Below are 72,089 nucleotides of genomic sequence, written 5' to 3'. Positions count from 1 at the left end.
CTCAAATTAGTTTACACATCAATCTTGGTCACATTCTGATGAGGTCAAGTTTTCGGTGTCCGCGGGGCCAAATTTTAGGAGTGAGCAATCCCAATTTAGAGATCCGCACTGATTTGGCCATACTCGAATTAGTTTAGACCTCAACTTTGGTCACATTCTGATGAGGTCAAAATCTCGTTGTCTAAGGGGCCAAATTATGGGAGAGGGCAACCCCGACTTAGAGCTCTCCACTGAATTGGCCATACTCGAAATAGTTTAGAAATCAATTTTGGTCACATTCTGAAAAGGTCAAATTTGGGTATCCAAGGGGCCAAATTTTGGAGTGAGCTATCCCGATTTAGAGATCACTACTGAATTGGCCATGCTCGAATTAGTTTAGACATCAATTTTGGTCACATGCTGATAAGGTCAAATTCTCGGTGTCCACGAGGCCAAATTTTGGGAGTGAGCAATTCCGATTTAGAGATCCCCACTGAATTGGCCATACTCGAATTAGTTTAGAATCAATTTTGGTCACGTGCTGATAAGGTCAAATTTTCGGTCTCCACGAAGCCATATTTTGGGAGTGAGCAATCCAAATTTAGAGATCCCCACTGAATTCGCCATGCCCGAATTAGTTTAGACATCAATTTTGGTCACATTCTGATGAGGTCAAATTTTCGGCGTCCATGGTGCCACATTTTGGCAGTGACCAATCCCTACTTGAATTTCCCCACTGAGTTGGCCATACTCGAATTAGTTTAGACCAATTTGGTCACATTCCGATTAGGCCAAATTTTCGGTATCTACGGGGCCAAATTTTCGGAGCGAGCAATCCCGATTTAGAGATCCCCACTGAACTGGCCATACTCGAAATAGTTTAGACATCAATTTTGGCCACCTTCCGATGAGGTGAAATTTTCGGTGTCCAAGGATCGAAATTATGGGAGAGGGCAAACCCGACTTAGAGATCCCCACTGAATTGGCCATACTCGAAAAAGCTTAGAAATAAATTTTGGTCACATTCTGTCAAGGTCAAATTTGAGTATCCAAGGGGCCATATTTTGGGAGTGAGCAATCCCGATTTAGAGGTCCCCACTGAATTGGCTATATATGAATTAGTTTAGACATCAATTTTCATCACATTCTGATGATGTCAAATTTTCGGTGTCCAAGGGGCCAAATTTTGGGAGTGAGCAATCCCGACTTAGAGATCCCCACTCAATTGGCCATACTCGAATTAGTTTAGACATCAATTTTGGTCACATTCTGATGAGGTCAAATTTTCGGTGTCCACAGGTCCAAATTTTGGGAGTGAGCAATCCCGATTTAGAGATCCCCACTCAATTGGCCATACTCGATTTAGTTTAGACATCAATTTTGGTCACATTCTGATGAAGTCAAATTTTCGGTGTCCACAGGGCCAAATTTTGGAAGTGAGCAATCCCGATTTAGAGATCCCCACTGAATTGGCCATACTCGAATTAGTTTAGGCATCAATTTTGGTCACATTCTGATGAGGTCAAATTTTCGGTGTCCACCTGTGCCACATTTTGGGAGTGAGAAATACCGATTTAGAGATCCCCACTGAATTCGCCATACACGAATTAGTTTAGACATCAATTTTGGTCACACTCTGATGAGGTCAAATTTTCGGTAACCACGGGGCCAAATTTTCGGAGTGAGCAATCCCGACTTAGAGATGCCCACTGAATTGGCCATACTCGAAATAGTTTAGACATCAATTTTGGTCACATTCTGATGAGGTCAAATTTGGGTATCCAAGGGGCCAAATCTTGGGAGTGAGCAATCCTGATTTAGAGGTCCCCACTGAATTGGCTAATTTGAATTAGTTTCGACAACAATTTTCGTCACATTCTGATGACGTCAAATTTTCGGTAACCACGGGGCCAAATTTTCGGAGTGAGCAATCCCGACTTAGAGATGCCCACTGAATTGGCCATACTGGAATTAGTTTAGACATCAATTTTGGTCACATTCTGATCAGGTCAAATTTTCGGTGTCCCCGGGGCCAAATTTTGGGAGTGAGCAAACCGGATTTAGAGATCCCCACAGAATTGGCCATACTCGAATTAGTTTAGAGATCAATTTTGGTCATATTCTAATGAGGTCAAATTTTCGGTATCCACGGGGCCAAATTTTGGGAGTGAGCAATCCCAATTTAGAGATCCGCACTGATTTCGCCATAATCGAATTAGTTTAGACCTCAATTTTGGTCACATTCTGATGAGGTCAAATTTTCGGTGTCCACGAGGCCAAATTTTGGGAATGAGCAATTCCGATTTAGAGATCCCCACAGAATTGGCCATACTCGAATCAGTTTAGAGATCAATTTTGGTCATATTCTGATGAGGTCAAATTTTCGGTATCCACGGGGCCAAATTTTAGGAGTGAGAAATCCCGATTTAGAGATCCCCACTGAATTGGCTGTACTCTAATTAGTTTAGACCTCAATTCTGGTCACATTCTGATTAGGTCAAATTTTTGGTATCTACGGGGCCAAATTTTCGGAGTGAGCAATCCCGATTTACAGATCCCCACTGAATTGGCCATACTCGAATTAGTTTAGACCTCAATTTTGGTCACATTCTGATAGGTCAAATTTTCGGTGTCCACAGGGCCAAATTTTGGGAGTGAGCAATTATTATTAGAGATCCCACTGAATTGGCCATACTCGAAATAGTTTAGACATCAATCTGGTCACATGATGACATCAAGTTTTCGGTGTCCACGGGGCCAAATTTTAGGAGTGAGAAATCCCGATTTAGAGAACCCCACTGAATTGGCTATACTCTAATTAGTTTAGACATCAATTTTGGTCACATTCTGATAAGGTCAAATTTTTGGTGTCCACGGGGCCAAATTTTGGGAGTGAGCAATCCCGACTTAGAGTTCTCCACTCAATTGGTCATACTCGAATTAGTTTAGACATCAATTTTGGTCACATTCTGATGAGATCAAATTTTCGGTGTCCACCTGTGCCACATTTTGGGAGTGAGAAATACCGATTTAGAGATCCCCACTGAATTCGCCATACACGAATTAGTTTAGACATCAATTTTGGTCACACTCTGATGAGGTCAAATTTTCGGTGTCCACGAGGCCAAATTTTGGGAGTGAGTAATTGCGATTTAGAGATGCCCACTGAATTGGCCATACTCGAAATAGTTTAGACATCAACTTTGGTCACATTCTGATGAGGTCAAATTTGGGTATCCAAGGGGCCAAATCTTGAGAGTGAGCAATCCCGATTTAGAGGTCCCCACTGAATTGGCTATATTTGAATTAGTTTAGACAACAATTTTCGTCACATTCTGATGACGTCAAATTTTCGGTGTCCAAGGGGCCACATTTTGGGAGTGAGCAATCCCGACTTGAAGTTCCCCACTGAGTTGGCCATTCTCAAATTAGTTTACACATCAATCTTGGTCACATTCTGATGAGGTCAAGTTTTCGGTGTCCACGGGGCCAAATTTTAGGAGTGAGCAATCCCAATTTAGAGATCCGCACTGATTTGGCCATACTCGAATTAGTTTAGACCTCAACTTTGGTCACATTCTGATGAGGTCAAAATCTCGGTGTCTAAGGGGCCAAATTATGGGAGAGGGCAACCCCGACTTAGAGATCTCCACTGAATTGGCCATACTCGAAATAGATTAGAAATTAATTTTGGTCACATTCTGAAAAGGTCAAATTTGGGTATCCAAGGGGCCAAATTTTGGAGTGAGCTATCCCGATTTAGAGATCACTACTGAATTGGCCATGCTCGAATTAGTTTAGACATCAATTTTGGTCACATGCTGATAAGTTCAAATTCTCGGTGTCCACGAGGCCAAATTTTGGGAGTGAGCAATTCCGATTTAGAGATCCCCACTGAATTGGCCATACTCGAATTAGTTTAGAATCAATTTTGGTCACGTGCTGATAAGGTCAAATTTTCGGTCTCCACGAAGCCATATTTTGGGAGTGAGCAATCCAAATTTAGAGATCCCCACTGAATTCGCCATGCTCGAATTAGTTTAGACATCAATTTTGGTCACATTCTGATGAGGTCAAATTTTAAGGTGTCCACGGTGCCACATTTTGGGAGTGACCAATCCCTACTTGAATATCCCCACTGAGTTGGCCATACTCGAATTAGTTTAGACCAATTTGGTCACATTCCGATTAGGTCAAATTTTCGGTATCTCCGGGGCCAAATTTTCGGAGCGAGCAATCCCGATTTTGAGATCCCCACTGAACTGGCCATACTCGAAATAGTTTAGACATCAATTTTCGTCACATTCTGATGATGTCAAATTTTCGGTGTCCAAGGGGCCAAATTTTGGGAGTGAGCAATCCCGACTTAGAGATCCCCACTCAATTGGCCATACTCGAATTAGTTTAGACATCAATTTTGGTCACATTCTGATGAGGTCAAATTTTCGGTGTCCACAGGTCCAAATTTTGGGAGTGAGCAATCCCGATTTAGAGATCCCCACTCAATTGGCCATACTCGAATTAGTTTAGACATCAATTTTGGTCACATTCTGATGAAGTCAAATTTTCGGTGTCCACAGGGCCAAATTTTGGAAGTGAGCAATCCCGATTTAGAGATCCCCACTGAATTGGCCATACTCGAATTAGTTTAGGCACCAATTTTGGTCACAGTCTGATAAGGTCAAATTTTCGGTGTTCACCGGGCCAAATTTTGGGAGTGAGCAATCCCGACTTAGAGATGCCCACTCAATTGGCCATACTCGAATTTGTTTAGACATCAGTTTTGGTCACATTCTGATGAGGTCAAATTTCCGGTGTCCACGGGGCCAGATTTTGGGAGTGAGCAATTCCGATTTAGGGATCCCCACTGAATTGGCCATACTTGAATTAGTTTAGAGATCAATTTTGGTCTTATTCTGGCGAGGTCAAATTTTCAGTGTCCACGGGGCCAAATTTTGGAAGTGATCAATCCCAATTTAGAGATCCCCACTGAATTGGCCATACTCGAATTAGTTTAGACCTCAATTTTGGTCACATTCTGATGAGGTCAAATTTTCGGTGTCCACGAGGCCAAATTTTTGGAGTGAGCAATTCCGATTTAGAGATCCCCACTGAATTGGCCATACTCGAAATAGTTTAGACATCTATTTTGGTCACATTCTGATGAGGTCAAATTTTCGGTGTCCACATGGCCAAATTTTGGGAGTGAGCAATCCCGATTTAGAGATCCCCACTGAGTTCGCCATACTCGAATTAGTTTACACATCAATCTTGGTCACATTCTGATGATGAGGTCAAGTTTTCGGTGCCCACGGGGCCAAATTTTAGGAGTGAGAAATCCCGATTTAGAGATCCCCACTGAATTGGCCATACTCGAATTAGTTTAGATATCGATTTTGGTCGCATTCTGATAAGGTCAAATTTTCGGAGTCCACGGTGCCAAATTTTGGGTGTGAGCGATCCCGATTTAGAGATCCCCACTGAATTCGCCATACTGGAATTAGTTTAGACATCAATTTTGGTCACATTCTGATGAGGTCAAATTTTCGGTGTCCACGGGGCCAAATTTTGGGAGTGAGCAATTCCGATTTAGAGATCCCCACTGAATTGGCCATACTCGAAATAGTTTAGACATCAATTTTGGTCACATTCTGATGAAGTCAAATTTTCGGTGTCCACGGGGCCAAATTTTGGAAGTGAGCAATCCCGATTTAGAGATTCCCACTTAATTGGCCGTACTCGAATTAGTTTAGAGATCAATTTTGGTCATATTCTGACGAGGTCAAATTTTTGGTGTCCACGAGGCCAAATTTTGGAAGTAATTCCGATTTAGAGATGCCCACTGAATTGGCCGTACTCGAATTAGTTTAGAGATCAATTTTGGTCACATTCTGACGAGGTCAAATTTTCGGTGTCCACGAGGCCAAATTTTGGGAATGAGCAATTCCGATTTAGAGATCCCCACTGAATTGGCCATACTCGAAATAGTTTAGACATCAATTTTCGTCACATTCTGATGAGGTCAAATTTTCGGTGTCCACATGGCCAAGTTTTGGGAGTGAGCAATCCCGATTTAGAGATCCCCACTGAGTTGGCCATACTCGAATTAATTTACACATCAATCTTGGTCACATTCTGATGAGGTCAAGTTTTCGGTGTCCACGGGGCCAAATTTTAGGAATGAGAAATCCCGATTTAGAGATCCCCACTGAATTGGCCGTACTCGAATTAGTTTAGACATCAATTTTGGTCGCATTCTGATAAGGTCAAATTTTCGGTGTCCACGGGGCCAACTTTTGGGAGTGAGCAATCCCAATTTAGAGATCCCCACTCAATTGGCCATACTCGAATTAGTTTAGACATCAATTTTGGTCACATTCTGATGAAGTCAAATTTTCGGTGTCCACGGGGCCAAATTTCGGAAGTGAGCAATCCCGATTTAGAGATTCCCACTGAATTGGTCATACTCGAATTAGTTTAGAGATCAATTTTGGTCATATTCTGACGAGGTCAAATTTTCGGTGTCCACGAGGCCAAATTTTGGGAGTGAGTAATTGCGATTTAGAGATGCCCACTGAATTGGCCATACTCGAAATAGTTTAGACATCAACTTTGGTCACATTCTGATGAGGTCAAATTTGGGTATCCAAGGGGCCAAATCTTGAGAGTGAGCAATCCCGATTTAGAGGTCCCCACTGAATTGGCTATATTTGAATTAATTTAGACAACAATTTTCGTCACATTCTGATGACGTCAAATTTTCGGTGTCCAAGGGGCCACATTTTGGGAGTGAGCAATCCCGACTTGAAGTTCCCCACTGAGTTGGCCATTCTCAAATTAGTTTACACATCAATCTTGGTCACATTCTGATGAGGTCAAGTTTTCGGTGTCCGCGGGGCCAAATTTTAGGAGTGAGCAATCCCAATTTAGAGATCCGCACTGATTTGGCCATACTCGAATTAGTTTAGACCTCAACTTTGGTCACATTCTGATGAGGTCAAAATCTCGTTGTCTAAGGGGCCAAATTATGGGAGAGGGCAACCCCGACTTAGAGCTCTCCACTGAATTGGCCATACTCGAAATAGTTTAGAAATCAATTTTGGTCACATTCTGAAAAGGTCAAATTTGGGTATCCAAGGGGCCAAATTTTGGAGTGAGCTATCCCGATTTAGAGATCACTACTGAATTGGCCATGCTCGAATTAGTTTAGACATCAATTTTGGTCACATGCTGATAAGGTCAAATTCTCGGTGTCCACGAGGCCAAATTTTGGGAGTGAGCAATTCCGATTTAGAGATCCCCACTGAATTGGCCATACTCGAATTAGTTTAGAATCAATTTTGGTCACGTGCTGATAAGGTCAAATTTTCGGTCTCCACGAAGCCATATTTTGGGAGTGAGCAATCCAAATTTAGAGATCCCCACTGAATTCGCCATGCCCGAATTAGTTTAGACATCAATTTTGGTCACATTCTGATGAGGTCAAATTTTCGGCGTCCATGGTGCCACATTTTGGCAGTGACCAATCCCTACTTGAATTTCCCCACTGAGTTGGCCATACTCGAATTAGTTTAGACCAATTTGGTCACATTCCGATTAGGCCAAATTTTCGGTATCTACGGGGCCAAATTTTCGGAGCGAGCAATCCCGATTTAGAGATCCCCACTGAACTGGCCATACTCGAAATAGTTTAGACATCAATTTTGGCCACCTTCCGATGAGGTGAAATTTTCGGTGTCCAAGGATCGAAATTATGGGAGAGGGCAAACCCGACTTAGAGATCCCCACTGAATTGGCCATACTCGAAAAAGCTTAGAAATAAATTTTGGTCACATTCTGTCAAGGTCAAATTTGAGTATCCAAGGGGCCATATTTTGGGAGTGAGCAATCCCGATTTAGAGGTCCCCACTGAATTGGCTATATATGAATTAGTTTAGACATCAATTTTCATCACATTCTGATGATGTCAAATTTTCGGTGTCCAAGGGGCCAAATTTTGGGAGTGAGCAATCCCGACTTAGAGATCCCCACTCAATTGGCCATACTCGAATTAGTTTAGACATCAATTTTGGTCACATTCTGATGAGGTCAAATTTTCGGTGTCCACAGGTCCAAATTTTGGGAGTGAGCAATCCCGATTTAGAGATCCCCACTCAATTGGCCATACTCGATTTAGTTTAGACATCAATTTTGGTCACATTCTGATGAAGTCAAATTTTCGGTGTCCACAGGGCCAAATTTTGGAAGTGAGCAATCCCGATTTAGAGATCCCCACTGAATTGGCCATACTCGAATTAGTTTAGGCATCAATTTTGGTCACATTCTGATGAGGTCAAATTTTCGGTGTCCACCTGTGCCACATTTTGGGAGTGAGAAATACCGATTTAGAGATCCCCACTGAATTCGCCATACACGAATTAGTTTAGACATCAATTTTGGTCACACTCTGATGAGGTCAAATTTTCGGTAACCACGGGGCCAAATTTTCGGAGTGAGCAATCCCGACTTAGAGATGCCCACTGAATTGGCCATACTCGAAATAGTTTAGACATCAATTTTGGTCACATTCTGATGAGGTCAAATTTGGGTATCCAAGGGGCCAAATCTTGGGAGTGAGCAATCCTGATTTAGAGGTCCCCACTGAATTGGCTAATTTGAATTAGTTTCGACAACAATTTTCGTCACATTCTGATGACGTCAAATTTTCGGTAACCACGGGGCCAAATTTTCGGAGTGAGCAATCCCGACTTAGAGATGCCCACTGAATTGGCCATACTGGAATTAGTTTAGACATCAATTTTGGTCACATTCTGATCAGGTCAAATTTTCGGTGTCCCCGGGGCCAAATTTTGGGAGTGAGCAAACCGGATTTAGAGATCCCCACAGAATTGGCCATACTCGAATTAGTTTAGAGATCAATTTTGGTCATATTCTAATGAGGTCAAATTTTCGGTATCCACGGGGCCAAATTTTGGGAGTGAGCAATCCCAATTTAGAGATCCGCACTGATTTCGCCATAATCGAATTAGTTTAGACCTCAATTTTGGTCACATTCTGATGAGGTCAAATTTTCGGTGTCCACGAGGCCAAATTTTGGGAATGAGCAATTCCGATTTAGAGATCCCCACAGAATTGGCCATACTCGAATCAGTTTAGAGATCAATTTTGGTCATATTCTGATGAGGTCAAATTTTCGGTATCCACGGGGCCAAATTTTAGGAGTGAGAAATCCCGATTTAGAGATCCCCACTGAATTGGCTGTACTCTAATTAGTTTAGACCTCAATTCTGGTCACATTCTGATTAGGTCAAATTTTTGGTATCTACGGGGCCAAATTTTCGGAGTGAGCAATCCCGATTTACAGATCCCCACTGAATTGGCCATACTCGAATTAGTTTAGACCTCAATTTTGGTCACATTCTGATAGGTCAAATTTTCGGTGTCCACAGGGCCAAATTTTGGGAGTGAGCAATTATTATTAGAGATCCCACTGAATTGGCCATACTCGAAATAGTTTAGACATCAATCTGGTCACATGATGACATCAAGTTTTCGGTGTCCACGGGGCCAAATTTTAGGAGTGAGAAATCCCGATTTAGAGAACCCCACTGAATTGGCTATACTCTAATTAGTTTAGACATCAATTTTGGTCACATTCTGATAAGGTCAAATTTTTGGTGTCCACGGGGCCAAATTTTGGGAGTGAGCAATCCCGACTTAGAGTTCTCCACTCAATTGGTCATACTCGAATTAGTTTAGACATCAATTTTGGTCACATTCTGATGAGATCAAATTTTCGGTGTCCACCTGTGCCACATTTTGGGAGTGAGAAATACCGATTTAGAGATCCCCACTGAATTCGCCATACACGAATTAGTTTAGACATCAATTTTGGTCACACTCTGATGAGGTCAAATTTTCGGTAACCACGGGGCCAAATTTTCGGAGTGAGCAATCCCGACTTAGAGATGCCCACTGAATTGGCCATACTCGAAATAGTTTAGACATCAATTTTGGTCACATTCTGATGAGGTCAAATTTGGGTATCCAAGGGGCCAAATCTTGGGAGTGAGCAATCCTGATTTAGAGGTCCCCACTGAATTGGCTAATTTGAATTAGTTTCGACAACAATTTTCGTCACATTCTGATGACGTCAAATTTTCGGTAACCACGGGGCCAAATTTTCGGAGTGAGCAATCCCGACTTAGAGATGCCCACTGAATTGGCCATACTGGAATTAGTTTAGACATCAATTTTGGTCACATTCTGATCAGGTCAAATTTTCGGTGTCCCCGGGGCCAAATTTTGGGAGTGAGCAAACCGGATTTAGAGATCCCCACAGAATTGGCCATACTCGAATTAGTTTAGAGATCAATTTTGGTCATATTCTAATGAGGTCAAATTTTCGGTATCCACGGGGCCAAATTTTGGGAGTGAGCAATCCCAATTTAGAGATCCGCACTGATTTCGCCATAATCGAATTAGTTTAGACCTCAATTTTGGTCACATTCTGATGAGGTCAAATTTTCGGTGTCCACGAGGCCAAATTTTGGGAATGAGCAATTCCGATTTAGAGATCCCCACAGAATTGGCCATACTCGAATCAGTTTAGAGATCAATTTTGGTCATATTCTGATGAGGTCAAATTTTCGGTATCCACGGGGCCAAATTTTAGGAGTGAGAAATCCCGATTTAGAGATCCCCACTGAATTGGCTGTACTCTAATTAGTTTAGACCTCAATTCTGGTCACATTCTGATTAGGTCAAATTTTTGGTATCTACGGGGCCAAATTTTCGGAGTGAGCAATCCCGATTTACAGATCCCCACTGAATTGGCCATACTCGAATTAGTTTAGACCTCAATTTTGGTCACATTCTGATAGGTCAAATTTTCGGTGTCCACAGGGCCAAATTTTGGGAGTGAGCAATTATTATTAGAGATCCCACTGAATTGGCCATACTCGAAATAGTTTAGACATCAATCTGGTCACATGATGACATCAAGTTTTCGGTGTCCACGGGGCCAAATTTTAGGAGTGAGAAATCCCGATTTAGAGAACCCCACTGAATTGGCTATACTCTAATTAGTTTAGACATCAATTTTGGTCACATTCTGATAAGGTCAAATTTTTGGTGTCCACGGGGCCAAATTTTGGGAGTGAGCAATCCCGACTTAGAGTTCTCCACTCAATTGGTCATACTCGAATTAGTTTAGACATCAATTTTGGTCACATTCTGATGAGATCAAATTTTCGGTGTCCACGGGGCCAAATTTTGGCAGTGAGCAATTCCGATTTAGAGATCCCCACTGAATTGGCCATACTCGAAATAGTTTGGACATCAATTTTGGTCACATTCTGATGAGGTCAAATTTTCGGTGTCCACAGGGCCAAAATTTGGGAGTGAGCAATTACTATTTAGAGATCCCACTGAATTGGCCATACTCGAAATAGTTTAGACATCTATTTTGGTCACATTCTGATGAGGTCAAATTTTCGGTGTCCACATGGCCAAATTTTGGGAGTGAGCAATCCCGATTTAGAGATCTCCACTGAGTTCGCCATACTCGAATTAGTTTACACATCAATCTTGGTCACATTCTGATGATGAGGTCAAGTTTTCGGTGTCCACGGGGCCAAATTTTAGGAGTGAGAAATCCCGATTTAGAGATCCCCACTGAATTGGCCATACTCGAATTAGTTTAGATATCAATTTTGGTCGCATTCTGATAAGGTCAAATTTTCGGAGTCCACGGTGCCAAATTTTGGGAGTGAGCAATCCCGGTTTAGAGATCCCCACTGAATTCGCCATACTGGAATTAGTTTAGACATCAATTTTGGTCACATTCTGATGAGGTCAAATTTTCGGTGTCCACGGGGCCAAATTTTGGGAGTGAGCAATTCCGATTTAGAGATCCCCACTGAATTGGCCATACTCGAAATAGTTTAGACATCAATTTAGGTCACATTCTGATGAAGCCAAATTTTCGGTGTCCACGGGGCCAAATTTTGGAAGTGAGCAATCCCGATTTAGAGATTCCCACTGAATTGGCCGTACTCGAATTAGTTTAGAGATCAATTTTGGTCATATTCTGACGAGGTCAAATTTTCGGTGTCCACGAGGCCAAATTTTGGAAGTAATTCCGATTTAGAGATGCCCACTGAATTGGCCGTACTCGAATTAGTTTACAGATCAATTTTGGTCACATTCTGACGAGGTCAAATTTTCGGTGTCCACGAGGCCAAATTTTGGGAATGAGCAATTCCGATTTAGAGATCCCCACTGAATTGGACATACTCGAAATAGTTTAGACATCAATTTTCGTCACATTCTGATGAGGTCAAATTTTCGGTGTCCACATGGCCAAGTTTTGGGAGTGAGCAATCCCGATTTAGAGATCCCCACTGAGTTGGCCATACTCGAATTAGTTTACACATCAATCTTGGTCACATTCTGATGAGGTCAAGTTTGCGGTGTCCACGGGGCCAAATTTTAGGAATGAGAAATCCCGATTTAGAGATCCCCACTGAATTGGCCGTACTCAAATTAGTTTAGACATCAATTTTGGTCGCATTCTGATAAGGTCAAATTTTCGGTGTCCACGGGGCCAACTTTTGGGAGTGAGCAATCCCAATTTAGAGATCCCCACTCAATTGGCCATACTCGAATTAGTTTAGACATCAATTTTGGTCACATTCTGATGAAGTCAAATTTTCGGTGTCCACGGGGCCAAATTTTGGAAGTGAGCAATCCCGATTTAGAGATTCCCACTGAATTGGTCATACTCGAATTAGTTTAGAGATCAATTTTGGTCATATTCTGACGAGGTCAAATTTTCGGTGTCCACGAGGCCAAATTTTGGGAGTGAGTAATTGCGATTTAGAGATGCCCACTGAATTGGCCATACTCGAAATAGTTTAGACATCAACTTTGGTCACATTCTGATGAGGTCAAATTTGGGTATCCAAGGGGCCAAATCTTGAGAGTGAGCAATCCCGATTTAGAGGTCCCCACTGAATTGGCTATATTTGAATTAGTTTAGACAACAATTTTCGTCACATTCTGATGACGTCAAATTTTCGGTGTCCAAGGGGCCACATTTTGGGAGTGAGCAATCCCGACTTGAAGTTCCCCACTGAGTTGGCCATTCTCAAATTAGTTTACACATCAATCTTGGTCACATTCTGATGAGGTCAAGTTTTCGGTGTCCACGGGGCCAAATTTTAGGAGTGAGCAATCCCAATTTAGAGATCCGCACTGATTTGGCCATACTCGAATTAGTTTAGACCTCAACTTTGGTCACATTCTGATGAGGTCAAAATCTCGGTGTCTAAGGGGCCAAATTATGGGAGAGGGCAACCCCGACTTAGAGATCTCCACTGAATTGGCCATACTCGAAATAGATTAGAAATTAATTTTGGTCACATTCTGAAAAGGTCAAATTTGGGTATCCAAGGGGCCAAATTTTGGAGTGAGCTATCCCGATTTAGAGATCACTACTGAATTGGCCATGCTCGAATTAGTTTAGACATCAATTTTGGTCACATGCTGATAAGTTCAAATTCTCGGTGTCCACGAGGCCAAATTTTGGGAGTGAGCAATTCCGATTTAGAGATCCCCACTGAATTGGCCATACTCGAATTAGTTTAGAATCAATTTTGGTCACGTGCTGATAAGGTCAAATTTTCGGTCTCCACGAAGCCATATTTTGGGAGTGAGCAATCCAAATTTAGAGATCCCCACTGAATTCGCCATGCTCGAATTAGTTAGACATCAATTTTGGTCACATTCTGATGAGGTCAAATTTTAAGGTGTCCACGGTGCCACATTTTGGGAGTGACCAATCCCTACTTGAATATCCCCACTGAGTTGGCCATACTCGAATTAGTTTAGACCAATTTGGTCACATTCCGATTAGGTCAAATTTTCGGTAGCTACGGGGCCAAATTTTCGGAGCGAGCAATCCCGATTTAGAGATCCCCACTGAACTGGCCATACTCGAAATAGTTTAGACATCAATTTTCGTCACATTCTGATGATGTCAAATTTTCGGTGTCCAAGGGGCCAAATTTTGGGAGTGAGCAATCCCGACTTAGAGATCCCCACTCAATTGGCCATACTCGAATTAGTTTAGACATCAATTTTGGTCACATTCTGATGAGGTCAAATTTTCGGTGTCCACAGGTCCAAATTTTGGGAGTGAGCAATCCCGATTTAGAGATCCCCACTCAATTGGCCATACTCGAATTAGTTTAGACATCAATTTTGGTCACATTCTGATGAAGTCAAATTTTCGGTGTCCACAGGGCCAAATTTTGGAAGTGAGCAATCCCGATTTAGAGATCCCCACTGAATTGGCCATACTCGAATTAGTTTAGGCACCAATTTTGGTCACAGTCTGATAAGGTCAAATTTTCGGTGTTCACCGGGCCAAATTTTGGAAGTGAGCAATCGCAATTTACAGATCCCCACTGAATTCGCCATACTCGAATTAGTTTAGACATCAATTTTGGTCACATTCTGATGAGGTCAAATTTTCGGTAACCACGGGGCCAAATTTTCGGAGTGAGCAATCCCGACTTAGATGCCCACTGAATTGACCATACTCGAAATAGTTTAGACATCAATTTTGGTCACATTCTGATGAGGTCAAATTTGGGTATCCAAGGGGCCAAATCTTGGGAGTGAGCAATCCTGATTTAGAGGTCCCCACTGAATTGGCTATATTTGAATTAGTTTCGACAACAATTTTCGTCACATTCTGATGACGTCAAATTTTCGGTGTCCAAGGGGCCACATTTTGGGAGTGAGCAATCCCGACTGAAGTTCCCCACTGAGTTGGCCATACTAAATTAGTTTACACATCAATCTTGGTCACATTCGGATGAGGTCAAGTTTTCGGAGTCCACGGGGCCAAATTTTAGGAGTGAGAAATCCCGATTTAGAGATCCCCACTGAATTGGCCATACTCGAATTAGTTTAGACATCAATTTTGGTCACATTCTGATAAGGTCAAATTTTCGGTGTCCCCGGGGCCAAATTTTGGGAGTGAGCAAACCGGATTTAGAGATCGCACAGAATTGGCCATACTCGAATTAGTTTAGAGATCAATTTTGGTCATATTCTAATGAGGTCAAATTTTCGGTATCCACGGGGCCAAATTTTGGGAGTGAGCAATCCCAATTTAGAGATCCGCACTGATTTCGCCATAATCGAATTAGTTTAGACCTCAATTTTGGTCACATTCTGATGAGGTCAAATTTTCGGTGTCCACGTGGCCAAATTTTGGGAATGAGCAATTCCGATTTAGAGATCCCCACAGAATTGGCCATACTCGAATTAGTTTAGGGATCAATTTTGGTCATATTCTGATGAGGTAAAATTTTCGGTATCCACGGGGCCAAATTTTAGGAGTGAGAAATCCCGATTTAGAGATCCCCACTGAATTGGCTGTACTCTAATTAGTTTAGACCTCAATTCTGGTCACATTCTGATTAGGTCAAATTTTTGGTATCTACGGGGCCAAATTTTCGGAGTGAGCAATCCCGATTTAGAGATCCCCACTGAATTGGCCATACTCGAATTAGTTTAGACCTCAATTTTGGTCACATTCTGATAGGTCAAATTTTCGGTGTCCACAGGGCCAAATTTTGGGAGTGAGCAATTATTATTAGAGATCCCACTGAATTGGCCATACTCGAAATAGTTTAGACATCAATCTGGTCACATGATGACATCAAGTTTTCGGGGTCCACGGGGCCAAATTTTAGGAGTGAGAAATCCCGATTTAGAGATCCCCACAGAATTGGCTGTACTCTAATTAGTTTAGACATCAATTTTGGTCACCTTCTGATAAGGTCAAATTTTTGGTGTCCACGGGGCCAAATTTTGGGAGTGAGCAATCCCGACTTAGAGTTCTCCACTCAATTGGTCATACTCGAATTAGTTTAGACATCAATTTTGGTCACATTCCGATGAGATCAAATTTTCGGTGTCCACGGGGCCAAATTTTGGGAGTGAGCAATTCCGATTTAGAGATCCCCACTGAATTGGCCATACTCGAAATAGTTTGGACATCAATTTTGGTCACATTCTGATGAGGTCAAATTTTCGGTGTCCACAGGGCCAAATTTTGGGAGTGAGCAATTACTATTTAGAGATCCCACTGAATTGGCCATACTCGAAATAGTTTAGACATCAATCTGGTCACATGATGACATCAAGTTTTCGGTGTCCACGAGGCCAAATTTTAGGAGTGAGAAATCCCGATTTAGAGATCCCCACTGAATTGGCTGTACTCTAATTAGTTTAGACATCAATTTTGGTCACATTCTGATAAGGTCAAATTTTTGGTGTCCACAGGGCCAAATTTTGGGAGTGAGCAAACCCAATTTAGAGATCCCCACTGAATTGCCTATACTCGAATTAGTTTAGACTTCAATTTTAGTCACTTTCTGACGAGGTCAAATTTTGGGTGTCCAAGGGGCCAAATTTTGGGACTGAGCAATCACGATTTAGAGATCCCCACTGATTTTGCCATACTCGAATTAGTTTAGACATCAATTTTGGTCACAGTCTGATAAGGTCAAATTTTTGGTGTCCAAGGGGCCAAATTTTGGGAGTGAGCAATCCCGACTTAGAGATGCCCACTCAATTGGCCATACTCGAATTTGTTTAGACATCAGTTTTGGTCACATTCTGATGAGGTCAAATTTCCGGTGTCCACGGGGCCAGATTTTGGGAGTGAGCAATTCCGATTTAGGGATCCCCACTGAATTGACCATACTTGAATTAGTTTAGAGATCAATTTTGGTCTTATTCTGGCGAGGTCAAATTTTCAGTGTCCACGGGGCCAAATTTTGGAAGTGATCAATCCCAATTTAGAGATCCCCACTGAATTGGCCATACTCGAATTAGTTTAGACCTCAATTTTGGTCACATTCTGATGAGGTCAAATTTTCGGTGTCCACGAGGCCAAATTTTTGGAGTGAGCAATTCCGATTTAGAGATCCCCACTGAATTGGCCATACTCGAAATAGTTTAGACATCTATTTTGGTCACATTCTGATGAGGTCAAATTTTCGGTGTCCACATGGCCAAATTTTGGGAGTGAGCAATCCCGATTTAGAGATCCCCACTGAGTTCGCCATACTCGAATTAGTTTACACATCAATCTTGGTCACATTCTGACGATGAGGTCAAGTTTTCGGTGCCCACGGGGCCAAATTTTAGGAGTGAGAAATCCCGATTTAGAGATCCCCACTGAATTGGCCATACTCGAATTAGTTTAAATATCGATTTTGGTCGCATTCTGATAAGGTCAAATTTTCGGAGTCCACGGTGCCAAATTTTGGGAGTGAGCGATCCCGATTTAGAGATCCCCACTGAATTCGCCATACTGGAATTAGTTTAGACATCAATTTTGGTCACATTCTGATGAGGTCAAATTTTCGGTGTCCACGGGGCCAAATTTTGGGAGTGAGCAATTCCGATTTAGAGATCCCCACTGAATTGGCCATACTCGAAATAGTTTAGACATCAATTTTGGTCACATTCTGATGAAGTCAAATTTTCGGTGTCCACGGGGCCAAATTTTGGAAGTGAGCAATCCCGATTTAGAGATTCCCACTGAATTGGCCGTACTCGAATTAGTTTAGAGATCAATTTTGGTCATATTCTGACGAGGTCAAATTTTCAGTGTCCACGAGGCCAAATTTTGGAAGTAATTCCGATTTAGAGATGCCCACTGAATTGGCCGTACTCGAATTAGTTTAGAGATCAATTTTGGTCACATTCTGACGAGGTCAAATTTTCGGTGTCCACGAGGCCAAATTTTGGGAATGAGTAATTCCGATTTAGAGATCCCCACTTAATTGGTCATACTCGAAATAGTTTAGACATCAATTTTCGTCACATTCTGATGAGGTCAAATTTTCGGTGTCCACATGGCCAAGTTTTGGGAGTGAGCAATCCCGATTTAGAGATCCCCACTGAGTTGGCCATACTCGAATTAATTTACACATCAATCTTGGTCACATTCTGATGAGGTCAAGTTTTCGGTGTCCACGGGGCCAAATTTTAGGAATGAGAAATCCCGATTTAGAGATCCCCACTGAATTGGCCGTACTCGAATTAGTTTAGACATCAATTTTGGTCGCATTCTGATAAGGTCAAATTTTCGGTGTCCACGGGGCCAACTTTTGGGAGTGAGCAATCCCAATTTAGAGATCCCCACTCAATTGGCCATACTCGAATTAGTTTAGACATCAATTTTCGTCACATTCTGATGAAGTCAAATTTTCGGTGTCCACGGGGCCAAATTTTGGAAGTGAGCAATCCCGATTTAGAGATTCCCACTGAATTGGTCATACTCGAATTAGTTTAGAGATCAATTTTGGTCATATTCTGACGAGGTCAAATTTTCGGTGTCCACGAGGCCAAATTTTGGGAGTGAGTAATTGCGATTTAGAGATGCCCACTGAATTGGCCATACTCGAAATAGTTTAGACATCAACTTTGGTCACATTCTGATGAGGTCAAATTTGGGTATCCAAGGGGCCAAATCTTGAGAGTGAGCAATCCCGATTTAGAGGTCCCCACTGAATTGGCTATATTTGAATTAATTTAGACAACAATTTTCGTCACATTCTGATGACGTCAAATTTTCGGTGTCCAAGGGGCCACATTTTGGGTGTGAGCAATCCCGACTTGAAGTTCCCCACTGAGTTGGCCATTCTCAAATTAGTTTACACATCAATCTTGGTCACATTCTGATGAGGTCAAGTTTTCGGTGTCCACAGGGCCAAATTTTAGGAGTGAGCAATCCCAATTTAGAGATCCCCACTGAATTGGCCATACTCGAATTAGTTTAGAATCAATTTTGGTCACGTGCTGATAAGGTCAAATTTTCGGTCTCCACGAAGCCATATTTTGGGAGTGAGCAATCCAAATTTAGAGATCCCCACTGAATTCGCCATGCTCGAATTAGTTTAGCCGAGTTTTTCTCCTCGTTGGATTTACGATCTGGCTACTGGCAGGTGCCAATGGCTGACGCTGACCGCTCTAAAACTGCCTTCATCACACCAGATGGATTATATGAATTCAACGTCATGCCCTTTGGGCTTTGCAACGCCCCGGCCACATTTGAACGCCTCATGGACACTGTGCTTCGTGGATTCAAGTGGCGAACCTGTCTTTGCTATCTCGATGATATCGTAGTCTTTTCTACCGATTTTCAATCCCACCTGCTCCGACTGAAGGACGTTCTCACTTGTCTCGCTACCGCCGGCCTCCAACTGAACCTGAAGAAGTGCCGCTTTGCTGCTCGCCGACTAACAATTCTAGGTCATGTCGTTTCTAAGGATGGCATTCTTCCCGATCCCACCAAACTTCGTGCAGTCCGAATTCCCACGCCCAAAATCACTGAAGCAGCTACGAAGTTTCATTGGCCTATGCTCCTACTTTCGCCGCTTCATCTTAAATTTCGCCTCTATTATTGCTCCTCTCATCCAGCTCCTCTCCGGTAGCTCCGACCTCTCCGCATGGACACCTGCTTGTGATGACGCCTTCAACACTTTACGCCGTCTTTTGGTTTCGCCTCCCATCCTCCGCCACTTCGACCCGAATGCGCCAACTGAGATTCACACTGACGCTAGCGGTATTGGGATAGGCGCCGTTCTCACCCAACGCAAACCTGGTATCCGAGACTATGTGGTGGCGTACGCAAGCCGCACCTTGACCAAGGCAGAGTCCAATTATTCTGTTACGGAAAGAGAATGCTTGGCCATTATTTGGGCCATCGGCAAATTCCGTCCGTATGTCTATGGCCGACCATTTTATGTGGTCACTGATCATCACGCTCTGTGCTGGCTGGCGTCCCTCAAGGACCCGTCCGGTCGCCTTGCTCGCTGGGCTCTTCGCCTCCAAGAGTATGACATTCGTGTCATATATCGCTCAGGCCTCAAGCATACTGACGCGGACGCTCTTTCGCGCTCACCGCTGCCTCCCTCTTCGTTGCCTGATGAGATCTGCGCCTACGATTTGTCTTCGCTTGCCACTATTGACATGGCCACGGAACAGCGGCGCGACCCGTGGATATCTACACTTCTGGACTTTCTTTCAAGTCACTCTCCAGGTCGTCTGTCTCGGGCGCTTGCCCGCCAAGCTCACCATTTTTCAATTCGTGACGGGCTGCTCTATCGCCGCAATTATCTTCACGACGGAAGGAAGTGGCTTTTAGTCATCCCCCGTCATCTCCGCGCCGAAATTTGTGCTGCTTTCCATACTGATCCCCAGTGCGCCCACGGCGGAGTGTTGAAAACCTACACGCGCTTGCGTCTACGCTTCTTCTGGCGTGGAATGTACCGCTTTGTCCGCCATTTTGTCCGCTCCTGCCAGTCTTGCCAACGCCGAAAAACTCCTCTCAAGTCCTCTGCTTCGTTGCAGCCGTTGCCCTGTCCTGCCCGTCCGTTTGATCGTGTCGGCATAGATCTATACGGTCCCCTTCCTACAACTTCAGCTGGCAACCGCTGGATTATCGTGGCAGTGGATCATCTAACCCGCTACACTGAGACATCATCATTGCCCTCTGCTTCCGCACGCGACGTGGCTGCCTTTATTCTGAAAAACCTGGTTCTTCGCCATGGTGCCCCTCGCGAACTGCTCAGTGACCGCGGACGCGTTTTCTTATCAGACGCTCTTGAGGCTCTCCTGAAAGAATGCCGCATCATACACCGCACCGCTACCTCGTACCACCCTCAGACGAATGGACTGACAGAACGTTTTAACCGCACTCTCGGTGACATGCTGGCTATGTACGTGAACACCGACCATTCCAATTGGGACCAAGTTCTACCGTTTGTTACTTACGCATATAACACCGCGACACAGGCCACTACTGGATTCTCTCCATTCTTTCTCCTTTACGGGCGCGAGCCACCCTGTACTATGGACACACTTTTTCCCTACCGCCCTGACGTTTCCGAATCTTCCCCGCTATCCGATGCCGTCACGTACGCAGAAGAATGCCGTCAGCTCGCCCGCTCTCTCACAACAGAAAATCAGTGGCAACAAAAATACCTCCGTGATACCGGCGAAGCTTCGCCATATCTCCCGGACACACTGGTGTGGCTCTGGGTGCCCTCCACAACCCCTGGCCTTTCAAAGAAGTTTCTTGCTCGCTACCACGGGCCATATAGGGTCCTCCAGCAAACATCTGCAGTCAACTACGTAGTTGAGCCCGTCACGCCCTCTGCGGACTTGCGTCGCCGTGGTCGTGAAACAGTTCACGTGAACCGATTGAAGCCATTCTATGACCCCGCTGTGCTTTCCGCACCATAAGTCGCCAGGATGGCTCCTTTTTTTACCCGGGGGGAAAATGTACTGTGATAGTCATCGCCATCGACATGCACCTGTGCGTTGTGCGACGAAGGAGAAGTACGCTGCAAGGTCCTGTCCTCACAGCTCTCCATCTGAGCGTCAATAAACGCCCTATTACAACATCAATTTTGGTCACATTCTGATGAGGTCAAATTTTCGGTGTCCACGGTGCCACATTTTGCGAGTGACCAATCCCTACTTGAATTTCCCCACTGAGTTGGCCATACTCGAATTAGTTTAGACCAATTTGGTCACATTCCGATTAGGTCAAATTTTCGGTATCTACGGGGCCAAATTTTCGGAGCGAGCAATCCCGATTTAGAGATCCCCACTGAACTGGCCATACTCGAAATAGTTTAGACATCAATTTTGGCCACCTTCCGATGAGGTGAAATTTTCGGTGTCCAAGGATCGAAATTATGGGAGAGGGCAAACCCGACTTAGAGATCCCCACTGAATTGGCCATACTCGAAAAAGCTTAGAAATAAATTTTGGTCACATTCTGTCAAGGTCAAATTTGAGTATCCAAGGGGCCATATTTTGGGAGTGAGCAATCCCGATTTAGAGGTCCCCACTGAACTGGCTATATATGAATTAGTTTAGACATCAATTTTCGTCACATTCTGATGATGTCAAATTTTCGGTGTCCAAGGGGCCAAATTTTGGGAGTGAGCAATCCCGACTTAGAGATCCCCATTCAATTGGCCATACTCGAATTAGTTTAGACATAAAGTTTGGTCACATTCTGATGAGGTCAAATTTTCGGTGTCCACAGGTCCAAATTTTGGGAGTGAGCAATCCCGATTTAGAGATCCCCACTCAATTGGCCATACTCGAATTAGTTTAGACATCAATTTTGGTCACATTCTGATGAAGTCAAATTTTTGGTGTCGACAGGGCCAAATTTTGGAAGTGAGCAATCCCGATTTAGAGATCCCCACTGAATTGGCCATACTCGAATTAGTTTAGGCACCAATTTTGGTCACAGTCTGATAAGGTCAAATTTTCGGTGTTCACCGGGCCAAACTTTGAGAGTGAGCAATCGCAATTTACAGATCCCCACTGAATTCGCCATACTCGAATTAGTTTAGACATCAATTTTGGTCACATTCTGATGAGGTCAAATTTTCGGTGTCCACCTGTGCCACATTTTGGGAGTGAGAAATCCCGATTTAGAGATCCCCACTGAATTCGCCATACTCGAATTAGTTTAGACATCAATTTTGGTCACATTCTGATGAGGTCAAATTTTCGGTAACCACGGGGCCAAATTTTCGGAGCGAGCAATCCCGACTTAGAGATGTCCACTGAATTGACCATACTCGAAATAGTTTAGACATCAATTTTGGTCACATTCTGATGAGGTCAAATTTGGGTATCCAAGGGGCCAAATCTTGGGAGTGAGCAATCCTGATTTAGAGGTCCCCACTGAATTGGCTATATTTGAATTAGTTTAGACAACAATTTCGTCACATTCTGATGACGTCAAATTTTCGGTGTCCAAGGGGCCACATTATGGGAGTGAGCAATCCCGACTTCAAGTTCCCCGCTGAGTTGGCCATACTCAAATTAGTTTACACATCAATCTTGGTCACATTCTGATGAGGTCAAGTTTTCGGTGTCCACGGGGCCAAATTTTAGGAGTGAGAAATACCGATTTAGAGATCCCCACTGAATTGGCCATACTCGAATTAGTTTAGACATCAATTTTGGTCACATTCTGATAAGGTCAAATTTTCGGTGTCCCCGGGGCCAAATTTTGGGAGTGAGCAATCCGGATTTAGAGATCCCCACAGAATTGGCCATACTCGAATTAGTTTAGAGATCAATTTTGGTCATATTCTGATGAGGTCAAATTTTCGGTATCCACGGGGCCAAATTTTGGGAGTGAGCAATCCCAATTTAGAGATCCGCACTGATTTGGCCATAATCGAATTAGTTTAGACCTCACTTTTGGTCACATTCTGATGAGGTCAAATTTTCAGTGTCCACGAGGCCAAATTTTGGGAATGAGCAATTCCGATTTAGAGATCCCCACTGAATTGGCCATACTTGAATTAGTTTAGACATCAATTTTGTTCACATGCTGATAAGGTCAAATTTTCGGTGTCCACGGGGCCATATTTTGGGAGTGAGCAATCCCAATTTAGAGATCCCCACTGAATTCGCCATACTCGAATTAGTTTAGGCATCAATTTTGGTCACATTCTCATCAGGTCAAATTTTCGGTGTCCACAGTGCCACATTTTGGGAGTGAGCAATCCCGGCTAAAAGTTCCCCCCTGAGTTGGCCATACTCGAATTAGTTTAGACCTCAATTTTGGTCACATTCTGATTAGGTCAAATTTTTCGTATCTACGGGGCCAAATTCTCGGAGTGAGCAATCCCGATTTAGAGATCCCCACTGAATTGGCCATACTCGAATTAGTTTAGACCTCAATTTTGGTCACATTCTGATGAGGTAAAATTTTCTGTCTCCCAGGGCCAAATTTTAGGAGTGAGCAATCCTGATTTAGAGATCCCCACTAAATTGACCATACTCGAAATAGTTTAGACATCAATTTTGGTCACATTTTGTCAAGGTTATATTTGGGCATCCAAGGGACCAAAATTTGGGGTGAGCAATCCCGATTTAGGGATCCCCACTGAATTGGCCATTCTTGAAATAGTTTAGACATCACTTTTAGTTACATTCTGACGAGGTCAAATTTTGGGTGTTCGAGGGGCCAAAATTTAGGAGTCAGCAATCCCGATTTAGAGATCCCCACTGAATTGTCCATACTCGAATTGGTTTAGACACCAATTTTGGTCACTTTCTGATGAGGTCAAATTTTCGGTGACCATGGCGCCAAATTTTGGGAGTGAGCAATACCGATTTAGAGATCCCCTCTGAATTGGCCATACTCGAATTAGTTTAAACATCATTTTTGGTCACATTCTGACGAGGTCAAATTTTGGGTGTCGAAGGGACCACATTTTGGGACTGAGCAATCCCGATTTAGAGATCCCCACTGAATTGGCCATACTCGAATTAGTTTAGACATCAATTTTGGTCACATTCTGATGAGGTCAAATTTTCCGTGTCCAAGGAGCCACATTTTGGGAGTGAGCAATCCCGACTTGAAGTTCCCCACTGAGTTGGCCATACTCAAATTAGTTTACACATCAATCTTGGTCACATTCTGATGAGGTCAAGTTTTCAGTGTCCCCGGGGCCAAATTTTGGGAGTGAGCAATCCGGATTTACAGATCCCCACAGAATTGGCCATACTCGAATTAGTTTAGAGATCAATTTTGGTCATATTCTGATGAGGTCAAATTTTCGGTATCCACGGGGCCAAATTTTGGGAGTGAGCAATCCCAATTTAGAGATCCGCACTGATTTGGGCATACTCGAATTAGTTTAGACATCAATTTTGGTCACATTCTGATGAGGTCAAATTCTCGGTGTCCACGAGGCCAAATTTTGGGAGTGAGCAATTCCGATTTAGAGATCCCCACTGAATTGGCCATACTCGAATTAGTTTAGACATCAATTTTGGTCACATGCTGAAAAGGTCAAGTTTTCGGTGTCCGCGGGGCCAAATTTTGGGAGTGAGCAATTCCGATTTAGAGATCCCCACTGAATTGGTCATACTCGAAATAGTTTAGACATCAATTTTCGTCACACTCTGATGAGGTGAAATTTTCAGTGTCCAAAGGCCAAATTTTGGGAGTGAGCAATCCCGATTTAGAGATCCCCACTGAATTCGCCATACTCGATTAGTTTACACCTCCATTTTGTTCACATTCTGATGAGGTCAAATTTTCGGTCTCCCGGGGCCAAATTTTCGGAGTGAGCAATCTTTATTTAGAGATCCCCACTGAATTGACCATACTCGAAATAGTTTAGACATCAATTTTGGTCACATTCTGTCAAGGTTATATTTGGGCATCCAAGGGGCCAAATTTTGGGAGTGAGCAATTCCGATTTAAGGATCCCCACTGAATTGGCCATACTCGAATTAGTTTAGAGATCAATTTTGGTCATATTCTGACGAGGTCAAATTTTCAGTGTCCACGGGGCCAAATTTTGGAAGTGATCAATCCCAATTTAGAGATCCCCACTGAAATGGCCATACTCGAATTAGTTTAGACCTCAATTTTGGTCACATTCTGATGAGGTCAAATTTTCGGTGTCCACGAGGCCAAATTTTTGGAGTGAGCAATTCCGATTTAGAGATCCCCACTGAATTGGCCATACTCGAAATAGTTTAGACATCTATTTTGGTCACATTCTGATGAGGTCAAATTTTCGGTGTCCACATGGCCAAATTTTGGGAGTGAGCAATCCCGATTTAGAGATCCCCACTGAGATGGCCATACTCGAATTAGTTTACACATCAATCTTGGTCACATTCTGATGATGAGGTCAAGTTTTCGGTGTCCACGGGGCCAAATGTTAGGAGTGAGAAATCCCGATTTAGAGATCCCCACTGAATTGGCCATACTCGAATTAGTTTAGACATCAATTTTGGTCGCATTCTGATAAGGTCAAATTTTCGGAGTCCACGGTGCCAAATTTTGGGAGTGAGCAATTCCGATTTAGAGATCCCCACTGAATTCGCCATACTGGAATTAGTTTAGACATCAATTTTGGTCACATTCTGATGAGGTCAAATTTTCGGTGTCCACGGGGCCACATTTTGGGAGTGAGCAATTCCGATTTAGAGATCCCCACTGAATTGGCCATGCTCGAAATAGTTTAGACATCAATTTTGGTCACATTCTGATGAGGTCAAATTTTCGGTGTCCACATGGCCAAGTTTTGGGAGTGAGCAATCCCGATTTAGAGATCCCCACTGAGTTGGCCATACTCGAATTTGTTTAGACCTCAATTTTGGTCACATTCTGATGAGGTCAAATTTTCAGTCTCGCGGGGCCAAATTTTAGGAGTGAGCAATCCTGATTTAGAGATCCCCACTAAATTGACCATACTCGAAATAGTTTAGACATCAATTTTGGTCACATTCTGTCAAGGTTATATTTGGGCATCCAAGGGACCAAAATTTGGGGTGAGCAATCCCGATTTAGGGATCCCCACTGAATTGGCTGTTCTTGAAATAGTTTAGACATCACTTTTAGTTACATTCTGACGAGGTCAAATTTTGGGTGTTCGAGGGGCCAAAATTTAGGAGTCAGCAATCCCGATTTAGAGATCCCCACTGAATTGGCCATACTCGAATTGGTTTAGACACCAATTTTGGTCACTTTCTGATGAGGTCAAATTTTCGGTGTCCATGGCGCCAAATTTTGGGAGTGAGCAAACCCGATTTAGAGATCCCCTCTGAATTGGCCACACTCGAATTAGTTTAAACATTATTTTTGGTCACATTCTGACGAGGTCAAATTTTGGGTGTCGAAGGGACTACATTTTGGGACTGAGCAATCCCGATTTAGAGATCCCCACTGAATTGGCCATACTCGAATTAGTTTAGACATCAATTTTGGTCACATTCTCAGGAGGTCAAATTTGCCGTGTCCAAGGAGCCACATTTCGGGAGTGAGGAATCCCGACTTCAAGTTCCCCACTGACTTGGCCATACTCAAATTAGTTTACACATCAATCTTGGTCACATTCTGATGAGGTCAAGTTTTCGGTGTCCGAGGGGCCAAAATTTAGGAGTCAGCAATCCCGATTTAGAGATCTCCACTGAATTGGCCATACTCGAATTGGTTTAGACACCAATTTTGGCCACTTTCTGATGAGGTCAAATTTTCGGTGTCCATGGCCCCAAGTTTTGGGAGTGAGCAATTCCGATTTAGAGATCCCCACTGAATTGGCCATACTCGAAATAGTTTAGACATCAATTTTGGTCACATTCTGATGTCAAATTTTCGGTGTCCAAAGGGCCAAATTCTGGGAGTGAGCAATCCCGATTTAGAGATCCCCACTCAGTAAGCCATACTCGAATTAGTTTACACATCAATCTTGGTCACATTCTGATCAGGTCAAGTTTTCAGTGTCCGCGGGGCCAAATTTTGGGAGTGAGCAATTCCGATTTACAGATCCCCACTGAATTGGTCATACTCGAAATAGTTTAGACATCAATTTTCGTCACACTCTGATGAGGTGAAATTTTCAGTGTCCAAAGGCCAAATTTTGGGGTGAGCAATCCTGATTTAGGGATCGCCACTGAATTGGCCATACTTGAAATAGTTTAGACATCACTTTTAGTTACATTCTGACGAGGTCAAATTTTGGGTGTCCGAGGGGCCAAAATTTAGGAGTCAGCAATCCCGATTTAGAGATCCCCACTGAATTGGCAATACTCGAATTGGTTTAGACACCAATTTTGGTCACTTTCTGATGAGGTCAAATTTTCGGTGTCCCCGGGGCCAAATTTTGGGAGTGAGCAATCCGGATTTACAGATCCCCACAGAATTGGCCATACTCGAATTAGTTTAGAGATGAATTTTGGTCATATTCTGATGAGGTCAAATTTTCGGTATCCACGGGGCCAAATTTTGGGAGTGAGCAATCCCAATTTAGAGATCCGCGCTGATTTGGCCATACTCGAATTAGTTTAGACATCAATTTTGGTCACATTCTGATGAGGTCAAATTCTCGGTGTCCACGAGGCCAAATTTTTGGAGTGAGCAATTCCGATTTAGAGATCCCTACTTATTGGCCATACTCGAATTAGTTTAGACATCAATTTTGGTCACATGCTGAAAAGGTCAAGTTTTCGGTGTCCGCGGGGCCAAATTTTGGGAGTGAGCAATTCTGATTTAGAGATCCCCACTGAATTGGTCATACTCGAAATAGTTTAGACATCAATTTTCGTCACACTCTGATGAGGTGAAATTTTCAGTGTCCAAAGGCCAAATTTTGGGAGTGAGCAATCCCGATTTAGAGATCCCCACTGAATTCGCCATACTCGATTAGTTTACACCTCCATTTTGTTCACATTCTGATGAGGTCAAATTTTCGGTCTCCCGGGGCCAAATTTTCGGAGTGAGCAATCCTGATTTAGAGATCCCCACTGAATTGACCATACTCGAAATAGTTTAGACATCAATTTTGGTCACATTCTGTCAAGGTTATATTTGGGCATCCAAGGGGCCAAATTTTGGGAGTGAGCAATTCCGATTTAGGGATCCCCACTGAATTGGCCATACTCGAATTAGTTTAGAGATCAATTTTGGTCATATTCTGACGAGGTCAAATTTTCAGTGTCCACGGGGCCAAATTTTGGAAGTGATCAATCCCAATTTAGAGATCCCCACTGAATTGGCCATACTCGAATTAGTTTAGACCTCAATTTTGGTCACATTCTGATTAGGTCAAATTTTCGGTGTCCACGAGGCCAAATTTTTGGAGTGAGCAATTCCGATTTAGAGGTCCCCACTGAATTGGCCATACTCGAAATAGTTTAGACATCAATCTTGGTCACATTCTGATGATGAGGTCAAGTTTTCGGTGTCCACGGGGCCACATTTTAGGAGTGAGAAATCCCGATTTAGAGATCCCCACTGAATTGGCCATACTCGAATTAGTTTAGACATCAATTTTGGTCGCATTCTGATAAGGTCAAATTTTCGGTGTCCACGGGGCCAACTTTTGGGAGTGAGCAATCCCAATTTAGAGATCCCCACTCAATTGGCCATACTCGAATTAGTTTAGACATCAATTTTGGTCACATTCTGATGAAGTCAAATTTTCGGTGTCCACGGGGCCAAATTTTAGAAGTGAGCAATCCCGATTTAGAGATTCCCACTGAAATGGCCGTACTTGAAATAGTTTAGAGATCAATTTTGGTCATATTCTGACGAGGTCAAATTTTCGGTGTCCACGAGGCCAAATTTTGGGAGTAATTCCGATTTAGAGATGCCCACTGAATTGGCCATACTCGAAATAGTTTAGATATCAATTTTGGTCACATTCTGATGAGGTCAAATTTTCGGTGTCCACGGGGCCAAATTTTGGGAATGAGCAATTCCCATTTAGAGATCCCCACTGAATTGGCCATACTCGAAATAGTTTAGACATCAATTTTGGTCACATTCCGATGAGGTCAAATTTTCGGTGTCCACATGGCCAAGTTTTGGGAGTGAGCAATCCCGATTTAGAGATCCCCACTGAGTTGGCCATACTCGAATTAGTTTACACATCAATCTTGGTCACATTCTGATGAGGTCAAGTTTTCGGTGTCCACGGGGCCAAATTTTAGGAGTGAGAAATCCCGATTTAGAGATCCCCACTGAATTGGCCGTACTCGAATTAGTTTAGACATCAATTTTGGTCGCATTCTGATAAGGTCAAATTTTCGGTGTCCACGGGGCCAACTTTTGGGAGTGAGCAATCCCGATTTAGAGATCCCCACTGAATTGGCCATACTCGAATTAGTTTAGACATCAATTTTGGTCGCATTCTGATAAGGTCAAATTTTCGGAGTCCACGGTGCCAAATTTTGGGAGTGAGCAATCCCGATTTAGAGATCCCCACTGAATTCGCCATACTGGAATTAGTTTAGACATCAATTTTGGTCACATTCTGATGAGGTCAAAGTTTCGGTGTCCACGAGGCCAAATTTTTGGAGTGAGCAATTCCGATTTAGAGATCCCCACTGAATTGGCCATACTCGAAATAGTTTAGACATCTATTTTGGCCACATTCTGATGAGGTCAAATTTTCGGTGTCCACATGGCCAAATTTTGGGAGTGAGCAATCCCGATTTAGAGATCCCCACTGAATTGGCCATACTCGAATTAGTTTACACATCAATCTTGGTCACATTCTGATGATGAGGTCAAGTTTTCGGTGTCCACGGGGCCAAATATTAGGAGTGAGAAACCCCGATTAAGAGATCCCCACTGAATTGGCCATACTCGAATTAGTTTAGACATCAATTTTGGTCGCATTCTGATAAGGTCAAATTTTCGGTGTCCACGAGGCCAAATTTTGGGAGTAATTCTGATTTAGAGATGCCCACTGAATTGGCCATACTCGAAATAGTTTAGATATCAATTTTGGTCACATTCTGATGAGGTCAAATTTTCGGTGTCCACGGGGCCAAATTTTGGGAATGAGCAATTCCCATTTAGAGATCCCCACTGAATTGGCCATACTCGAAATAGTTTAGACATCAATTTTGGTCACATTCTGATGAGGTCAAATTTTCGGTGTCTACATGGCCAAGTTTTGGGAGTGAGCAATCCCGATTTAGAGATCCCCACTGAGTTTGCCATACTCGAATTAGTTTACACATCAATCTTGGTCACATTCTGATGAGGTCAAGTTTTCGGTGTCCACGGGGCCAACTTTTGGGAGTGAGCAATCCCGATTTAGAGATCCCCACTGAATTGGCCATACTCGAATTAGTTTAGACATCAATTTTGGTCGCATTCTGATAAGGTCAAATTTTCGGAGTCCACGGTGCCAAATTTTGGGAGTGAGCAATCCCGATTTAGAGATCCGAACTGAATTCGCCATACTGGAATTAGTTTAGACATCAATTTTGGTCACATTCTGATGAGGTCAAATTTTCGGTGTCCACGGGGCCACATTTTGGGAGTGAGCAATTCCTATTTAGAGATCCCCACTAAATTGACCATACTCGAAATAGTTTAGACATCAATTTTGGTCACATTCTGCCAAGGTTATATTTGGGCATCCAAGGGACCAAAATTTGGGGTGAGCAATCCCGATTTAGGGATCCCCACTGAATTGGCCATTCTTGAAATAGTTTGGACATCACTTTTAGATACATTCTGACGAGGTCAAATTTTGGCTGTTCGAGGGGCCCAAATTTAGGAGTCAGCAATCCCGATTTAGAGATCCCCACTGAATTGGCCATACTCGAATTGGTTTAGACACCAATTTTGGTCACTTTCTGATGAGGTCAAATTTTCGGTGTCCATGGCGCAAATTTTGGGAGTGAGCAAACCCGATTTAGAGATCCCCTCTGAATTGGCCATACTCGAATTAGTTTAAACATCATTTTTGGTCACATTCTGACGAGGTCAAATTTTGGGTGTCGAAGGGACCACATTTTGGGACTGAGCAATCCCGATTTAGAGATCCCCACTGAATTGGCCATACTCGAATTAGTTTAGACATCAATTTTGGTCACATTCTGAGGAGGTCAAATTTTCCGTGTCCAAGGAGCCACATTCGGGAGCGAGCAATCCCGACTTGAAGTTCCCTACTGACTTGGCCATACTCAAATTAGTTTACACATCAATCTTGGTCACATTCTGATGAGGTCAAGTTTTCGGTGTCCGAGGGGCCAAAATTTAGGAGTCAGCAATCCCGATTTAGAGATCCCCACTGAATTGGCCATACTCGAATTGGTTTTGACACCAATTTTGGCCACTTTCTGATGAGGTCAAATTTTCGGTGTCCATGGCGCCATATTTTGGGAGTGAGCAATTCTGATTTAGAGATCCCCACTGAATTGGCCATACTCGAAATAGTTTAGACATCAATTTTGGTCACATTCTGATGTCAAATTTTCGGTGTCCACAGGGCCAAATTCTGGGAGTGAGCAATCCCGATTTAGAGATCCCCACTGAGTAAGCCATACTCGAATTAGTTTAACATTATTCTTGGTCACATTCTGATCAGGTCAAGTTTTCGGTGTCCGCGGGGTCAAATTTTGGGAGTGAGCAATTCCGATTTACAGATCCCTACTGAATTGGTCATACTCGAAATAGTTTAGACATCAATTTTCGTCGCACTCTGATGAGGTGAAATTTTCAGTGTCCAAAGGCCAAATTTTGGGGTGAGCAATCCCGATTTAGGGACCAACACTGAATTGGCCATACTTGAAATAGTTTAGACATCACTTTTAGTTACATTTTGACGAGGTCAAATTTTGGGTGTCCGAGGGGCCAAAATTTAGGAGTCAGCAATCCCGATTTAGAGATCCCCACTGAATTGGCCATACTCGAATTGGTTTAGACACCAATTTTGGTCACTTTCTGATGAGGTCAAATTTTCGGTGTCCATGGCGCCAAATTTTGGGAGTGAGCAAACCCGATTTAGAGATCCCCTCTGAATTGGCCATACTCGAATTAGTTTAGACATCAATTTTGGTCACATTCTGAGGAGGTCAAATTTTCCGTGTCCAAGGAGCCACATTTCGGGAGCGAGCAATCCCGACTTGAAGTTCCCTACTGACTTGGCCATACTCAAATTAGTTTACACATCAATCTTGGTCACATTCTGATGAGGTCCAGTTTTCGGTGTCCCCGGGGCCAAATTTTGGGAGTGAGCAATCCGGATTTACAGATCCCCACAGAATTGGCCATACTCGAATTAGTTTAGAGATCAATTTTGGTCATATTCTGATGAGGTCAAATTTTCGGTATCCACGGGGCCAAATTTTGGGAGTGAGCAATCCCAATTTAGAGATCCGCACTGATTTGGCCATACTCGAATTAGTTTAGGCATCAATTTTGGTCACATTCTGATGAGGTCAAATTCTCGGTGTCCTCGAGGCCAAATTTTTGGAGTGAGCAATTCCCATTTAGAGATCCCTACTGAATTGGCCATACTCGAATTAGTTTAGACATCAATTTTGGTCACATGCTGAAAAGGTCAAGTTTTCGGTGTCCGCGGGGCCAAATTTTGGGAGTGAGCAATCCCGATTTAGAGATCCCCACTGAATTCGCCATTCTCGATTAGTTTACACCTCCATTTTGTTCACATTCTGATGAGGTCAAATTTTCGGTCTCCCGGGGCCAAATTTTCGGAGTGAGCAATCCTGATTTAGAGATCCCCACTGAATTGACCATACTCGAAATAGTTTAGACATCAATTTTGGTCACATTCTGTCAAGGTTATATTTCGGCATCCAAGGGGCCAAATTTTGGGAGTGAGCAATTCCAATTTTGGGATCCCCACTGAATTGGCCATACTCGAATTAGTTTAGAGATCAATTTTGGTTATATTCTGACGAGGTCAAATTTTCAGTGTCCACGGGGCCAAATTTTGGAAGTGATCAATCCCAATTTAGAGATCCCCACTGAATTGGCCATACTCGAATTAGTTTAGACCTCAATTTTGGTCACATTCTGATGAGGTCAAATTTTCGGTGTCCACATGGCCAAATTTTGGGAGTGAGCAATCCCGATTTAGAGATCCCCACTGAGTTGGCCATACTCGAATTAGTTTACACATCAATCTTGGTCACATTCTGATGATGAGGTCAAGTTTTCGGTGTCCACGGGGCCAAATTTTAGGAGTGAGAAATCCCGATTTAGAGATCCCCATTGAATTGGCCATACTCGAATTAGTTTAGACATCAATTTTGGTCGCATTCTGATAAGGTCAAATTTTCGGTGTCCACGGGGCCAACTTTTGGGAGTGAGCAATCCCAATTTAGAGATCCCCACTCAATTGGCCATACTCGAATTAGTTTAGACCTCAATTTTGGTCACATTCTGATGAGGTCAAATTTTCAGTGTCCACATGGCCAAATTTTGGGAGTGAGCAATCCCGATTTAGAGATCCCCACTGAGTTGGCCATACTCGAATTAGTTTACACATCAATCTTGGTCACATTCTGATGATGAGGTCAAGTTTTCGGTGTCCACGGGGCCAAATTTTAGGAGTGAGAAATCCCGATTTAGAGATCCCCACTGAATTGGCCATACTCGAGTTAGTTTAGACATCAATTTTGGTCGCATTCTGATAAGGTCAAATTTTCGGTGTCCACGGGGCCATCTTTTGGGAGGGAGCAATCCCAATTTAGAGATCCCCACTCAATTGGCCATACTCGAATTAGTTTAGACATCAATTTTGGTCACATTCTGATGAAGTCAAATTTTCGGTGTCCACAGGGCCAAATTTTGGAAGTGAGCAATCCCGATTTAGAGATTCCCACTGAAATGGCCGTACTTGAATTAGTTTAGAGATCAATTTTGGTCATATTCTGACGAGGTCAAATTTTCGGTGTCCACGAGGCCAAATTTTGGGAGTAATTCCGATTTAGAGATGCCCACTGAATTGGCCATACTCGAAATAGTTTAGACATCAATTTTGGTCACATTCTGATGAGGTCAAATTTTCGGTGTCCACGGGGCCAAATTTTGGGAATGAGCAATTCCGATTTAGAGATCCCCACTGAATTCGCCATACTCGAAATAGTTTAGACATCAATTTTGGTCACATTCTGATGAGGTCAAATTTTCGGTGTCCACATGGCCAAGTTTTGGGAGTGAGCAATCCCGATTTAGAGATCCCCACGGAGTTGGCCATACTCGAATTAGTTTACACATCAATCTTGGTCACATTCTGATGAGGTCAAGTTTTCGGTGTCCACGGGGCCAAATTTTAGGAGTGAGAATTCCCGATTTAGAGATCCCCACTGAATTGGCCGTACTCGAATTAGTTTAGACATCAATTTTGGTCGCATTCTGATAAGGTCAAATTTTCGGTGTCCACGGGGCCAACTTTTGGGAGTGAGCAATCCCAATTTAGAGATCCCCACTCAATTGGCCATACTCGAATTAGTTTAGACATCAATTTTGGTCACATTCTGATGAAGTCAAATTTTCGGTGTCCACGGGGCCAAATTTTGGAAGTGAGCAATCTCATTTAGAGATTCCCGCTGAATTGGCCATACTCGAATTAGTTTAGAGATCAATTTTGGTCGTATTCTGATGAGGTCAAGTTTTCGGTGTCCACCGGGCCAAATTTTCGGAGTGAGCAATCCCAATTTAGAGATCCGCACTGATTTGGCCATACTCGAATTAGTTTAGACCTCAATTTTGGTCACATTCTGTCAAGGTTATATTTGGGCATCCAAGGGGCCAAATTTTGGGAGTGAGCAATTCCGAGTTAGGGATCCCCACTGAATTGGCCATACTCGAATTAGTTTAGAGATCAATTTTGGTCATATTCTGACGAGGTCAAATTTTCAGTGTCCACGGGGCCAAATTTTGGAAGTGATCAATCCCAATTTAGAGATCCCCACTGAATTGGCCATACTCGAATTAGTTTAGACCTCAATTTTGGTCACATTCTGATGAGGTCAAATTTTCGGTGTCCACGAGGCCAAATTTTTGGAGTGAGTAATTCCGATTTAGAGATCCCCACTGAATTGGCCATACTCGAAATAGTTTAGACATCTATTTTGGTCACATTCTGATGAGGTCAAATTTTCGGTGTCCACATGGCCAAATTTTGGGAGTGAGCAATCCCGACTTAGAGATCCCCACTGAGTTGGCCATACTCGAACTAGTTTACACATCAATCTTGGTCACATTCTGATGATGAGGTCAAGTTTTCGGTGTCCACGGGGCCAAATTTTAGGAGTGAGAAATCCCGATTTAGAGATCCCCACTGAATTGGCCATACTCGAATTAGTTTAGACATCAATTTTGGTCGCATTCTGATAAGGTCAAATTTTCGGTGTCCACGGGGCCAACTTTTGGGAGTGAGCAATCCCAATTTAGAGATCCCCACTCAATTGGCCATACTCGAACTAGTTTAGACATCAATTTTGGTCACATTCTGATGAAGTCAAATTTTCGGTGTCCACAGGGCCAAATTTTGGAAGTGAGCAATCCCGATTTAGAGATTCCCACTGAAATGGCCGTACTTGAATTAGATTAGAGATCAATTTTGGTCATATTCTGACGAGGTCAAATTTTCGGTGTCCACGAGGCCAAATTTTGGGAGTAATTCCGATTAAGAGATGCCCACTGAATTGGCCATACTCGAAATAGTTTAGACATCAATTTTGGTCACATTCTGATGAGGTCAAATTTTCGGTGTCCACGGGGCCAAATTTTGGGAATGAGCAATTCCGATTTAGAGATCCCCACTGAATTCGCCATACTCGAAATAGTTTAGACATCAATTTTGGTCACATTCTGATGAGGTCAAATTTTCGGTGTCCACAAGGCCAAGTTTTGGGAGTGAGCAATCCCGATTTAGAGATCCCCACGGAGTTGGCCATACTCGAATTAGTTTACACATCAATCTTGGTCACATTCTGATGAGGTCAAGTTTTCGGTGTCCACGGGGCCAAATTTTAGGAGTGAGAATTCCCGATTTAGAGATCCCCACTGAATTGGTCGTACTCGAATTAGTTTAGACATCAATTTTGGTCGCATTCTGATAAGGTCAAATTTTCGGTGTCCACGGGGCCAACTTTTGGGAATGAGCAATCCCAATTTAGAGATCCCCACTCAATTGGCCATACTCGAATTAGTTTAGACATCAATTTTGGTCACATTCTGATGAAGTCAAATTTTCGGTGTCCACGGGGCCAAATTTTGGAAGTGAGCAATCCCTTTTAGAGATTCCCGCTGAATTGGCCATACTCGAATTAGTTTAGAGATCAATTTTGGTCGTATTCTGACGAGGTCAAGTTTTCGGTGTCCACGGGGCCAAATTTTAGGAGTAAGCAATCCCAATTTAGAGATCCGCACTGAACTGGCCATACTCGAAATAGTTTAGACATCAATTTTGGTCACCTTCCGATGAGGTGAAATTTTCGGTGTCCAAGGATCGAAATTATGGGAGAGGGCAAACCCGACTTAAAGATCCCCACTGAATTGGCCACACTCAAAAAGCTTAGAAATAAATTTTGGTCACATTCTGTCAAGGTCAAATTTGAGTATCCAATGGGCCATATTTTGGGAGTGAGCAATCCCGATTTACAACTTTTTTTTTTTTGTTTATTTCTCCTTCGGGCAACATACAGGTATTGCCCACGAGGCAAGACAAAAGGAGGTGCTAAACCTTCTGACTGGGTCTTGTCCTCGCCTGGGTACAGCAGCAGGAGCGGTATGCATTGTACAACAACAAAAGGCTGTCTTTGCCATCGCTTACAAAACAGACGCATCATAAACAGTTCTTGTAAATATATACAGATAATAAAATAATACACACTAAATCATATACAAAAATGGTACAGTAATGCAATACATTAGGGTTGTTCGAACCGATACAGCATTCCTACGACGCAACAACCCCACAGACCATCCACCACAGAACACCGCACAATCTGCACGACACACCACCCCATCCGCACGGCATATCATACGAATTGTATGGCATATCATACAGACCGCACGATATGCCACACAGACCGCACGATATGCCACACAGACCGCACGACATCCTACTATGAACAATCTATGAGGCCACCGCACCACAGGACCCCCCCCCCAGCAGGGTTACATCAAACGGAACCAGAAGTAAGCATTTTGTTAGGACACAACGTTAGACAAAAAGAAAGACGAACAGATGCGTTTAAAACCCCTGTGCGTGGAACTATTTTTAGCTGCATCTATTACAAACGGATGAGAATTACACATCAACATGATCTGATGCTCAATTGATTGTGTTCCGTAGTTAGTACGAGGCCTATTTACCACAATAGAAGTTTGACGCAAGCTGTAACCAGTAGATCTGTTTAGGTACGTGTTAAAAAAATTAATGTAATTTGTTTTTATTTCGTTATAAATAAACACACATATTTTGAGTTCATACATGATTTTCAAAGGGATCATTCGAGACTGTGTATTTGCCGAGCAACTATTTGTGTTGTTTCCTGCAGGTAAAAGTAACCGAGCTGCACGCGACTGGAGGGCTGATATTTTTTCTAAGTCAGTTTTGTTACAAGTACCCCAGATAAGAAGACAATAACTGATGCGAGAATGGATAAGAGAGAAATACAACTGTCTTTTCAGCGAGCAAGGTATAAGATCTCGAAGCCGGGAAAGCATACCAATAGCTCTCGCTATCTTGACACGGGTGTGGTCTATGTGGTCGCTCCAGCCTAGGTTGTGATGGAATTTAACTCCTAGAAAGGAATGGGAGCTGACACGTTCAAGGTAGCAAGAGCCGTAGCGAAGCTTAAAATCGTAATCTATTGGTTTGTTTTTTGCACAGAAAAGCATAAATTTAGTTTTTTTCTCGTTGAGTTCAAGACTATTTAAGTTTAGCCATACACTAAGATTTAATAGCCACGTGTTAGCAGTGTTTTCAAGGTCATTAAGATTTGTTCCAGAGAAGAATACATTCGTATCGTCTGCATATAATACTATGTCATCAGTTTGAGGAATGTTAACTATATCATTTATATAGATCAAGAAGAGCAAAGGGCCTAATATAGATCCTTGCGGTACACCATATTTTACAGTCCTTGGGTTTGATTTGTAGCCATGTAGGCATACGAACTGAAAACGCGACTCAAGGTAACTGCTCATGAGTTGAAGTGCTATGCCCCTAATTCCACATATTTCCAGTTTTCTTAGCAAAATATGATGTTTGATGGAATCGAAGGCTTTGCGAAAATCTAGAAATATTCCAACGGTGTACAACTTATCCTCAATATTTTTAATTATTTTATTTTTTATTTGTACGAGAGCCATTTCAGTTGATCTTGCTTTCTGGAACCCGTACTGCTTTGTTGATATGATGTTTTTTGCAACAAAAAAGTTGTTGAGGCGTTTGTGTATGACACGTTCAATCACTTTCGAAAAAAGAGGCAAAACTGAAATCGGCCTATAGTTGTTCAGGTCACTGTATTTTCCTCCCTTGTGAATGACGACGACACGAGCTATCTTCATTTTCTCAGGAAAGATTCCCGAAGCGAGTATGCGGTTGCAGATGTAAGCGAGTGGTTTTGAGATTAAGTGGGCAGTTTCTTTTATAGGTGCGGCTTTAATGTCGTCGTGGCCAGCTGCCGATCGGTTATCGAACGAGTTTATTATAAGGTTTATCTCATCCTCAGAAGTGGGCGTTAAAAATGCACTTTCAAGCAGCGCCTGTCCTATATATCTCTCCAGACTGCTGTGAGGCAATGAAAGAGATGAAACGTTTCCAGCACCTGCGTTAGCTAGATGATCATTGATAAGGTTAACTAAGTTTTGCTCCGAATAAGTGGCTCCATTTATAACTAATTCAAATGGTATACCAGAAACGTGCGTGGCGTTTAGTTCATTAAATTGTTTCCATGTTTTTCGGGGGTTATCTGCGCACTTTTCGAACTTATGTTGATAGAATCTACACTTGGCTTTCTTTAAGTCAGAGCTAAGTTTGTTTCTGAACCGCTTGAATTCTTGCAGCTTTGCAATATCACGCGTCCGCAGAAACTGTTCGAACAGCTTATCCTTGTGTTTTATGCGCTTAAAAAGGTCATTCGTAATCCATTCTTTCCTTGCTTTCTTGTGCCGAACAATTGTTGTGAGGGGGAATGCAGCATCGTAACAAATTTGTAATTCGGACATAAAAATATCGTAGGATACAGATGGATCGGGTTCCTTATATACGTTCGCCCAGTTCAAGTTATCAACAAGTGAATGAAAGGTCTTTTTTCCGCCGTCATTGATGATACGGATAGTATTATTTGTGCATTGTGTACGTGTGGCGATCGGTAATGCTACAAAAATTGGTAGATGATCGCTCAGTCCTGAACAAAGTACACCGGAGCAACTAGCAGACTTAGAAAAATCTGTGAAACATAAGTCGATCAGAGTACTTGTATTCAATGCGACTCTCGTAGGCTGTTCAATGACGTTCTCACAACCATTTTGAAGCATAATTTCAAGAAGTTGAACTTTAGCAGGGTTATTAGAGTTAAGATCGATATTAAAGTCCCCTATGATCACTACATGCCTCTTCCAGGAATTGACAAAATCCATGAGTGATTCAATGTAGTTTAAAAAAATTGACAGTGTGCCCTGGGGCGGTCGGTAGACGCATACGATGGCAATGTTTTTGCACATGATGGCAACAGTTTCAAGGTCGTCACACATGCAGGTAAAGTCGTCTATGGTATCATAGTGAAAACAGTCGCGGATAAATAGGGACACACCTCCACCCCGTTTTTGCACACGATAAACAGAAACGTGACTGTACCCGGAAAAATTCGTAACATCAGTGACACTTGAGAACCATGTTTCTGAAAAAGCCAAGAAATCAAAGGAACACTGTAGTTGTGAGAGGTATGTACTAACGTCATCTTGTTTGTTCCTCAGACTCTGTGTATTTAAATGAAAAAAAGAAAGCCCCTTTTCACGAAAACACTTGTTACTTTTCACCAGATCATTGAACGAAGTAGTCGTGTGGTACGCCATCTTGATTTCTTGAAATCGAAATAGCCGTCGTCACTAACCTAAAGAATTTTGCTCAGGTCATTTTCGGTTGCAATCCTGATAGCACTTGCTTTTGCTTGTTTTCTTACAAACACTTTACCCTCAGAAGTCCACACGAATTTGTAGTCATATTCCTTTGCCCTTATCTTCGCCAGCCACAGCAATCGCCTGTTCATTGCTGTCAAGTTTTCATAGAAGCTGATGTTGGTCAACTTTTCTTGCGCGCACTTGCGTGCTTCAAACCATTTGCGCCTGAGGGCCCGGTTGGAAAACCTTACAATCACCACAGGCCTTCTGTCCTTTTTGGGGGGCAAACGATGCACATGTTCAACGTTGCTATCGGATAAATCAGGGAGCTCCAATTTTCGGGCAATCTTGTTAATTTCAGCCATGAGGTCTTCATTTTCACTCAGCTCAAGCCCATGGATTTCAATGTTCTGGTGGCGGCTATACTGTTCGAGTTCATTTAATTCTTGTTTTAGTGTTTGGACAGTACTTTCACCGCTTCCACTCTCAACAGCCTCCACTCGACGCCGCAAGTCGCCTATTTCTTTGTCCTGTCGTTGTAGGTTCACTTTAATGTCATCATAAGTGTCAGACAGAAGCTGTACTGACCTCTCGATGTTCAACACAGTTTCCTGCATGTTCATTAGCTTGTCTAATTTGGTCTCCAGTACGAGCATGCCAGACAATTTTCTGTTTATTTCCGCTAGTTCTGTTTGGAAATTTTCCAAGACATTATCTGAATCGGTCTGTCCAGCTGCTTGCTTGCAAGCTGGGCATTTCAGCGCTTTCCTAGTGGTTTCTTTCATCATCCTAAACGATCGTTCGGTCACGCCGCTGCATTTTCCAATGTGGAAATTACAAGTGCAGTCGACGCACGTCATGAACGTGTCACCATCGGCAAAATTTGCGTTGCAAGAGGAGCATGCGTCCTTCATAGTAAACAAGAGCAGACACCAGCATTCAATAGGCAATAACAGAAAAATGCAAAACAGCTAGATCAGAAGCAGGGGCGGTCGCGAAAAAAGGATGTGCTTAATAAATTGTCTATTACCAACCTGCAAGAATTCGATGACAGGTTTAGGCAGAGAACGTGGAACTGCGCCACCGCCACTGCTGCTGCATCGCTGAATGAAGACGGGGGTCGCTTGTCGCCGCTTTTATAGGAAGGTCCCGGCGCTTGGGTCCCCACGTGACGGCCAGAGTTGATATCAGCAGTGCGCTGATATGATGAACCAGGTTGTAGACGGCACCGTGCGAAAATTTCTGCAAGAATTCGATGACAGGTTTAGGCAGAGAACGTGGAACTGCGCCACCGCCACTGCTGCTGCATCGCTGAATGAAGACGGGGGTCGCTTGTCGCCGCTTTTATAGGAAGCGCTTGGGTCCCCACGTGACGGCCAGAGTTGATATCAGCAGTGCGCTGATATGATGAACCAGGTTGTAGACGGCACCGTGCGAAAATTTCTGCAAGAATTCGATGACAGGTTTAGGCAGAGAACGTGGAACTGCGCCACCGCCACTGCTGCTCCATCGCAGAGGTCCCCACTGAATTGGCTATATATGAATTAGTTTAGACATCAATTTTCGTCACATTCTGATGACGTCAAATTTTCGGTGTCCAAGGGGCCAAATTTTGGGAGTGAGCAATCCCGACTTAGAGATCCCCACTCAATTGGCCATACTCGAATTAGTTTAGACACCAATTTTGGTCACATTCTGATGAGGTCAAATTTTCGGTGTCCACGGGGCCAAATTTTGGGAGTGAGCAATCCCGATTTAGAGATCCCCACTCAATTGGCCATACTCGAATTAGTTTAGACATCAATTTTGGTCACATTCTGATGAAGTCAAATTTTCGGTGTCCACGGTGCCACATTTTGGGAGTGAGCAATCCCGATTTAGAGATCCCCACTGAATTGGCCATACTCGGATTAGTTTAGAGATCAATTTTGGTCATATTCTGATGAGGTCAAATTTTCGGTGTCCACGAGGCCAAATATTGGGAGTGAGTAATTCCGATTTAAAGATCCCCACTGAATTGGCCATACTCGAATTAGTTTAGGCACCAATTTTGGTCACAGTCTGATAAGGTCATTTTTCGGTGTCCACGGGGCCAAATTTTGGGAGTGAGCAATCGCAATTTACAGATCCCCACTGAATTCGCCATACTCGAATTAGTTTAGACATCAATTTTGGTCACATTCTGTTGAGGTCAAATTTTCGGTGTCCACGGTGCCACATTTTGGGAGTGAGCAATCCCGATTTAGAGATCCCCACTGAATTCGCCATACTCGAATTAGTTTAGACATCAATTTTGGTCACATTCTAATGAGGTCAAATTTTCGGTATCCACGGGGCCAAATTTTCGGAGTGAGCGATCCCGACTTAGAGATGCCCACTGAATTGGCCATACTCGAAATAGTTTAGACATCAATTTTGGTCAAATTCTGATGAGGTCAAATTTGGGTATCCAAGAGGCCAAATCTTGGGAGTGAGCAATCCTGATTTAGAGGTCCCCACTGAATTGGCTATATTTGAATTAGTTTAGACAACAATTTTCGCCACATTCTGATGACGTCAAATTTTCGGTGTCCAAGGGGCCACATTTTGGGAGGGAGAAATCCCGACTTGAAGTTCCCCACTGAGTTGGCCATAGTCAAATTAGTTTACACATCAATCTTGGTCCCATTCTGATGAGGTCAAGTTTTGGGTGTCCAAGGGGCCAAATTTTGGAACTGAGCAATCCTGATTTAGAGATCCCCACTGAATTGGCCATACTCGAATTAGTTTAGACACCAATTTTGGTCACTTTCTGATGAGGTCAAATTTTCGGTGTCCATGGTGCCAAATTTTGGGAGTGAGCAATCCCGATTTAGAGACTCCCTCTGAATTGGCCATACTCGAATTAGTTTAGAGATCAATTTTGGTCATATTCTGATGAGGTCAAATTTTCGGTATCCACGGGGCCAAATTTTGGGAGTGAGCAATCCCAATTTAGAGATCCGCACTGATTTGGCCATAATCGAATTAGTTTAGACCTCAATTTTGGTCACATTCTGATGAGGTCAAATTTTCTGTGTCCACGAGGCCAAATTTTGGGAATGAGCAATACCGATTTAGAGATCCCCACTGAATTGGCCATACTTGAATTAGTTTAGACATCAATTTTGTTCACATGCTGATAAGGTCAAATTTTCGGTGTCCACGGGGCCATATATTGGGAGTGAGCAATCCCAATTTAGAGATCCCCACTGAATTTGCCATACTCGAATTAGTTTAGGCATCAATTTTGGTCACATTTTTATCAGGTCAAATTTTCGGTGTCCACAGTGCCACATTTTGGGAGTGAGCAATCCCGGCTAAAAGTTCCCCACTGAGTTGGCCATACTCGAATTAGTTTAGACCTCAATTTTGGTCACATTCTGATTAGGTCAAATTTTTGGTATCTACGGGGCCAAATTTTCGGAGTGAGCAATCCCGATTTAGAGATCCCCACTGAATTGGCCATACTCGAATTAGTTTAGACCTCAATTTTGGTCACAGTCTGATGAGGTCAAATTTTCAGTCTCCCGGGGCCAAATTTTAGAAGTGAGCAATCCTGATTTAGAGATCCCCACTAAATTGACCATACTCGAAATAGTTTAGACATCAATTTTGGTCACATTCTGTCAAGGTTATATTTGGGCATCCAAGGGACCAAAATTTGGGGTGAGCAATCCCGATTTAGGGATCCCCACTGAATTGGCCATACTCGAATTGGTTTAGACACCAATTTTGGTCACATTCTGATGAGGTCAAATTTTCGGTGTCCATGGCGCCAAATTTTGGGAGTGAGCAATCCCGACTTAGAGATCCCCTCTGAATTGGCCATACTCGAATTAGTTTAAACATCATTTTTGGTCACATTCTGACGAGGTCAAATTTTGGGTGTCGAAGGGACCACATTTTGGGAGAGGGCTACCCCGACTTAGAGATCTCCACTGAATTGGCCATACTCGAAATAGTTTAGAAATCAATTTTGTTCACATTCTGAAAAGGTCAAATTTGGGTATCCAAGGGGCCAAATTTTGGAGTGAGCTATCCCGATTTAGAGATAACTACTGAATTGGCCATGCTCGAATTAGTTTAGACATCAATTTTAGTCACATGCTGATAAGGTCAAATTCTCGGTGTCCACGAGGCCAAATTTTGGGAGTGAGCAATTCCGATTTAGAGATCCCCACTGAATTGGCCATACTCGAATTAGTTTAGACATCAATTTTGGTCACGTGCTGATAAGGTCAAATTTTCGGTGTCCACGGGGCCATATTTTGGGACTGAGCAATCCCAATTTAGACATCCCCACTGAATTCGCCATACTCGAATTAGTTTAGACATCAATTTTGGTCACATTCTGATGAGGTCAAATTTTCGGTGTCCACGGTGCCACATTTTGGGAGTGACCAATTCCTACTTGAATTTCCCCACTGAGTTGGGAGTTGGGAGCAATTTTGGGAGTGAGCAATTCCGATTTAGAGATCCCCACTGAATTGGCCATACTCGAATTAGTTTAGACATCAATTTGGTCACGTGCTGATAAGGTCAAATTTTCGGTGTCCACGGGGCCATATTTTGGGAGTGACCAATTCCTACTTGAATTTCCCCACTGAGTTGGCCATAGTCGAATTAGTTTAGACCAATTTTGGTCACATTCTGATTAGGTCAAATTTTCGGTATCTACGGTGCCAAATTTTCGGAGCGAGCAATCCCGATTTAGAGATCCCCACTGAACTGGCCATACTCGAAATAGTTTAGACATCAATTTTGGTCACCTTCCGATGAGGTGAAATTTTCGGTGTCCAAGGATCGAAATTATGGGAGAGGGCAAACGCGACTTAGAGATCCCCACTGAATTGGCCACACTCGAAAAAGCTTAGAAATAAATTTTGGTCACATTCTGTCAAGGTCAAATTTGAGTATCCAAGGGGCCATATTTTGGGAGTGAGCAATCCCGATTTAGAGGTCCCCACTGAATTGCTATATATGAATTAGTTTAGACATCAATTTTCGTCACATTCTGATGACGTCAAATTTTCGGTGTCCAAGGGGCCAAATTTTGGCAGTGAGCAATCCCGACTTAGAGATCCCCACTCAATTGGCCATACTCGAATTAGTTTAGACACCAATTTTGGTCACATTCTGATGAGGTCAAATTTTCGGTGTCCACGGGGCCAAATTTTGGGAGTGAGCAATCCCGATTTAGAGATCCCCACTCAATTGGCCATACTCGAATTAGTTTAGACCTCAATTTTGGTCACATTCTGATGAGGTCAAATTTTCTGTGTCCACGAGGCCAAATTTTGGGAATGAGCAATACCAATTTAGAGATCCCCACTGAATTGGCCATACTTGAATTAGTTTAGACATCAATTTTGTTCACATGCTGATAAGGTCAAATTTTTGGTGTCCACGGGGCCATATTTTGGGAGTGAGCAATCCCAATTTAGAGATCCCCACTGAATTCGCCATACTCGAATTAGTTTAGGCATCAATTTTGGTCACATTCTCATCAGGTCAAATTTTCGGTGTCCACAGTGCCACATTTTGGGAGTGAGCAATCCCGGCTAAAAGTTCCCCACTGAGTTGGCCATACTCGACTTAGTTTAGACTTCAATTTTGGTCACATTCTGATTAGGTCAAATTTTTGGTATCTACGGGGCCAAATTTTCGGAGTGAGCAATCCCGATTTAGAGATCCCCACTGAATTGGCCATACTCGAATTAGTTTAGACCTCAATTTTGGTCACATTCTGATGAGGTCAAATTTTCAGTCTCCCGGGGCCAAATTTTAGGAGTGAGCAATCCTGATTTAGAGATCCCCACTAAATTGACCATACTCGAAAGAGTTTAGACATCAATTTTGGTCACATTCTGTCAAGGTTATATTTGGGCATCCAAGGGACCAAAATTTGGGGTGAGCAATCCCGATTTAGGGATCCCCACTGAATTGGCCATACTTGAAATAGTTTAGACATCACTTTTAGTTACATTCTGATGAGGTCAAATTTTTGGGTGTCCGAGGGGCCAAAGTTTAGGAGTCAGCAATCCCGATTTAGAGATCCCCACTGAATTGGCCATACTCGAATTGGTTTAGACACCAATTTTGGTCACTTTCTGATGAGGTCAAATTTTCGGTGTCCATGGCGCCAAATTTTGGGAGTGAGCAATCCCGATTTAGAGATCCCCTCTGAATTGGCCATAATCGAATTAGTTTAAACATCATTTTTGGTCACATTCTGACGAGGTCAAATTTTGGGTGTCGAAGGGACCACATTTTGGGACTGAGCAATCCCGATTTAGAGATCCCCACTGAATTGGCCATACTCGAATTGGTTTAGACACCAATTTTGGTCACTTTCTGATGAGGTCAAATTTTCGGTGTCCACGGTGCCACATTTTGGGAGTGAGCAATCCCGATTTAGAGATCCCCACTGAATTGGCCATACTCGGATTAGTTTAGAGATCAATTTTGGTCATATTCTGATGAGGTCAAATTTTCGGTGTCCACGAGGCCAAATATTGGGAGTGAGTAATTCCGATTTAAAGATCCCCACTGAATTGGCCATACTCGAATTAGTTTAGGCACCAATTTTGGTCACAGTCTGATAAGGTCATTTTTCGGTGTCCACGGGGCCAAATTTTGGGAGTGAGCAATCGCAATTTACAGATCCCCACTGAATTCGCCATACTCGAATTAGTTTAGACATCAATTTTGGTCACATTCTGTTGAGGTCAAATTTTCGGTGTCCACGGTGCCACATTTTGGGAGTGAGCAATCCCGATTTAGAGATCCCCACTGAATTCGCCATACTCGAATTAGTTTAGACATCAATTTTGGTCACATTCTAATGAGGTCAAATTTTCGGTATCCACGGGGCCAAATTTTCGGAGTGAGCGATCCCGACTTAGAGATGCCCACTGAATTGGCCATACTCGAAATAGTTTAGACATCAATTTTGGTCAAATTCTGATGAGGTCAAATTTGGGTATCCAAGAGGCCAAATCTTGGGAGTGAGCAATCCTGATTTAGAGGTCCCCACTGAATTGGCTATATTTGAATTAGTTTAGACAACAATTTTCGTCACATTCTGATGACGTCAAATTTTCGGTGTCCAAGGGGCCACATTTTGGGAGTGAGAAATCCCGACTTGAAGTTCCCCACTGAGTTGGCCATAGTCAAATTAGTTTACACATCAATCTTGGTCCCATTCTGATGAGGTCAAGTTTTGGGTGTCCAAGGGGCCAAATTTTGGAACTGAGCAATCCTGATTTAGAGATCCCCACTGAATTGGCCATACTCGAATTAGTTTAGACACCAATTTTGGTCACTTTCTGATGAGGTCAAATTTTCGGTGTCCATGGTGCCAAATTTTGGGAGTGAGCAATCCCGATTTAGAGACTCCCTCTGAATTGGCCATACTCGAATTAGTTTAGAGATCAATTTTGGTCATATTCTGATGAGGTCAAATTTTCGGTATCCACGGGGCCAAATTTTGGGAGTGAGCAATCCCAATTTAGAGATCCGCACTGATTTGGCCATAATCGAATTAGTTTAGACCTCAATTTTGGTCACATTCTGATGAGGTCAAATTTTCTGTGTCCACGAGGCCAAATTTTGGGAATGAGCAATACCGATTTAGAGATCCCCACTGAATTGGCCATACTTGAATTAGTTTAGACATCAATTTTGTTCACATGCTGATAAGGTCAAATTTTCGGTGTCCACGGGGCCATATATTGGGAGTGAGCAATCCCAATTTAGAGATCCCCACTGAATTTGCCATACTCGAATTAGTTTAGGCATCAATTTTGGTCACATTTTTATCAGGTCAAATTTTCGGTGTCCACAGTGCCACATTTTGGGAGTGAGCAATCCCGGCTAAAAGTTCCCCACTGAGTTGGCCATACTCGAATTAGTTTAGACCTCAATTTTGGTCACATTCTGATTAGGTCAAATTTTTGGTATCTACGGGGCCAAATTTTCGGAGTGAGCAATCCCGATTTAGAGATCCCCACTGAATTGGCCATACTCGAATTAGTTTAGACCTCAATTTTGGTCACAGTCTGATGAGGTCAAATTTTCAGTCTCCCGGGGCCAAATTTTAGAAGTGAGCAATCCTGATTTAGAGATCCCCACTAAATTGACCATACTCGAAATAGTTTAGACATCAATTTTGGTCACATTCTGTCAAGGTTATATTTGGGCATCCAAGGGACCAAAATTTGGGGTGAGCAATCCCGATTTAGGGATCCCCACTGAATTGGCCATACTCGAATTGGTTTAGACACCAATTTTGGTCACATTCTGATGAGGTCAAATTTTCGGTGTCCATGGCGCCAAATTTTGGGAGTGAGCAATCCCGACTTAGAGATCCCCTCTGAATTGGCCATACTCGAATTAGTTTAAACATCATTTTTGGTCACATTCTGACGAGGTCAAATTTTGGGTGTCGAAGGGACCACATTTTGGGAGAGGGCAACCCCGACTTAGAGATCTCCACTGAATTGGCCATACTCGAAATAGTTTAGAAATCAATTTTGTTCACATTCTGAAAAGGTCAAATTTGGGTATCCAAGGGGCCAAATTTTGGAGTGAGCTATCCCGATTTAGAGATAACTACTGAATTGGCCATGCTCGAATTAGTTTAGACATCAATTTTAGTCACATGCTGATAAGGTCAAATTCTCGGTGTCCACGAGGCCAAATTTTGGGAGTGAGCAATTCCGATTTAGAGATCCCCACTGAATTGGCCATACTCGAATTAGTTTAGACATCAATTTTGGTCACGTGCTGATAAGGTCAAATTTTCGGTGTCCACGGGGCCATATTTTGGGACTGAGCAATCCCAATTTAGACATCCCCACTGAATTCGCCATACTCGAATTAGTTTAGACATCAATTTTGGTCACATTCTGATGAGGTCAAATTTTCGGTGTCCACGGTGCCACATTTTGGGAGTGACCAATTCCTACTTGAATTTCCCCACTGAGTTGGGAGTTGGGAGCAATTTTGGGAGTGAGCAATTCCGATTTAGAGATCCCCACTGAATTGGCCATACTCGAATTAGTTTAGACATCAATTTGGTCACGTGCTGATAAGGTCAAATTTTCGGTGTCCAAGGATCGAAATTATGGGAGAGGGCAAACGCGACTTAGAGATCCCCACTGAATTGGCCACACTCGAAAAAGCTTAGAAATAAATTTTGGTCACATTCTGTCAAGGTCAAATTTGAGTATCCAAGGGGCCATATTTTGGGAGTGAGCAATCCCGATTTAGAGGTCCCCACTGAATTGGCTATATATGAATTAGTTTAGACATCAATTTTCGTCACATTCTGATGACGTCAAATTTTCGGTGTCCAAGGGGCCAAATTTTGGCAGTGAGCAATCCCGACTTAGAGATCCCCACTCAATTGGCCATACTCGAATTAGTTTAGACACCAATTTTGGTCACATTCTGATGAGGTCAAATTTTCGGTGTCCACGGGGCCAAATTTTGGGAGTGAGCAATCCCGATTTAGAGATCCCCACTCAATTGGCCATACTCGAATTAGTTTAGACCTCAATTTTGGTCACATTCTGATGAGGTCAAATTTTCTGTGTCCACGAGGCCAAATTTTGGGAATGAGCAATACCAATTTAGAGATCCCCACTGAATTGGCCATACTTGAATTAGTTTAGACATCAATTTTGTTCACATGCTGATAAGGTCAAATTTTTGGTGTCCACGGGGCCATATTTTGGGAGTGAGCAATCCCAATTTAGAGATCCCCACTGAATTCGCCATACTCGAATTAGTTTAGGCATCAATTTTGGTCACATTCTCATCAGGTCAAATTTTCGGTGTCCACAGTGCCACATTTTGGGAGTGAGCAATCCCGGCTAAAAGTTCCCCACTGAGTTGGCCATACTCGACTTAGTTTAGACCTGAATTTTGGTCACATTCTGATTAGGTCAAATTTTTGGTATCTACGGGGCCAAATTTTCGGAGTGAGCAATCCCGATTTAGAGATCCCCACTGAATTGGCCATACTCGAATTAGTTTAGACCTCAATTTTGGTCACATTCTGATGAGGTCAAATTTTCAGTCTCCCGGGGCCAAATTTTAGGAGTGAGCAATCCTGATTTAGAGATCCCCACTAAATTGACCATACTCGAAATAGTTTAGACATCAATTTTGGTCACATTCTGTCAAGGTTATATTTGGGCATCCAAGGGACCAAAATTTGGGGTGAGCAATCCCGATTTAGGGATCCCCACTGAATTGGCCATACTTGAAATAGTTTAGACATCACTTTTAGTTACATTCTGATGAGGTCAAATTTTTGGGTGTCCGAGGGGCCAAAGTTTAGGAGTCAGCAATCCCGATTTAGAGATCCCCACTGAATTGGCCATACTCGAATTGGTTTAGACACCAATTTTGGTCACTTTCTGATGAGGTCAAATTTTCGGTGTCCATGGCGCCAAATTTTGGGAGTGAGCAATCCCGATTTAGAGATCCCCTCTGAATTGGCCATAATCGAATTAGTTTAAACATCATTTTTGGTCACATTCTGACGAGGTCAAATTTTGGGTGTCGAAGGGACCACATTTTGGGACTGAGCAATCCCGATTTAGAGATCCCCACTGAATTGGCCATACTCGAATTGGTTTAGACACCAATTTTGGTCACTTTCTGATGAGGTCAAATTTTCGGTGTCCATGGCGCCAAATTTTGGGAGTGAGCAATCCCGATTTAGAGATCCCCTCTGAATTGGCCATACTCGAATTAGTTTAAACATCATTTTTGGTCACATTCTGACGAGGGCAAATTTTGGGTGTCGAAGGGACCACATTTTGGGACTGAGCAATCCCGATTTAGAGATCCCCACTGAATTGGCCATACTCGAATTAGTTTAGGCACCAATTTTGGTCACAGTCTGATAAGGTCAAATTTTCGGTGTCCACGGGGCCAAATTTTGGGAGTGAGCAATCGCAATTTACAGATCCCCACTGAATTCGCCATACTCGAATTAGTTTAGACATCAATTTTGGTCACATTCTGTTGAGGTCAAATTTTCGGTGTCCACGGTGCCACATTTTGGGAGTGAGCAATCCTGATTTAGAGATCCCCACTGAATTCGCCATACTCAAATTAGTTTAGACATCAATTTTGGTCACATTCTGATGAGGTCAAATTTTCGGTAACCACGGGGCCAAATTTTCGGAGTGAGCGATCCCGACTTAGAGATGCCCACTGAATTGGATATACTCGAAATAGTTTAGACATCAATTTTGGTCAAATTCTGATGAGGTCAAATTTGGGTATCCAAGGGGCCAAATCTTGGGAGTGAGCAATCCTGATTTAGAGGTCCCCACTGAATTGGCTATATTTGAATTAGTTTAGACAACAATTTTCGTCACATTCTGATGACGTCAAATTTTCGGTGTCCAAGGGGCCACATTTTGGGAGTGAGAAATCCCGACTTGAAGTTCCCCACTGAGTTCGCCATACTCAAATTAGTTTACACATCAATCTTGGTCACATTCTGATGAGGTCAAGTTTTGGATGTCCAAGGGGCCAAGTTTTGGAACTGAGCAATGCTGATTTAGAGATCCCCACTGAATTGGCCATACTCGAATTAGTTTAGACACCAATTTTGGTCACTTTCTGATGAGGTCAAATTTTCGGTGTCCATGGGGCCAAATTTTGGGAGTGAGCAATCCCGATTTAGATATCCCCTCTGAATTGGCCATACTCGAATTAGTTTAGAGATCAATTTTGGTCATATTCTGATGAGGTCAAATTTTCGGTATCCACGGGGCCAAATTTTGGGAGTGAGCAATCCCAATTTAGAGATCCGCACTGATTTGGCCATAATAGAATTAGTTTAGACCTCAATTTTGGTCACATTCTGAAGAGGTCAAATTTTCTGTGTCCACGAGGCCAAATTTTGGGAATGAGCAATACCGATTTAGAGATTCCCACTGAATTGGCAATACTTGAATTAGTTTAGACATCAATTTTGTTCACATGCTGATAAGGTCAAATTTTCGGTGTCCACGGGGCCATATTTTGGGACTGAGCAATCCCAATTTCGAGATCCCCACTGAATTCGCCATACTCGAATTAGTTTAGGCATCAATTTTGGTCACATTCTCATCAGGTCAAATGTTCGGTGTCCACAGTGCCACATTTTGGGAGTGAGCAATCCCGGCTAAAAGTTCCCCACTGAGTTGGCCATACTCGAATTAGTTTAGACCTCAATTTTGGTCACATTCTGATTAGGTCAAATTTTTGGTATCTACGGGGCCAAATTTTCGGAGTGAGCAATCCCGATTTAGAGATCCCCACTGAATTGGTCATACTCGAATTAGTTTAGACCTCAATTTTGGTCACATTCTGATGAGGTCAAATTTTCAGTCTCCCGGGGCGAAATTTTGGGAGTGAGCAATCCCAATTTAGAGACCCGCACTGATTTGGCCATACTCGAATTAGTTTAGACCTCAATTTTGGTCACATTCTGATGAGGTCAAATTCTCGGTGTCCACGAGGCCAAATTTTGGAAGTGAGCAATCCCAACTTAGAGATCACCACTGAATTAGCCATACTCGAATTAGTTTAGACATCAATTTTGGTCGCATTCTGATAAGGTCAAGTTTTCGGTGTCCACGGGGCGAACTTTTGGGAGTGAGCAATCCCAATTTAGAGATTCCCACTGAAATGGCCGTACTTGAATTAGTTTAGAGATCAATTTTGGTCATACTCTGACGAGGTCAAATTGTCGGTGTCCACGAGGCCAAATTTTGGGAGTAATTCCGATTTAGAGATGCCCACTGAATTGGCCATACTCGAAATAGTTTAGACATCAATTTTGGTCACGTTCTGATGAGGTCAAATTTTCGGTGTCCATGGGGCCAAATTTTGGGAATGAGCAATTCCGATTTAGAGATCCCCACTGAATTGGCCATACTCGAAATAGTTTAGACATCAATTTTGGTCACATTCTGATGAGGTCAAATTTTCGGTGTCCACATGGCCAAGTTTTGGGAGTGAGCAATCCCGATTTAGAGATCCCCACTGAGTTGGCCATACTCGAATTAGTTTACACATCAATCTTGGTCACATTCTGATGAGGTCAAGTTTTCGGTGTCCACGGGGCCAAATTTTAGGAGTGAGAAATCCCGATTTAGAGATCCCCACTGAATTGGCCGTACTCGAATTAGTTTAGACATCAATTTTGGTCGCATTCTGATAAGGTCAAATTTTCGGTGTCCACGGGGCCAACTTTTGGGAGTGAGCAATCCCAATTTAGAGATCCCCACTCAATTGGCCATACTCGAATTAGTTTAGACATCAATTTTGGTCACATTCTGATGAAGTCAAATTTTCGGTGTCCACGGGGCCAAATTTTGGAAGTGAGCAATCCCGATTTAGAGATTCCCGCTGAATTGGCCATACTCGAATTAGTTTAGAGATCAATTTTGGTCATATTCTGACGAGGTCAAGTTTTCGGTGTCCACGGGGCCAAATTTTAGGAGTGAGCAATCCCAATTTAGAGATCTGCACTGATTTGGCCATACTCGAATTAGTTTAGACCTCAATTTTGGTCACATTCTGATGAGGTCAAAATCTCGGTGTCTAAGGGGCCAATATGGGAGAGGGCAACCCCGAATTAGAGATCTCCACTGAATTGGCCATACTCGAAATAGTTTAGAAATCAATTTTGGTCACATTCTGAAAAGGTCAAATTTGGGTATCCAAGGGGCCAAATTTTGGAGTGAGCTATCCCGATTTAGAGATCACTACTGAATTGGGCATGCTCGAATTAGTTTAGACATCAATTTTGGTCACATGCTGATAAGGTCAAATTCTCGGTGTCCACGAGGCCAAATTTTGGGAGTGAGCAATTCCGATTTAGAGATCCCCACTGAATTGGCCATACTCGAATTAGTTTAGACATCAATTTTGGTCACGTGCTGATAAGGTCAAATTTTCGGTGTCCACGGGGCCATATTTTGGGAGTGAGCAATCCCAATTTAGATATCCCCACTGAATTCGCCATACTCGAATTAGTTTAGACATCAATTTTGGTCACATTCTGATGAGGTCAAATTTTCGGTGTCCATGGAGCAACATTTTGGGAGTGACCAATCCCTACTTGAATTTCCCCACTGAGTTGGCCATACTCGAATTGGTTTAGACCAATTTTGGTCACATTCTGATTAGGTCAAATTTTCGGTATCTACGGGGCCAAATTTTCGGAGCGAGCAATCCAGATTTAGAGATCCCCACTGAACTGGCCATACTCGAAATAGTTCAGACATCAATTTTGGTCACCTTCCGATGAGGTGAAATTTTCGGTGTCCAAGGATCAAAATTATGGGAGAGGGCAAACCCGACTTAGAGATCCCCACTGAATTGGCCATACTCGAAAAAGCTTAGAAATAAATTTGGTCACATTCTGTCAAGGTCAAATTTGAGTATCCAAGGGGCCATATTTTGGGAGTGAGCAATCCCGATTTAGAGGTCCCCACTGAATTGGCTATATATGAATTAGTTTAGACATCAATTTTCGTCACATTCTGATGACGTCAAATTTTCTGTGTCCAAGGGGCCAAATTTTGGGAGTGAGCAATCCCGACTTAGAGATCCCCACTCAATTGGCCATACTCGAATTAGTTTAGACACCAATTTTGGTCACATTCTGATGAGGTCAAATTTTCGGTGTCCACGGGGCCAAATTTTGGGAGTGAGCAATCCTGATTTAGAGATCCCCACTAAATTGACCATACTCGAAATAGTTTAGACATCAATTTTGGTCACATTCTGTCAAGGTTATATTTGGGCATCCAAGGGACCAAAATTTGGGGTGAGCAATCCCGATTTAGGGATCCCCACTGAATTGGCCATACTTGAAATAGTTTAGACATCACTTTTAGTTACATTCTGATGAGGTCAAATTTTTGGGTGTCCGAGGGGCCAAAGTTTAGGAGTCAGCAATCCCGATTTAGAGATCCCCACTGAATTGGCCATACTCGAATTGGTTTAGACACCAATTTTGGTCACTTTCTGATGAGGTCAAATTTTCGGTGTCCATGGCGCCAAATTTTGGGAGTGAGCAATCCCGATTTAGAGATCCCCTCTGAATTGGCCATAATCGAATTAGTTTAAACATCATTTTTGGTCACATTCTGACGAGGTCAAATTTTGGGTGTCGAAGGGACCACATTTTGGGACTGAGCAATCCCGATTTAGAGATCCCCACTGAATTGGCCATACTCGAATTGGTTTAGACACCAATTTTGGTCACTTTCTGATGAGGTCAAATTTTCGCTGTCCATGGCGCCAAATTTTGGGAGTGAGCAATCCCGATTTAGAGATCCCCTCTGAATTGGCCATACTCGAATTAGTTTAAACATCATTTTTGGTCACATTCTGACGAGGGCAAATTTTGGGTGTCGAAGGGACCACATTTTGGGACTGAGCAATCCCGATTTAGAGATCCCCACTGAATTGGCCATACTCGAATTAGTTTAGGCACCAATTTTGGTCACAGTCTGATAAGGTCAAATTTTCGGTGTCCACGGGGCCAAATTTTGGGAGTGAGCAATCGCAATTTACAGATCCCTACTGAATTCGCCATACTCGAATTAGTTTAGACATCAATTTTGGTCACATTCTGTTGAGGTCAAATTTTCGGTGTCCACGGTGCCACATTTTGGGAGTGAGCAATCCTGATTTAGAGATCCCCACTGAATTCGCCATACTCGAATTAGTTTAGACATCAATTTTGGTCACATTCTGATGAGGTCAAATTTTCGGTAACCACGGGGCCAAATTTTCGGAGTGAGCGATCCCGACTTAGAGATGCCCACTGAATTGGATATACTCGAAATAGTTTAGACATCAATTTTGGTCAAATTCTGATGAGGTCAAATTTGGGTATCCAAGGGGCCAAATCTTGGGAGTGAGCAATCCTGATTTAGAGGTCCCCACTGAATTGGCTATATTTGAATTAGTTTAGACAACAATTTTCGTCACATTCTGATGACGTCAAATTTTCGGTGTCCAAGGGGCCACATTTTGGGAGTGAGAAATCCCGACTTGAAGTTCCCCACTGAGTTGGCCATACTCAAATTAGTTTACACATCAATCTTGGTCACATTCTGATGAGGTCAAGTTTTGGATGTCCAAGGGGCCAAGTTTTGGAACTGAGCAATGCTGATTTAGAGATCCCCACTGAATTGGCCATACTCGAATTAGTTTAGACACCAATTTTGGTCACTTTCTGATGAGGTCAAATTTTCGGTGTCCATGGGGCCAAATTTTGGGAGTGAGCAATCCCGATTTAGATATCCCCTCTGAATTGGCCATACTCGAATTAGTTTAGAGATCAATTTTGGTCATATTCTGATGAGGTCAAATTTTCGGTATCCACGGGGCCAAATTTTGGGAGTGAGCAATCCCAATTTAGAGATCCGCACTGATTTGGCCATAATAGAATTAGTTTAGACCTCAATTTTGGTCACATTCTGAAGAGGTCAAATTTTCTGTGTCCACGAGGCCAAATTTTGGGAATGAGCAATACCGATTTAGAGATCCCCACTGAATTGGCCATACTTGAATTAGTTTAGACATCAATTTTGTTCACATGCTGATAAGGTCAAATTTTCGGTGTCCACGGGGCCATATTTTGGGACTGAGCAATCCCAATTTCGAGATCCCCACTGAATTCGCCATACTCGAATTAGTTTAGGCATCAATTTTGGTCACATTCTCATCAGGTCAAATGTTCGGTGTCCACAGTGCCACATTTTGGGAGTGAGCAATCCCGGCTAAAAGTTCCCCACTGAGTTGGCCATACTCGAATTAGTTTAGACCTCAATTTTGGTCACATTCTGATTAGGTCAAATTTTTGGTATCTACGGGGCCAAATTTTCGGAGTGAGCAATCCCGATTTAGAGATCCCCACTGTATTGGTCATACTCGAATTAGTTTAGACCTCAATTTTGGTCACATTCTGATGAGGTCAAATTTTCAGTCTCCCGGGGCGAAATTTTGGGAGTGAGCAATCCCAATTTAGAGACCCGCACTGATTTGGCCATACTCGAATTAGTTTAGACCTCAATTTTGGTCACATTCTGATGAGGTCAAATTCTCGGTGTCCACGAGGCCAAATTTTGGAAGTGAGCAATCCCAACTTAGAGATCACCACTGAATTAGCCATACTCGAATTAGTTTAGACATCAATTTTGGTCGCATTCTGATAAGGTCAAGTTTTCGGTGTCCACGGGGCGAACTTTTGGGAGTGAGCAATCCCAATTTAGAGATTCCCACTGAAATGGCCGTACTTGAATTAGTTTAGAGATCAATTTTGGTCATACTCTGACGAGGTCAAATTGTCGGTGTCCACGAGGCCAAATTTTGGGAGTAATTCCGATTTAGAGATGCCCACTGAATTGGCCATACTCGAAATAGTTTAGACATCAATTTTGGTCACATTCTGATGAGGTCAAATTTTCGGTGTCCATGGGGCCAAATTTTGGGAATGAGCAATTCCGATTTAGAGATCCCCACTGAATTGGCCATACTCGAAATAGTTTAGACATCAATTTTGGTCACATTCTGATGAGGTCAAATTTTCGGTGTCCACGTGGCCAAGTTTTGGGAGTGAGCAATCCCGATTTAGAGATCCCCACTGAGTTGGCCATACTCGAATTAGTTTACACATCAATCTTGGTCACATTCTGATGAGGTCAAGTTTTCGGTGTCCACGGGGCCAAATTTTAGGAGTGAGAAACCCCGATTTAGAGATCCCCACTGAATTGGCCGTACTCGAATTAGTTTAGACATCAATTTTGGTCGCATTCTGATAAGGTCAAATTTTCGGTGTCCACGGGGCCAACTTTTGGGAGTGAGCAATCCCAATTTAGAGATCCCCACTCAATTGGCCATACTCGAATTAGTTTAGACATCAATTTTGGTCACATTCTGATGAAGTCAAATTTTCGGTGTCCACGGGGCCAAATTTTGGAAGTGAGCAATCCCGATTTAGAGATTCCCGCTGAATTGGCCATACTCGAATTAGTTTAGAGATCAATTTTGGTCATATTCTGACGAGGTCAAGTTTTCGGTGTCCACGGGGCCAAATTTTAGGAGTGAGCAATCCTAATTTAGAGATCCGCACTGATTTGGCCATACTCGAATTAGTTTAGACCTCAATTTTGGTCACATTCTGATGAGGTCAAAATCTCGGTGTCTAAGGGGCCAATATGGGAGAGGGCAACCCCGAATTAGAGATCTCCACTGAATTGGCCATACTCGAAATAGTTTAGAAATCAATTTTGGTCACATTCTGAAAAGGTCAAATTTGGGTATCCAAGGGGCCAAATTTTGGAGTGAGCTATCCCGATTTAGAGATCACTACTGAATTGGCCATGCTCGAATTAGTTTAGACATCAATTTTGGTCACATGCTGATAAGGTCAAATTCTCGGTGTCCACGAGGCCAAATTTTGGGAGTGAGCAATTCCGATTTAGAGATCCCCACTGAATTGGCCATACTCGAATTAGTTTAGACATCAATTTTGGTCACGTGCTGATAAGGTCAAATTTTCGGTGTCCACGGGGCCATATTTTGGGAGTGAGCAATCCCAATTTAGATATCCCCACTGAATTCGCCATACTCGAATTAGTTTAGACATCAATTTTGGTCACATTCTGATGAGGTCAAATTTTCGGTGTCCATGGTGCCACATTTTGGGAGTGACAATTCCCTACTTGAATTTCCCCACTGAGTTGGCCATACTCGAATTGGTTTAGACCAATTTTGGTCACATTCTGATTAGGTCAAATTTTCGGTATCTACGGGGCCAAATTTTCGGAGCGAGCAATCCAGGTTTAGAGATCCCCACTGAACTGGCCATACTCGAAATAGTTCAGACATCAATTTTGGTCACCTTCCGATGAGGTGAAATTTTCGGTGTCCAAGGATCAAAATTATGGGAGAGGGCAAACCCGACTTAGAGATCCCCACTGAATTGGCCATACTCGAAAAAGCTTAGAAATAAATTTGGTCACATTCTGTCAAGGTCAAATTTGAGTATCCAAGGGGCCATATTTTGGGAGTGAGCAATCCCGATTTAGAGGTCCCCACTGAATTGGCTATATATGAATTAGTTTAGACATCAATTTTCGTCACATTCTGATGACGTCAAATTTTCCGTGTCCAAGGGGCCAAATTTTGGGAGTGAGCAATCCCGACTTAGAGATCCCCACTCAATTGGCCATACTCGAATTAGTTTAGACACCAATTTTGGTCACATTCTGATGAGGTCAAATTTTCGGTGTCCACGGGGCCAAATTTTGGGAGTGAGCAATCCCGATTTAGAGATCCCCACTCAATTGGCCATACTCGAATTAGTTTAGACCTCAATTTTGGTCACATTCTGATGAGGTCAAATTTTCTGTGTCCACGAGGCCAAATTTTGGGAATGAGCAATACCAATTTAGAGATCCCCACTGAATTGGCCATACTTGAATTAGTTTAGACATCAATTTTGTTCACATGCTGATAAGGTCAAATTTTCGGTGTCCACGGGGCCATATTTTGGGAGTGAGCAATCCCAATTTAGAGATCCCCACTGAATTCGCCATACTCGAATTAGTTTAGGCATCAATTTTGGTCACATTCTCATCAGGTCAAATTTTCGGTGTCCACAGTGCCACATTTTGGGAGTGAGCAATCCCGGCTAAAAGTTCCCCACTGAGTTGGCCATACTCGAATTAGTTTAGACCTCAATTTTGGTCACATTCTGATTAGGTCAAATTTTTGGTATCTACGGGGCCAAATTTTCGGAGTGAGCAATCCCGATTTAGAGATCCCCACTGAATTGGCCATACTCGAATTAATTTAGACCTCAATTTTGGTCACATTCTGATGAGGTCAAATTTTCAGTCTCCCGGGGCCAAATTTTAGGAGTGAGCAATCCTGATTTAGAGATCCCCACTAAATTGACCATACTCGAAATAGTTTAGACATCAATTTTGGTCACATTCTGTCAAGGTTATATTTGGGCATCCAAGGGACCAAAATTTGGGGTGAGCAATCCCGATTTAGGGATCCCCACTGAATTGGCCATACTTGAAATAGTTTAGACATCACTTTTAGTTACATTCTGATGAGGTCAAATTTTTGGGTGTCCGAGGGGCCAAAGTTTAGGAGTCAGCAATCCCGATTTAGAGATCCCCACTGAATTGGCCATACTCGAATTGGTTTAGACACCAATTTTGGTCACTTTCTGATGAGGTCAAATTTTCGGCGTCCATGGCGCCAAATTTTGGGAGTGAGCAATCCCGATTTAGAGATCCCCTCTGAATTGGCCATACTCGAATTATTTTAAACATCATTTTTGGTCACATTCTGACGAGGGCAAATTTTGGGTGTCGAAGGGACCACATTTTGGGACTGAGCAATCCCAATTTAGAGATCCCCACTGAATTGGCCATACTCAAATTAGTTTAGGCACCAATTTTGGTCACAGTCTGATAAGGTCAAATTTTCGGTGTCCACGGGGCCAAATTTTGGGAGTGAGCAATCGCAATTTACAGATCCCCACTGAATTCGCCATACTCGAATTAGTTTAGACATCAATTTTGGTCACATTCTGTTGAGGTCAAATTTTCGGTGTCCACGGTGCCACATTTTGGGAGTGAGCAATCCCGATTTAGAGATCCCCACTGAATTCGCCATACTTGAATTAGTTTAGACATCAATTTTGGTCACATTCTGATGAGGTCAAATTTTCGGTAACCACGGGGCCAAATTTTCGGAGTGAGCGATCCCGACTTAGAGATGCCCACTGAATTGGATATACTCGAAATAGTTTAGACATCAATTTTGGTCAAATTCTGATGAGGTCAAATTTGGGTATCCAAGGGGCCAAATCTTGGGAGTGAGCAATCCTGATTTAGAGGTCCCCACTGAATTGGCTATATTTGAATTAGGTTAGACAACAATTTTCGTCACATTCTGATGACGTCAAATTTTCGGTGTCCAAGGGGCCACATTTTGGGAGTGAGAAATCCCGACTTGAAGTTCCCCACTGAGTTGGCCATACTCAAATTAGTTTACACATCAATCTTGGTCACATTATGATGAGGTCAAGTTTTGGGTGTCCAAGGGGCCAAGTTTTGGAACTGAGCAATGCTGATTTAGAGATCCCCACTGAATTGGCCATACTCGAATTAGTTTAGACACCAATTTTGGTCACTTTCTGATGAGGTCAAATTTTCGGTGTCCATGGGGCCAAATTTTGGGAGTGAGCAATCCCGATTTAGAGATCCCCTCTGAATTGGCCATACTCGAATTAGTTTAGAGATCAATTTTGGTCATATTCTGATGAGGTCAAATTTTCGGTATCCACGGGGCCAAATTTTGGGAGTGAGCAATCCCAATTTAGAGATCCGCACTGATTTGGCCATAATAGAATTAGTTTAGACCTCAATTTTGGTCACATTCTGAAGAGGTCAAATTTTCTGTGTCCACGAGGCCAAATTTTGGGAATGACCAATACCGATTTAGAGATCCCCACTGAATTGGCCATACTTGAATTAGTTTAGACATCAATTTTGTTCACATGCTGATAAGGTCAAATTTTCGGTGTCCACGGGGCCATATTTTGGGACTGAGCAATCCCAATTTAGAGATCCCCACTGAATTCGCCATACTCGAATTAGTTTAGGCATCAATTTTGGTCACATTCTCATCAGGTCAAATGTTAGGTGTCCACAGTGCCACATTTTGGGAGTGAGCAATCCCGGCTAAAAGTTCCCCACTGAGTTGGCCATACTCGAATTAGTTTAGACCTCAATATTGGTCACATTCTGATTACGTCAAATTTTTGGTATCTACGGGGCCAAATTTTCGGAGTGAGCAATCCCGATTTAGAGATCCCCACTGAATTGGTCATACTCGAATTAGTTTAGACCTCAATTTTGGTCACATTCTGATGAGGTCAAATTTTCAGTCTCCCGGGGCCAAATTTTAGGAGTGAGCAATCCTGATTTAGAGATCCCCACTAAATTGACCATACTCGAAATAGTTTAGACATCAATTTTGGTCACATTCTGTCAAGGTTATATTTGGGCATCCAAGGGACCAAAATTTGGGGTGAGCAATCCTGATTTAGGGATCCCCACTGAATTGGCCATACTTGAAATAGTTTAGACATCACTTTTAGTTACATTCTGACGAGGTCAAATTTTGGGTGTCCGAGGGGCCAAAGTTTAGGAGTCAGCAATCCCGATTTAGAGATCCCCACTGAATTGGCCATACTCGAATTGGTTTAGACACCAATTTTGGTCACTTTCTGATGAGGTCAAATTTTCGGTGTCCATGGCGCCAAATTTTGGGAGTGAGCAATCCCGATTTAGAGATCCCCTCTGAATTGGCCATACTCGAATTAGTTTAAACATCATTTTTGGTCACATTCAGACGAGGTCAAATTTTGGGTGTCGAAGGGACCACATTTTGGGACTGAGCAATCCCGATTTAGAGATCCCCACTGAATTGGCCATACTTGAATTAGTTTAGACATCAATTTTGGTCACATTCTGAAGAGGTCAAGTTTTCCGTGTCCAAGGAGCCACATTTTGGGAGTGAGCAATCCCGACTTGAAGTTCCCCACTGAATTGGCCATACTCAAATTAGTTTACACATCAATCTTGGTCACATTCTGATGAGGTCAAGTTTTGGATGTCCAAGGGGCCAAGTTTTGGAACTGAGCAATGCTGATTTAGAGATCCCCACTGAATTGGCCATACTCGAATTAGTTTAGACACCAATTTTGGTCATATTCTGATGAGGTCAAATTTTTGGGTGTCCGAGGGGCCAAAGTTTAGGAGTCAGCAATCCCGATTTAGAGATCCCCACTGAATTGGCCATACTCGAATTGGTTTAGACACCAATTTTGGTCACATTCTGATGAGGTCAAATTCTCGGTGTCCACGAGGCCAAATTTTGGGAGTGAGCAATCCCAATTTAGAGATCACCACTGAATTAGCCATACTCGAATTAGTTTAGACATCAATTTTGGTCGCATTCTGATAAGGTCAAGTTTTCGGTGTCCCCGGGGCCAAAGTTTGGGAGTGAGCAATCCGGATTTACAGATCCCCACAGAATTGGCCATACTCGAATTAGTTTAGAGATCAATTTTGGTCATATTCTGATGAGGTCAAATTTTTGGGTGTCCGAGGGGCCAAAGTTTAGGAGTCAGCAATCCCGATTTAGAGATCCCCACTGAATTGGCCATACTCGAATTGGTTTAGACACCAATTTTGGTCACATTCTGATGAGGTCAAATTCTCGGTGTCCACGAGGCCAAATTTTGGGAGTGAGCAATCCCAATTTAGAGATCACCACTGAATTAGCCATACTCGAATTAGTTTAGACATCAATTTTGGTCGCATTCTGATAAGGTCAAGTTTTCGGTGTCCACGGGGCGAACTTTTGGGAGTGAGCAATCCCAATTTAGAGATCCCCACTCAATTGGCCATACTCGAATTAGTTTAGACATCAATTTTGGTCACATTCTGATGAAGTCAAATTTTCGGTGTCCACAGGGCCAAATTTTCGAAGTGAGCAATCCCGATTTAGAGATTCCCACTGAAATGGCCGTACTTGAATTAGTTTAGAGATCAATTTTGGTCATATTCTGACGAGGTCAAATTGTCGGTGTCCACGAGGCCAAATTTTGGGAGTAATTCCGATTTAGAGATGCCCACTGAATTGGCCATACTCAAAATAGTTTAGACATCAATTTTGGTCACATTCTGATGAGGTCAAATTTTCGGTGTCCATGGGGCCAAATTTTGGGAATGAGCAATTCCGATTTAGAGATCCCCACTGAATTGGCCATACTCGAAATAGTTTAGACATCAATTTTGGTCACATTCTGATGAGGTCAAATTTTCGGTTTTCCACATGGCCAAGTTTTGGGAGTGAGCAATCCCGATTTAGAGATCCCCACTGAGTTGGCCATACTCGAATTAGTTTACACATCAATCTTGGTCACATTCTGATGAGGTCAAGTTTTCGGTGTCCACGGGGCCAAATTTTAGGAGTGAGAAATCCCGATTTAGAGATCCCCACTGAATTGGCCGTACTCGAATTAGTTTAGACATCAATTTTGGTCGCATTCTGATAAGGTCAAATTTTCGGTGTCCACGGGGCCAACTTTTGGGAGTGAGCAATCCCAATTTAGAGATCCCCACTCAATTGGCCATACTCGAATTAGTTTAGACATCAATTTTGGTCACATTCTGATGAAGTCAAATTTTCGGTGTCCACGGGGCCAAATTTTGGAAGTGAGCAATCCCGATTTAGAGATTCCCGCTGAATTGGCCATACTCGAATTAGTTTAGAGATCAATTTTGGTCATATTCTGACGAGGTCAAGTTTTCGGTGTCCACGGGGCCAAATTTTAGGAGTGAGCAATCCCAATTTAGAGATCCGCACTGATGTGGCCATACTCGAATTAGTTTAGACCTCAATTTTGGTCACATTCTGATGAGGTCAAAATCTCGGTGTCTAAGGGGCCAAATTATGGGAGAGGGCAACCCCGAATTACAGATCTCCACTGAATTGGCCATACTCGAAATAGTTTAGAAATCAATTTTGGTCACATTCTGAAAAGGTCAAATTTGGGTATCCAAGGGGCCAAATTTTGGAGTGAGCTATCCCGATTTAGAGATCACTACTGAATTGGCCATGCTCGAATTAGTTTAGACATCAATTTTGGTCACATGCTGATAAGGTCAAATTCTCGGTGTCCACGAGGCCAAATTTTGGGAGTGAGCAATTCCGATTTAGAGATCCCCACTGAATTGGCCATGCTCGAATTAGTTTAGACATCAATTTTGGTCACATGCTGATAAGGTCAAATTCTCGGTGTCCACGAGGCCAAATTTTGGGAGTGAGCAATTCCGATTTAGAGATCCCCACTGAATTGGCCATACTCGAATTAGTTTAGACATCAATTTTGGTCACATTCTGATGAGGTCAAATTTTCGGTGTCCACGGTGCCACATTTTGGGAGTGACCAATCCCTACTTGAATTTCCCCACTGAGTTGGCCATACTCGAATTGGTTTAGACCAATTTTGGTCACATTCTGATTAGGTCAAATTTTCGGTATCTACTGGGCCAAATTTTCGGAGCGAGAACTCCCGATTTAGAGATCCCCACTGAACTGGCCATACTCGAAATAGTTCAGACATCAATTTTGGTCACCTTCCGATGAGGTGAAATTTTCGGTGTCCAAGGATCAAAATTATGGGAGAGGGCAACCCCGAATTAGAGATCCCCACTGAATTGGCCACACTCGAAAAAGCTTAGAAATAAATTTGGTCACATTCTGTCAAGGTCAAATTTGAGTATCCAAGGGGCCATATTTTGGGAGTGAGCAATCCCGATTTAGAGGTCCCCACTGAATTGGCTATATATGAATTAGTTTAGACATCAATTTTCGTCACATTCTGATGACGTCAAATTTTCGGTGTCCAAGGGGCCAAATTTTGGGAGTGAGCAATCCCGACTTAGAGATCCCCACTCAATTGGCCATACTCGAATTAGTTTAGACACCAATTTTGGTCACATTCTGATGAGGTCAAATTTTCGGTGTCCACGGGGCCAAATTTTGGGAGTGAGCAATCCCGATTTAGAGATCCCCACTCAATTGGCCATACTCGAATTAGTTTAGACATCAATTTTGGTCACATTCTGATGAAGTCAAATTTTCGGTGTCCACAGGGCCAAATTTTGGAAGTGAGCAATCCCGATTTAGAGATTCCCACTATTGGCCATACTCGAATTAGTTTAGAGATCAATCTTGGTCATATTCTGATGAGGTCAAATTTTCGGTGTCCACGAGGCCAAATTTTGGGAGTGAGTAATTCCGATTTAAAGATCCCCACTGAATTCGCCATACTCGAATTAGTTTAGGCACCAATTTTGGTCACAGTCTGATAAGGTCAAATTTTCGGTGTCCGCGGGGCCAAATTTTGGGAGTGAGCAATGGCAATTTACAGATCCCCACTGAATTCGCCATCTCGAATTAGTTTAGACATTAATTTTGGTCACATTCTGTTGAGGTCAAATTTTCGGTGTCCACGGTGCCACATTTTGGGAGTGAGCAATCCCGATTTAGAGATCACCACTGAATTCGCCATACTCGAATTAGTTCAGACATCAATTTTTGTCACATTCTGATGAGGTCAAATTTTCGGTAACCATGGGGCCAAATTTTCGGAGTGAGCGATCCCGACTTAGAGATGCCCACTGAATTGGCCATACTCGAAATAGTTTAGACATCAATTTTGGTCAAATTCTGATGAGGTCAAATTTGGGTATCCAAGGGGCCAAATCTTGGGAGTGAGCAATCCTGATTTAGAGGTCCCCACTGAATTGGCTATACTTGAATTAGTTTAGACAACAATTTTCGTCACATTCTGATGACGTCAAATTTTCGGTGTCCAAGGGGCCACATTTTGGGAGTGAGAAATCCCGACTTGAAGTTCCCCACTGAGTTGGCCATACTCAAATTAGTTTAGAGATCAATTTTGGTCATATTCTGATGAGGTCAAGTTTTGGGTGTCCAAGGGGCCAAGTTTTGGAACTGAGCAATGCTGATTTAGGGATCCCCACTGAATTGGCCATACTTGAAATAGTTTAGACATCACTTTTAGTTACATTCTGATGAGGTCAAATTTTGGGTGTCCGAGGGGCCAAAGTTTAGGAGTCAGCAATCCCGATTTAGAGATCCCCACTGAATTGGCCATACTCGAATTGGTTTAGACACCAATTTTGGTCACTTTCTGATGAGGTCAAATTTTCGGTGTCCATGGCGCCAAATTTTGGGAGTGAGCAATCCCGATTTAGAGATCCCCTCTGAATTGGCCATACTCGAATTAGTTTAAACATCATTTTTGGTCACATTCTGACGAGGTCAAATTTTGGGTGTCGAAGGGACCACATTTTGGGACTGAGCAATATCGATTTAGAGATCCCCACTGAATTGGCCATACTCGAATTGGTTTAGACACCAATTTTGGTCACTTTCTGATGAGGTCAAATTTTCGGTGTCCATGGCGCCAAATTTTGGGAGTGAGCAATCCCGATAGAGATCCCCTCAGAATTGGCCATACTCGAATTAGTTTAAACATCATTTTTGGTCACATTCTGACGAGGTCAAATTTTGGGTGTCGAAGGGACCACATTTTGGGACTGAGCAATCCCGATTTAGAGATCACCACTGAATTGGCCATACTCGAATTAGTTTAGGCACCAATTTTGGTCACAGTCTGATAAGGTCAAATTTTCGGTGTCCACGGGGCCAAATTTTGGGAGTGAGCAATCGCAATTTACAGATCCCCACTGAATTCGCCATACTCGAATTAGTTTAGACATCAATTTTGGTCACATTCTGACGAGGTCAAATTTTCGGTAACCACGGGGCCAAATTTTCGGAGTGAGCGATCCCGACTTAGAGATGCCCACTGAATTGGCCATACTCGAAATAGTTTAGACATCAATTTTGGTCAAATTCTGATGAGGTCAAATTTGGGTATCCAAGGGGCCAAATCTTGGGAGTGAGCAATCCTGATTTAGAGGTCCCCACTGAATTGGCTATATTTGAATTAGTTTAGACAAAAATTTTCGTCACATTCTGATGACATCAAATTTTCGGTGTCCAAGGGGCCACATTTTGGGAGTGAGAAATCCCGACTTGAAGTTCCCCACTGAGTTGGCCATATTCAAATTAGTTTACACATCAATCTTGGTCACATTCTGATGAGGTCAAGTTTTGGGTGTCCAAGGGGCCAAGTTTTGGAACTGAGCAATGCTGATTTAGAGATCCCCACTGAATTGGCCATACTCGAATTAGTTTAGACACCAATTTTGGTCACTTTCTGATGAGGTGAAATTTTCGGTGTCCATGGGGCCAAATTTTGGGAGTGAGCAATCTCGATTTAGAGATCCCCTCTGAATTGGCCATACTTGAATTAGTTTAGAGATCAATTTTGGTCATATTCTGATGAGGTCAAATTTTTGGTATCCACGGGGCCAAATTTTGGGAGTGAGCAATCCCAATTTATAGATCCGCACTGATTTGGCCATAATAGAATTAGTTTAGACCTCAATTTTGGTCACATTCTGAAGAGGTCAAATTTTCTGTGTCCACGAGGCCAAATTTTGGGAATGAGCAATACCGATTTAGAGATCCCCACTGAATTGGCCATACTTGAATTAGTTTAGACATCAATTTTGTTCACATGCTGATAAGGTCAAATTTTCGGTGTCGACGGGGCCATATTTTGGGAGTGAGCAATCCCAATTTAGAGATCCGCACTGATTTGGCCATACTCGAATTAGTTTAGACCTCAATTTTGGTCACATTCTGATGAGGTCAAAATCTCGGTGTCTAAGGGGCCAAATTATGGGAGAGGGCAACCCCGAATTAGAGATCTCCACTGAATTGGCCATACTCGAAATAGTTTAGAAATCAATTTTGGTCACATTCTGAAAAGGTCAAATTTGGGTGTCCAAGGGGCCAAATTTTGGAGTGAGCTATCCCGATTTAGAGATCACTACTGAATTGGCCATGCTCGAATTAGTTTAGACATCAATTTTGGTCACATGCTGATAAGGTCAAATTCTCGGTGTCCATGAGGCCAAATTTTGGGAGTGAGCAATTCCGATTTAGAGATCCCCACTGAATTCGCCATACTCGAATTAGTTTAGACATCAATTTTGGTCACGTGCTGATAAGGTCAAATTTTCGGTGTCCACGGGGCCCTATTTTGGGAGTGAGCAATCCCAATTTAGAGATCCCCACTGAATTCGCCATACTCGAATTAGTTTAGACATCAATTTTGGTCACATTCTGATGAGGTCAAATTTTCGGTGTCCACGGTGCCACATTTTGGGAGTGACCAATCCCTACTTGAATTTCCCCACTGAGTTGGCCATACTCGAATTGGTTTAGACCAATTTTGGTCACATTCTGATTAGGTCAAATTTTCGGTATCTACGGGGCCAAATTTTCGGAGCGAGCAATCCCGATTTAGAGATCCCCACTGAACTGGCCATACTCGAAATAGTTCAGACATCAATTTTGGTCACCTTCCGATGAGGTGAAATTTTCGGTGTCCAAGGATCAAAATTATGGGAGAGGGCAAACCCGACTTAGAGATCCCCACTGAATTGGCCATACTCGAAAAAGCTTAGAAATAAATTTGGTCACATTCTGTCAAGGTCAAATTTGAGTATCCAAGGGGCCATATTTTGGGAGTGAGCAATCCCGATTTATAGGTCCCCACTGAATTGGCTATATATGAATTAGTTTAGACATCAATTTTCGTCACATTCTGATGACGTCAAATTTTCGGTGTCCAAGGGGCCAAATTTTGGGAGTGAGCAATCCCGACTTAGAGATCCCCACTCAATTGGCCATACTCGAATTAGTTTAGACACCAATTTTGGTCACATTCTGATGAGGTCAAATTTTCGGTGTCCACGGGGCCAAATTTTGGGAGTGAGCAATCCCGATTTAGAGATCCCCACTCAATTGGCCATACTCGAATTAGTTTAGACATCAATTTTGGTCACATTCTGATGAAGTCAAATTTTCGGTGTCCACAGGGCCAAATTTTGGAAGTGAGCAATCCCGATTTAGAGATTCCCACTGAATTGGCCATACTCGAATTAGTTTAGATATCAATTTTGGTCATATTCTGATGAGGTCAAATTTTCGGTGTCCACGAGGCCAAATTTTGGGAGTGAGTAATTCCGATTTAAAGATCCCCACTGAATTCGCCATACTCGAATTAGTTTAGGCACCAATTTTGGTCACAGTCTGATAAGGTCAAATTTTCGGTGTCCGCGGGGCCAAGTTTTGGAACTGAGCAATGCTGATTTAGGGATCCCCACTGAATTGGCCATACTTGAAATCGTTTAGACATCACTTTTAGTTACATTCTGATGAGGTCAAATTTTGGGTGTCCGAGGGGCCAAAGTTTAGAAGTCAGCAAACCCGATTTAGAGATCCCCACTGAATTGGCCATACTCGAATTGGTTTAGACACCAATTTTGGTCACTTTCTGATGAGGTCAAATTTTCGGTGTCCATGGCGCCAAATTTTGGGAGTGAGCAATCCCGATTTAGAGATCCCCTCTGAATTGGCCATACTCGAATTAGTTTAAACATCATTTTTGGTCACATTCTGACGAGGTCAAATTTTGGGTGTCGAAGGGACCACATTTTGGGACTGAGCAATCCCGATTTAGAGATCCCCACTGAATTGGCTATATTTGAATTAGTTTAGACAACAATTTTCGTCACATTCTGATGACATCAAATTTTCGGTGTCCAAGGGGCCACATTTTGGGAGTGAGAAATCCCGACTTGAAGTTCCCCACTGAGTTGGCCATACTCAAATTACTTTACACATCAATCTTGGTCACATTCTGATGAGGTCAAGTTTTGGGTGTCCAAGGGGCCAAGTTTTGGAACTGAGCAATGCTGATTTAGAGATCCCCACTAAATTGGCCATACTCGAATTAGTTTAGACACCAATTTTGGTCACTTTCTGATGAGGTCAAATTTTCGGTGTCCATGGGGCCAAATTTTGGGAGTGAGCAATCTCGATTTAGAGATCCCCTCTGAATTGTCCATACTTGAATTAGTTTAGAGATCAATTTTGGTCATATTCTGATGAGGTCAAATTTTCGGTATCCACGGGGCCAAATTTTGGGAGTGAGCAATCCCAATTTAGAGATCCGCACTGATTTGGCCATAATAGAATTAGTTTAGACCTCAATTTTGGTCACATTTTGAAGAGGTCAAATTTTCTGTGTCCACGAGGCCAAATTTTGGGAATGAGCAATACCGATTTAGAGATCCCCACTGAATTGGCCATACTTGAATTAGTTTAGACATCAATTTTGTTCACATGCTGATAAGGTCAAATTTTCGGTGTCGACGGGGCCATATTTTGGGAGTGAGCAATCCCAATTTAGAGATCCCCACTGAATTCGCCATACTCGAATTAGTTTAGGCATCAATTTTGGTCACATTCTCATCAGGTCAAATTTTCGGTGTCCACAGTGCCACATTTTGGGAGTGAGCAATCCCGGCTAAAAGTTCCCCACTGAGTTGGCCATACTCGAATTAGTTTAGACCTCAATTTTGGTCACATTCTGATTAGGTCAAATTTTTGGTATCTACGGGGCCAAATTTTCGGAGTGAGCAATCCCGATTTAGAGATCCCCACTGAATTGGCCATGCTCGAATGTTTATATATCAATTTTGGTCGCATTCTGATGAGGTCAAATATTTGGTGTCCAAGGGACCAAAATTTGGGGTGAGCAATCCCGATTTAGGGATCCCCACTGAATTGGCCATACTCGAATTAGTTTAGAATCAATTTTGGTCACATTCTGATGAGGTAAAATTTTCAGTCTCCCGGGGCCAAATTTTAGGAGTGAGCAATCCTGATTTAGAGATCCCCACTAAATTGACCATACTCGAAATAGTTTAGACATCAATTT

General features: G+C 42.7%; 1 protein-coding gene across 1 annotated transcript; it reads right to left on the bottom strand.

Moving 5' to 3' along the window:
• Nucleotides 1-40,476: 40,476 nt before the first annotated feature.
• On the bottom strand, nucleotides 40,477-41,139 carry LOC146188276 (uncharacterized). The gene has a single exon (XM_084605017.1). The coding sequence runs from the start codon at nucleotides 41,137-41,139 to the stop codon at nucleotides 40,477-40,479; it is 663 nt and encodes a 220-aa protein (XP_084461143.1).
• Nucleotides 41,140-72,089: the final 30,950 nt, after the last annotated feature.

This window comes from Amblyomma maculatum, chromosome 5, assembly GCF_055883805.1.
Source record: "Amblyomma maculatum isolate TAMU_Amacu chromosome 5, ASM5588380v1, whole genome shotgun sequence".
Classification (NCBI taxonomy): Eukaryota; Metazoa; Arthropoda; class Arachnida; order Ixodida; family Ixodidae; genus Amblyomma; species Amblyomma maculatum.
Note: the sequence above shows the minus strand (reverse complement) of the source record. Positions and strands in the feature narration are given on the sequence as shown.

What these genes read in the sequence shown, in the direction of transcription:
- LOC146188276 (XM_084605017.1), bottom strand. Translation starts at nt 41,139, where the DNA reads ATGCTCGTACTGGAGACCAAATTAGACAAGCTAATGAACATGCAGGAA.